General features: G+C 41.6%; 1 protein-coding gene across 3 annotated transcripts; it reads right to left on the bottom strand.

Moving 5' to 3' along the window:
- Positions 1-17,134: 17,134 nt before the first annotated feature.
- SLC25A48 (solute carrier family 25 member 48) lies at positions 17,135-58,818 on the bottom strand. Of its 3 annotated transcripts, XM_061617181.1 has the most exons (8): positions 58,545-58,818; positions 53,036-53,079; positions 48,027-48,098; positions 46,125-46,377; positions 42,863-43,120; positions 37,288-37,421; positions 24,025-24,151; positions 17,135-17,983 (listed from the first exon to the last, which is right to left on the bottom strand). In XM_061617181.1, exons 1-7 carry the CDS (start codon positions 58,588-58,590, stop codon positions 24,032-24,034), a joined length of 927 nt encoding a protein of 308 aa, XP_061473165.1. In that variant the 5' UTR covers positions 58,591-58,818; the 3' UTR covers positions 17,135-17,983; positions 24,025-24,031. The 3 variants fall into 3 exon arrangements, 2 of the variants coding, with proteins under 2 accessions (XP_061473165.1, XP_061473167.1); XR_009761394.1 differs by lacking the exon at positions 37,288-37,421; XM_061617183.1 differs by lacking the exon at positions 53,036-53,079.
- Between the last annotated feature and the right edge of the window lie 13,271 nt (positions 58,819-72,089).

Genomic DNA, 72,089 nt, shown 5'->3' with positions numbered 1-72,089 from the left:
CACACATATGTAATGTTCCCCCAGGCTAGGTCATGTGATTAGCCAGACCAGGTGATTTGAGCAGATTAGCGCTATAATCCCCAATGACCAAACAAGTAAAAACATGCATTCCCATATTATACCCAGCATTCCATAAAAAGCCATAGTCCATATTAACAGTCCAGGACAAAGTCCAATTCCTTCAGAGTAGGTATGGCCATTGGTCACCTTTTTTCAACTATTAGGATTGCAGTTATCCTTGCTAACTTTCACAAACATTGATGCTTGGTAATGTTAGTATACAGTATATAGCACTTGAGTTGGAATGTTCCTTGGTATCCTCTGATTATCCACATAATTCAAAAGGCACAACAACAGATAATTGGCCACTCTTAATTTAAATATTTCATTTATAAATGAGATTGCAATCCTGCAATAATGTCTAGCCTTCCAACATCACCATCAGATGTGGAAGAAATCTCCTTTTATGTCATCACAAAAACAATTATTTTCAATTTCCTAAACCACCTACTATTTTCTCTTCCAAGGTGTCTAGTGCCATTTTGATTCAGTTTTTTCTATAGTTGTGGCTATCATAAAGTTTGAATCAGTTATGAATAAAACATTCTAAACTTCAACCTCAAACTTACCAGATTGTTGGCATAGGTGTGGAGCCACAGGGACATTTCTGCATTTATGGTGGGAATTCCTACCACTACATGACTTCTGGGTGGAAGCGTACCAAGAAATTTAAAAACAATTTCAGACTAATATCCCAATTACTCAGCAGCTTTCTTTATTAAATCTTTGGGACCCTCAGATGACAAACTTTTGCCCTAAGGAACTTTTAACATGGTTGCTGGCAGCAGCCAGAATTTCCATCACACAGAAATGGAAAACCCTTGCACCTGCCATTGTGATACAAAAACTGGTGGAACTTAGCAATTTCAGAGAAGTTCTTATAATTTGAGGGTCTCCAATGGTTCTAAATACCAAGAGCACTTTCATGCTGTTTGATGGGACTTCATTTTATGTACTATTGCTAATGGTATACATAACTCTACCTGCACCATTGTGGGAAATCTGGATGTCATGATACTATTTTCTTTTTAAGAGTCATTACGTATTGCCTGTCCCTACATGTTGGGACTCGTTTCTGTTGACTGTTCATTTTTTGTTTGCTTTACAGTATTTATGCATGTATTTATATATTTATTTACATATATCCCACCCTTCTTCCCAGAAGGAGCCCAGGATGCCAAACAAAACATTAAAAACTAAACATTCTAAAACATCTTAAAAACAGGCTTTAAAATATATTAAACAAGAAATCTTGAAAAAATCATTTAAAAACACTTTAAAACACATCATAAAAAGCAATTCCAACACAGATGCAGACCAGGATAAGGTCTCTACTTAAAAGGCTTGTTGAAAGAGGAAGGTCTTCAGTAGGCGTCTAGATAACAGAGATGGCTCCTGTCTAATATCTATGGGGAGGGAATTCCAAAGGGTAGGGGCCACAGCACTAAAGGTCTGCTTCCTCTGTTGTGAGGAATGGACCTCCTGATAAGATGGTATCGGCAGGAGGCCCTCACCTGCAGAGTGCAGTGATTGACTGCGTATATAAGGGGTAAAACAATCTTTCAGGTATCCTGTTCCCAAGCTCTATAGGGCTTTGTGCACCAAAACCAGAACTCTGAACTTAGCCTGGTAGCTAATGGACAACCAGTGCAATTCTTTTGGCAGCGGGGTGACATGTGGCAATATCCTGTCTCAGTAAGCAGTTGAGCCACCTCATTTTGCACCAGCTGCATGTTTGGACCAACCTCAAGGGCAGCCTCACACAGAGCACATTATAGTAATCAAGCCTGGAGGTTACCAGTGCATGGACAACAGTGGTCAGGCTATCCCGGTCCAGAAACAGATGCCAAAGCTGATAAAAGGCACTCCTAGCCACTGAGGTCACTTGGGCCTCTTGCAGCAAGAATGAATCCAGGAGCAGCCCCAGACTACGAAACTGCTCTTTCAGAGGGAGTATGACCCCATCCAAAGCAGGCAACTGACCAATTATCTAAACGCAGGAATCACCAACCCACAGCATCTCCATCTTGCTAAGATTCAGACCCAGTTTATTGGTCCTCATCCAGCCCACCACTGAGTCGAGGGCTTCCATGGCTTCTCCTGATTCACATGTACAGAGAAAAAGAACCGGGTATCATCATTGTACTGCTGACACCTCACCCCAAATCTCCTGCTGACGACTCCCAAGAGCTTCATATAGATACTAAACAGCATTGAGGATAAGATGGTACCCTGCAACACCCCACAGCACAACTGCCAGGGGGCCGAAAGACAATAACCCAATGCTATTCTCTGAAAACAACCTTGGAGTTAGGATCAGAACCACTGTAACACAGTGCCTCCAATACCCATCTCACCATGTCGGCTCAGAAGGATACATGGTCAACAGTATCAAAAGCCGCCAAGATATTAAGTAAGATCCCCCTGTCCTTCTCCCGATAAAAGTCATCCATCAGAGCATCTAAGGCTGATTTAGACGCATAACCAGCCCTGTACCCAGATTGGAATGGGTCAAGATAATCTGTATGCTAAATAAGGTACACTAAATAAAGAAAACCTTCTTTTAAAATTCTAAATGTCCTCAGGAATCTCCATCTGTAAATTTTTCTCCCATTTTACTATATACCTATCCTTTATACTCATTATGCTTATCAGTCAACAACTGATATATTTTAAAATACTGCTTTAAGATGTTATGAAGACCTTAACAATTCTAAAGGAATATAATAATGACAAAAATAATTGATCCTATGATGTTTCATTTCTTATACCTGCTTTGCCTTTAGGTTACACTTTTAACTGAATGCTTTATCTTTGCTTCTGCCAACCCTGAACTCTCAACTGGCACTGCTTTGTGAAAAGACACCCACAGATACATTGCAAAATGATCCCACAGAAAATTGCCAAGTGACAAATTTTATAAAGAGAAGATCTGATCAGAAAGAAAATGAGGAAAACAGCTCTAGGGGATTCAGTGACGGAAGTCAAGCCAACATTTGTTTATACTTGGTAAAAAGAAAGATTAATCTTACATTGGAAACATCTGAACCAGTAGGGTGGTGAAATCAAGATAACAGATAGTTTCTCTTCACTGAAAATGTCTTTTACCACAGTTGTTTCAGTTCCATCTATATTCTTTTTTAAAATGTAAGAGATCAGTATTCCATACTGAAACTCAGCAGTTTCTTACACCGCACACAAAACTGAATTAGCCTTCTTGAATCTTAGCAACGTCTTACACTAAATAAAAGTCCATGCTAGTAAACAGCAGTTGACTGTGTGAATGTATGTTTGACTACTGTAAACAGTCTTGTGCACCTTGTATTGCAAATTTGTCTTAATAGTAGATAGCAAAGCTTATCCAAGTTATGCCTGCCTGTGAACCTATTGTAGAGCCCAAAAGTAAATTTGTCTCTAGACGATAGCCAACCCTTTTAGGCCTGTGGGCAGGTATGCAAACCAAAAACTGCCATGGGCATAACACATACACTACAGCCACGTGTATGCTTGAACCATACAACCACGCATGTGCACCCACGTGCACATGCACCACAACCACCTGTATGCACATATCCCTGCCAGCAGTTTGGCTTGAAAATGAAATGAAATGAAATGAAATTTTTTATTTTGGTCCCAGACCAGCCATAAGATCACAGTTTCATTATCAAAAATTGCTTGCAAATAATGTTTTTGCTTTTTTTCAAAACCTAATTGGGGGGGCAGGGAGATAATCTTTCTGCAGAGTACAGCTGAGGGAACAAGAGTTTACCTTTCTTTCTCCATTTGCAGTCTCCAGGAAGATCACCCTAATGGCAATAATTTAGAATTGAAAAAAGTGCCCCTTTGTAGCTAATAGAAGAACTTTTTCAAGTCTAATTGAAGTGACTGAGAGTGAATGGGGGGTTGTTGCTGGAGAGGGAAGAGTTAATCCTTACCTTCCCAGTTGTAACCCCCCTAATTGCTCCTCCATTGCAGTTAAACTTGAAGAAAGTCTTCCATTGGCCAATAAAATACTTAATTCAAGCCTAGTTGTGGCAGGGGGCATTTTAACTCCCCCAAACTATAACCCTCACATATTACCCCCCCATGCCACAATTAGGCTTGAAAAAAGCCTTCCACTGGCTACAATACAAGGTGACTTTCAAGCCTAATTCTGGCTGGGGGTAGGACCCTGCTGATGCCAGGGAAGGCTTCTGTGGCTCTGCACCTATGGGCACTGTGCTGGCAACCAGGCTGTAAAGAGGCTTCATATAATATGTTATGAACAGTGTTGTCCTGGTGATGAATTTACAGGCGTTGGATTGTCAGAGTCTTCTTTAAGGCAAACACCACATTCAGGGGAAATAGGGGGCTATAGTGTGGGCTTTTTATAGAGCGGGCATTGGAACTGAACCAGGAGCACACTCCATATTGAAGCCCTCATAGCTGCTTTTCCTTTAAAATAAAAATGGCCAGTTTAAGCACATAAAATATTATGAATTAAATACTGGGTGTAGTTTGGCTTTTTGTATAGTCATCCAGCTAGGCTGAGGGTGTTGTCTGGAAATGTACGGTTGTGAAAGCTCTTGAACATCAGGCAGGACCCTTCACTGTATTATTTTTGATACTGTTTAGGCAAATCTATCCAGATACTTTAGACATTGATATGTTTTAATCTCTTTTTAGTTTACTGCTGATTTTAAGTGGCTTGTAAATGTTTTTAATTACTTGTTTTTAACTTTTTATTATTTTTATTTATTTATTTATTTATTTATTAACTTTTTATTTAGAGACCCTCCGTGGCGCAGAGACACCCTCCATGGCGCAGAGTGGTAAGCGGCAGTAATGCAGCCGAAGCTCTGCTCACGGCCGGAGTTCAATTCCAATGGAAGGAGGAAGTCGAATCTCCGGTAAAAGGGGTCGAGGTCCACTCAGCCTTCCATCCATCCGTGGTCAGTAAAATGAGTACCCGGCATATGCTGGGGGGTAAAGAAAGGCCGGGGAAGGAACTGGCAATCCCACCCCATATATATACGGTCTGCCTAGTAAACGTCGCAAGATATCACCCTAAGAATCAGAAACGACTCGCGCTATAAGTGCGGGGACACCTTTACCTTTACCTTTTAACTTTTTATTGATAATTTTATTAAATTTTATTAAATAGTCAAGAAATAGCCTTTAAAATAGCCTTTAAAATGGCCCCTTAAAAAAGAGTACTAGTCCACTGTGCAAATTGATTTTTATAAACAAAATCCACTCATCCAATTTCACGTCAACATCCTAAATCTTGAATCTAATCTGTTTAGTTGTTGCGATTGTTATTCTCTGTATCATACATAAGTAATGAAACTAAGAGAGAGAAAACTCAGTTCCACAAGGAAAAGACAATGGTATAAGGATATCTTGCCTTCAGCTTGCAAGTCATTAATGAAATATGGTGGCAGTGCTACTTTTGTGAAAGAACCTGGAGTTATTATTTATTTATTTATTTATTTATTTATTTATTATTTGACTTATATCACACCCTTCCTCCCAGCAGGAGCCCAGGGCAGCAAACAAAAGCACTAAAAACACTTTAAAAACACATTTTCACAATAGACAAACCGTGGCACATGGATGGAAATCACCTGGGGCCCTGGATATTCCAGGAAAGAGTCTTTCTCAGGAATGGGTCCACTGGAAGCAGAGGTTTGAGCAGAGGGAAGTGAAACTTTTACTTCAAAATACTGAGCAGCAGGGTAGAAAGATACATGCCAGTCTGAAGTTCAGCTCAGCTTCACCAGCCAACCAGTTCCTCATAACTAGGATGGCCATTTCCCCTGCATTACTATTTGAAGAACTGTCCAGGCCATCTGATTTAAAGAACCATAAGGAGGGAGAGCTGGGACCTTGAAATGGCCCATCAACAGTTAGCATCCGGACAGCAGATTGAGAAAGCACATAGACCACCTTTTCTACTTTTTTTCCATGGTGGTGTGATTTATTGTATATCTTTTTAAATTATAGTAATTGTTAATAAATTTGCATCCATATATATAAATTGAAATGAAATGACTGCCTTCAAGTCAATCCCAACTTATGGCGACCCTATGAATAGGGTTTTCATGGTAAGCGGTATTCAGAGGGGGTTTACCATTGCCTTCCTCTGAGGCTGAGAGGCAGTGACTGGCCCAAGGTCACCCAGTGAGCTTCATGGCTGTGTGGGGATTCAAACCCTGGTCTCCCAGGTCGTAGTCCAACACCTTAACCACTACACCACACTGGCTCTCATATACATATGCAAATCTTTGTCATTTTTTTGATGATGAATTTCCTGTCTTTTTTTGCGCTCCATAAGTGGTCCAGCTTACTAATAATTCTCTTCTCTTTCCCTCTGAGGCAGTCATGGCAATTAAAAACAGTGGGATTGATTCATACGAAAGGGAATCAGTTTCGGAATCATCTGCTGAGACAATCTCCCCCTACCTCAATCCCCGAGGGCTCACCTTTCCCTACATCCCTAGAGCAACTCCAGGAGCGCAAGGATTGGGGAGTGTCCTGTGAAGCCAAAGCCCCTTCCAGTGAATTAGTTGTTCCATTTAAAACTTATGGGTTGATTTGCCTTTTAGTTTAGGAAAAAAGTGACTAAGGTGGGATAGAGCTTTATAAGAAAATCAGTGGTCAGGAGAGAGTGGATGGAGAGAGTATTATTATTTCCCATCTTTCGTAGAACTAGAATTTGGGACCACTCAATGAAATTGATTGATGGCAGGTGCCAACCTTCCATACCAAGTTCAGGAAAGTATTTGGAGTCTGAAAGCTTTTCTCTTGCTTTGTGGGGATGAAAAGTTCTCACAGCATTGTTCCTATGTCACAGAAAGAGGAAATGCATGTGGGACTTAGGAGCATGTGAAAGAGCTTCACTACTGTCACTAATGCTTTTTATAAAGTGTAAAAGGAGATGGGGGGAACCTTAGCAACCTTGTATGTGTATGCTTAGGTATGCCAACCCTCCTCCCAAAACACTTTGGAGGCCTTTCTCACCCCAGTCTTATAGGTTTTTTGTTTGTTCTTGTGATAGGGAAAGTGATAGGAAAATGTACTGGAAATTGTGGGATATCCATTGCTTGATACAACGTCATATAAACTCCCTGCAAAAAAATCAGAAGGAATGCTAACTAGTTGACATCATTTAACCACCACACAAATGATGTGCAAACAAAACAGGATGAAAGCTCGATATACAGGGGGTCTGGAAGGGACTTAGGCCTGCTTATTGAGAGAGCTCTTGGCATGATCAATTGGAAAATAAAAAAGGACAAAAAAAAATAGGAAAACCTTTATTCTCTGTATGAATGGTACAGTTTTATGGTTTTACAGTAAATACTCATTTATAATTGACTTCATGTTCTTCCATGTTATTGCTTGAAGATGTTCCATAGCTTCACTGAAAATTTTCCCATATCTCCACTGCTAAAGTTCTCACATGTTGCATTGCAAATTACAGACTGTGGAACAAAAAACCCTTGATGGATGATCTTATTAAGCAAGCTCAGAGGAACAATCTATTGCACACTGAAATTTAGATGCTGCTTCATTTCTTTGTGGGTTAGTGAAAGCTAATAGACATAGTGTAGCAAAGCAGTGAAGACCTTTGATTATTAGCTGGGAAGTTCCCAGTTCATCTCTCAGCCCACCATGATCTTTGCAAGTGGCCTTAGGCAAGTCACATTCTGCTAATCATAGGCCCCCATCTGCACTATTGTGATAACAGTCTATTTTACAGGGATGAGGTAAAGATGTGAAGCATTTTGAAGTATTTGTGAAAAAGAAATATGCAAATGCTCTATGTATATGGGTTTGGTTTTTTAGAAAACAGGATAATCACTAGGCACGCACAATTTGGGTGCAGCTAATTCTTTCTTAAAAGAAGTGAATAAAATGGTCCCTCAGATCCATGATTGGTAGATAAAATATCAGGTTGGGATTCTTTGCATAATACCTGTGAATAAGTTTTTTTTAACTCCTTGGCACGCACTTCTGAGTAAACTAATAGGACCAGGCTGACAGATTTTGTTGCAATGATTGCAATAGTGCAAGTCTTAGGGTTGTTTCAGTGGCAGCCTGGTTTCATCAGAGTGGGCTCCCCCTTGTCCATCAAGGTGATTTTTACCACTCACAGTTTATATAGGCGCCAGATATTTAATATCACTTTGGGACCAGTAGTTTGATGTTCAAGGCAGGACTTGAGTTCGTTGCCTTGTTCACACACTCAACTTACATGAATGATCATCATTTTTCCCTTTTCTCACTACAGAGTCTCAAACCTACTGAGAACACTCTTAATGTCGTCGTCTTGTTCCTCAAAAATGTATGAACGGGTGTTATTGGTGGCTATCTCACTGCTATGGAATCCTTGGGGCTTTACTAGCATGAGTATTTTTCAGAAATAATAGCTTTTTTCAAAAAAACAACCAAACATTTTAAGCAGTTAATTTGGATTTTAATAGCGTTTAAATGGAATAATGAGAGCCAGTGTGGTGTAGTGTTTAGAGTGTTGGACTATGACCTGGGAGACCAGGGTTCAAATCCCCACACAGCCATGAAACTCACTGGGTGACCTTGGGCCAGTCACTTCCTCAGAGGAAGGCAATGGTAAACCCCCTCTGAATACCGCTTACCATGAAATGAAATTTTAAATGGAATAATACATATTGTTAGGCTTTTTTACAGGGCTGTTGAATGGAAATGAATACCTAATTATAAGTAAATTTCACATTGCTTCTTTTATTTATTTATGACATTTGTATCAGTCCCATAATATGAAGTTCTCTGCGTAGTTTACAATATATAAGTAAAAAACAATTGAAATACAAAGTCAAACAATTAAAAAGGAAAACTGTAAATGTGACAAAACAGTATGGACACCCAAACTCCTTAAATTATTTTAAAGGCCAGAGTGCACAGAACATCTGGTACTGAAAAGACCACAAAGATTGCGCCAGGTGAGTCTCTCTGAGAAGGCTATTCCATCATGGGTGCCACATCTCTTTTGTGGCTTTTATGTTTGTAGAGCATAGGGAGAGGTGTCATACTTGAGTATCTCTAGTTAAAAGAATTTCAGATGATAAGAATGAACCAGTCAGACAAGAGTCTTGCCAGCATTTTATTAAGTTGCCAATGGTTTGATTCAGTATAAAGTTGGATCTTACCAAGTTGTTTAAAAGTAGTGTAAATAACCAGCTGCTGGATGGACACAGTTCCCCCAGCTGGGGAAGGTGACTTTGGAGAAATTGGGCCAACTGGTGTTAGGATAAGCGAGGCCTTAAATGAAGCAAGCAAGCGAAAACAGTTTTGACACTGAATCATTGCCACTCCAGTCTTTTCCTTTTCATTAACAGAACCAAGCCAATGGATTCTCTGTTACTCCAGGTATACACTGTGCGTAAATTACACTGAATTTCCATAAAGATGCCATTGTAGTTTCTGACTTGAGTTTGGTTTTGCACTGACACTGTGTTTATGGCCACTGTTGCTGATCTAGGACTGGAGATCAGGAGAATTGGGATAGAGACACATTTATTGTTGCAGGTACCAGTGTGTCTCTACCTCTCTTTTCTCAAAGTGAGGGCACATGACACTAGTCAGACTATGCCCCTTTTTCTCTTAAAACTTTGTTGGATCAGCTCCAGTGTTTTGTTTTATTTTAATTCAGCTTCAGGGAGGTTCATTCCATAAAGGAATCCACAGACCTGAACTTACAAGATCTGAACAGGGTGGTTTATAACAGATGCTATTGGAGGTTGCTGATTCATAGGGTCGCCATAAGTCGTAATTAACTTGAAGGCATATAACAACAACAGCAAGGAGGTTTCACAACTGATTGGTAGATCGACCTCTTTGTCTTCCAGGTGCGGCGAATGGAAACGCTTTCTTGAAAGCTCAGGCATAGACAGTGATTGGCCCAACGCTTTGCATTGGGAGGTCCTGAAAGGTCTGAAGGCAGCAGTGTGGAAGGGAAGTGTAGCCAGCAGAGGGCAGTGTTGCTTCAAGACACAGCCAGAAAAACCATTCAGCTGCTTTTCAAGTGACTAGTGTGTCCGCAGCCTAGAAATGATACCACGTTGATCCTGTTTGACCTCTCAGTCATAAAGTATTAGCAAGTGCCATATGATTAAGCCTGACAGGCTCTGTGATTCCTTTCTGGCATTTAGGAACCATGCAGATCAGAGTGTGTAGTTTTTCTGCCTACTGTTGTGTCAAAAACTCTTAAACATTATTTCTTCAATTAAAAAACTATATCAGAAACATAATCTGAGCAATTAATACAGATTCAGATTTAATACAGAAAACAGAATTGTATCAGTTGTTCATAAGTGCTGAATCAAATTTCATTGCAGAAATTAGAAAGATTTGAGAAAAATATTTAGAAAGCCAAATAACACAAGAACTGTAGTTGTATTGGTTAACAATTATAAAAATATAAATCTTTCAAAACACCCTCTTACATGTACATTAGATATTTATAAGTACTTACTTTGCATGACTGTTTCCTCTTGATTTGTGTATAGCTTTTATTAAGGTATTTAATTTTCTTAGCACATCTGGAGTTTAGCTTCAAATTTTTAATAGTGTCAAATCCTTTGTCAAGACATGACCATTTACAACCAGTCTGAGAAACGTAAGTACTATTATAATATCCAAACCAATTGTAGATGTGATGCATTTACAACAATGGCATCTGTAAAACACATGAAGAACTGTCGGTTCTAATAGAATAATATAAAATAACAGAGTAGCTACCATTCTTTTTATAAGAAAGTGGCTCAAAACTATGGTTAACACTTGAAATACATATCTATCAGATTTGAAATCGTCACAGTTAAGGAGATACCTTTTTACAACAGTTGGCCTTTGCTTTTTACTGTATGGTTTTTTATTTGTTGTAAACCATTTTGATTTTTTTTAAAAAAATTATATATATATGACAGTTTTGAAAGCAACAAACAGAACTTCACTCAAGCTTGCTCTAATATAATATAAATAATAAACAAAGGGGCTTAGGATCCTATGTATTCTTGGCCACTCCCATACACCCATGGTATGCTCTGTTTCACACATGCACATACATCAGCAGAGTACCACCCGGACATCTACACTCACAAAGCTTTCTGTGAGAAGGGAGCGGGGTCCAGTAACATAAGTGCCATCCCACTGGCAAGCCTCCCTCTCTGCCAGTAAGGCTTTAAGATGGCACCCTTAATCTCTGTGTTTAAATTTCTCCCACTGAAAGAAATTACCTGCCTGGCTTGAGCTGCTTAATATTATAAAATAATACTTTTCATCCTTCATTAATATTTTAATGTTATTGTATTCAAAAGATTTATACTCTCCTTTCAGTAAAGCAATCAGGATGCTGTAGATCAAATAAGGTAAAGGTGTCCCCGCACTTGTGGTACGAGTCGTTTCCGACTCTTAGGGTGACGTCTTGCGACGTTTACTAGGCAGACCATATATATGGGGAGGGATTGCCAGTTCCTTCCCCGGCCTTTCTTTACCCCCCAGCATATGCCGGGTACTCATTTTACCGACCACGGATGGATGGAAGGCTGTGTGGACCTCGACCCCTTTTACCGGAGATTCGACGTTTCGGCTGTTGTTTCATAAAAAATGTAACAAAGTAGAGCTGCAACATAACATTCAACAGAGTGTATAAAAGCTATTCAATGAACCAATTCACATTGTGTAATAGGCTTAAAAACAGCAGTATGTCATGCTGTCTTGGAAAGGGAAATTTTTAAATCAAAGCATATTTTGGAATAAAAGAAAACCCAGACTAAATTATTGGGAATATGTGGTTAATTTTATTAATCTTTTCTAATTCTGCCTTTTCAATGAATTCTCAGAATCTGTTACTGATTTTTCTTGTAACTATACTTAGCTTTTGTATAGCGCTTTTGAGTTTTATTTCCTTTATTTTGGGCTTGATCCAGATATGCCTTTCTGCAAAAAAACCCCAAAGGAATTGGCAGAAGAAATTTAAATCTGGCATCATTATGACAGCAGGTGACAACTTCAAAGGGGCCCCTTTATCCCTATATTTGGGATAATAAGTTAAGCTTAGAACGTGCAGCTACCAGTTCTTGCAAATTCACATGAAAATGTGCACACAATAACTTGATGATAAACCAGATGTTCTGAAATAAAAAGTAAAATGTACAAGATGAATGGTGTTGACCACATGGTGGCACCATGAAACACTGTAATGCAATGCCATAGTAACACAGAAAAGCCATGTGGCATTCTGCTAACAAACTTTTGATCCTACAGCTATGAATCCTGCAAGATATTTTTTAACATTTAACTTAATTGTGCTTAATAGTGAACATGAATGCTTTATGTACTTAATTTGAAGCTATATTTAACATTAAGGATGTTGAAGGATCAACAGGAGGTCTGATCAGCCAGCCCAAGATTTTGCAATTCCTTTCCCCCCACTCTTTTTGGGATCTGAACTGTGTCATCAACTACTAGGGACTAGAAGAGACTGCCCACTGTCTCAACATATCCCTAATTATATTGTACCTTTGTTAGGATTTTATAAAAAACATTTTGGGAGCCAATCTTCATTGTTAAGTGAGATATAAATATAAGGAATCAATGTATGAATGAACAAATGAAGTAACAAACAGCCATACCGAAATAAACACATAACATGAAGTGTATGTTTAGATGAGCACATATTATTGATGATATATTGGGACCAGGATTAATATCAATTTGCCATGTTAAATTATATCCAGACTGAGTGACATAATGAAAAAGGATAGTCCAATTAAAGCCAAAGGCTCCAGCCTACTGGGCTTCAATTCATCAAAAGTGGTTGTCAGAAAAACAATTCTGAATGTGTGTTCTGAAAGAAGAAAAGTTGATGCTGAATCACAGAAATATGCAAAAATGTCAGTGAATTATGATTTCAACACACAGTTCTATAGAATATGAACTTCCTGGCAGGGCGGTTCTCTGTAACACCCACTCTACTCCTAGGAGTTATCCTATGCATGCTGCATAGAGCCATAGTTCTCTGGCAGGATATAAATGCAGGCACTTTGGGAGTGTATTTTTATATTTAAGTTTACTAAGAATTTCACCATAATTTGTGCTCCAGTAGGCATCAAGTCTCTCATAAACACGTTGGTACTACTACTTCTTTGCCATGTACCTATGCTTGCAGGTTCCTAATCTCTGGTTGTCTGTGTCTCTGTCAGTGTCTCTTGTACATGCTTTGTAATTTAAAAAGAAATGCAAGAATGTCTGTGGAACTATCACCCGCACTTGCCTTTTAGATGCACTTAATGGACTGCCTTCAGGTCAGTCCCAACTTATGGCGACCCTATGAATAGGATTTTCATGGTAAGCGGTATTCTGAGGTGGTTTTACCATTGCCTCCCTCTGAGGCTGAGAGGCAGTGACTGGCCCAAGGTCTCCCAGTGAGCTTCAGGGCTGTGTGGGGATTCGAACCCTGGTCTCCCAGGTCGTAGTCCAGCACTCTAGCCACTACGCCACGCACTTAGTCCACCTATAAAATGGAAAGAACTTGCACACATCATGAATTTCTATGAAGTGTGACCCTAAGGGACAGCAGTGGCCCAGCATATTGAAACATAACCAAAAGTGCTACTTGCATCAGGAGTCCATCATATTAAAGAGTAAGAAACAGCATCTCAAAAATAAAAACACACATAAAAACCCTACAAAATAAAAGTAAGATCAGATAAAATCTACAAGAACAGATTAAAAACAGCAGCCAGCTAAAAAGTAGACAAAGAATAAAACAGCAGCACAACGGACTTACTTAATTACCAGGCCTAAAATGGAAAGGAACTCATATTTCCACACCCTGGACTGTTTCACATATTACATTGTTTTCAATCTTCATATATATAAAAATGCAAGTGTACCGTAGTGTGGCATGTAGAACTACAGTGACAGGCATAATTCAAAGTATTGCTTTTTTTGGAAGGAACACCTTCTTTTGAAGAAAGTATTGAAGGAGCACCTTCTTCCAGACAAATATACCTTGATTTTAAGAGCTTCAGGGGAAGCCTATTCAATACCCTCTTCATGCATTACTTGCACAAAGAGAAAAAGTGACTGAATAGGAGCTATGGGACTGGGCTATTGGCTATATGCCTATACACACAGCTATGCCCCAGACCTGCCCTTGTTTTAGCTTGAGTTGGGGAAGCTTTTGTGCCCTATCTCGTCATGTGGAGACTGACAGATTCTGGGACCCTGTGCAGTCAAGGTACCAGGATCCAGCAAATCCTCCATGCAAAGAGATAAGCTCCATAAATCTCCGTGCAGGAGGTTTGGACTGCAGCCTAAGGAAAGGAAAGTTGACAACTCTATTATGTTCCTATAACTGGAGACAAACCAGAAGCTACTTGCACATCTGAACCAAGCTCTCTAGACCATAATTCTGCAAAAACAATTTTAATAACTAATTTCCTCAAAGAAAAGGGCTTGCACACTATGCTTGCACAGTATTAAGTGTGAAAGTCCAACAGGACTAAAGTTGGGGCAAAAGCTCAAAAATCCAACCCCAAAGCCAGAGAGGCAAAGGAATTCACTTAGGGAGCTGATTTCTGTAATGTCTAAAACTGTAGTGTTGACAATAGTACAGTTATACATTTTTGTCATTACAGAAATTAGCTTCCTGGCACATTTTTGGAGAGCTGCAGCATGTACCATGTTTCACACAATATAAATTCCATCTGTGCATATGCCCAAACTACAGGAGAATTTGCAAGGCCAGTTTCCCCTCTCAAATGTCTTTTTATTTTTGGTCCTCTTTTCCTTCTTCTTTAAAAGATAGACTAGATCGGTAGAAACATACAAAGAGTTAAAGAAAATTCCCCCTTTGGAAGTGTTGTATTCTGAAGTTCAGTTTACATTGGCACTGGCTAGGCTAATAATTGGTTGATGTGTAAGCCTGTAGAAGGACAGTTAAAGGCTGCATCTTCAGTGAACCAACACTGCTTCTCATTTTGGATTAATGTTTACATGTTATTCTTTAAAAAACTGATTGGCCTGTCTTGACAAACATCAGAGCTTAGGATATCTTTGAAGTCAGTAAAAAGAAATTCAGATCTCAATACCTGTAGGTTAAAAGCCGCATCTACAACTTGGCTGCATCACAATAGATCCCTTGTTGAGTCCCTGGTATCTCCAGGCCAGGGAGGGGGGGAGGAGAGACTTGTCTAACTCTACTACCCATTATGCTGATGGGTAGTTTGAAAGTGAACTTAGGGGAAAATGAAATGGGAGAGGAGAGGGGCTGCAGTTTAGTGGTGGAAACTATGTAGATGGTCCCAGATTCAATGCCTGGCATCACCAGGAAAGTATGAAACCCTGAAGAGCTGCTGCCACCAAGTGTAGACAATGCTGAGCTAGATGAACCAATGGACTTAGCTGCTATAAGTCAGCTTCCTAGGTTCCTGAGAAGTTGGTCTGGCCCCTGCTCACTCTGAGTACTTGTTACGTAGAAATTTGGAAGAGAAATGTAAGAAGAGTTCTGCTTGTTAAGTTCAAAGACCCAACTAATCCAAGCATCCTATTCCCACAGTGTCCAACCAGATGCCTATGGGAAGCCCATAAACAGGACATGAATGCAATGTGCTCTCCAGCAACTGATATTCAGAGGTAAGCTGCTTCTGATAATTGAAATTATTTAAAGACTCTCTTATTTAATGCCATATGCCATCTAAAGATTTATAATAGAAATTGGTCTGGAGACCAGCACAGTAATTAATATACACTGCTGGAAAAGTATATGGCGTGGTGGAATTCATGCTTCTGGCACGATCCGTGCCACTTTTGTTCTGAAATTTTAAGGTTGAGGATAAACCTGAAAGTAACCATCAACCTATGTTGCCCATTGCAATCAAGAACACTAAATGCATGCCTTGGGTTGTAGCCAACTAAGTTCAACTCAGAGAAGACCCATTGAAGTTAATGGACCTAAGTTTGTCTTGTCCATTAATTTTAATGGATCCATTCTTAGTATGACTAACTTTGGATGCAACCCATTGTTATTTATTTAATTAAAACATTTTAAGGTCCATTTCCCAAATGCACAAAGCAATTCACATCAAACACTAAATACATCCCCCTAAAATAACCCACCCAAAATCCGTTAAAATATAATTTTAAAGCTCACTAAAATTATACAGAAGCTAGCCATGAAATCAACCAAAAGCAAATTGAAAAAGCTTAAATCTTTTTGCAAACCAAATAAAGCAATGCCCTCAATAGGCAAGTTGTTCAGTATGCTCACGGCTGCAGTGGTAAATGTTCTGTTCTTGAGTTCTACTATCCTAATCTGGTGTACTGATGGTATAGATATCAGAGCCAGATTTCACAACAACATGGGCTGATTTAGGGGGGAAATGAGCTTTCAAGTGTGTGTCCCAGGCTAGATTATCTTAACCAAGTTACATGGTGACAATGCTAAGAATCCTCAGTGACCACCCTCTGTGTCCTACTGGGCCCAAAAAGAACAGAGGGACTATAGTGCAAGAGAATGTAGTGACAAGAGAATGTAGTGCAAGAGAATGGTGTGGTTCACCACAACAAAGGCTGCTGAAGCATCCAACAACATCAACAGGGAGGTGCTCCCCTCTAAACAATCAATTTCTAAACAAAGTATCCACCATTTACAGTATATTTGGGGTTCAATAGGGCTGTGTTGCAGTGCTAATAGTAAAGGCCTTTATCTTTTAGACAGATGTTTTACCAAAGCATGTTCCTTGTCCGCCAGAATACTATTACTTTTAACGTAAGATGCTGCCTGACTTGTCTACAATAGATTTTACCATGCTTATTCAGATTTTATTTAATCTTCTACTCCTTTGCCATCCCTTCCTGCTTGTTCAAATTCGTTTATCTCTGAGATTCACCCCTAACTTTTATCCGCTCCTGTCTTTCCTCATCAGATCTCCTTCACAACTAAACTGGTGCAATGACATTCATTTACCTCCTATATCATGAATATTTTAGGGGCTGCTCTGCTCTCTACTTGAGAATCTGATTTTGACTTGGTTTGCAAGTGCCAACTAGGTGATATCATGGAAGTAGCAGCCTATCCTGGTTCTGCATGCACTGCTTATCTGCTAGCCATTTGCTAACAGGAGCCAACTAGGAGTCTAAAAATCAGGCGTGAACACCCACAGTAGTGCCCAATGGATTGTAATTCTACTTGATTTAATTAAAGGCATTTGCATCTTCTCATATTTGGTATCTCATTTGGTGTAATAAACCATACTCCATAAAATAAAATATCAGAGAAAGCACCATGGGGAAATGAAAATAATTTTTTCACATTGAATTACAGTTGTAATTGGGGAAAAAGTGTAACTCTTAAAAAGGTCATTACATTCCTTCTTGTCTTCCAATGGATAGAGTATTTAGTCACATGAAGACAACCAACAGGAATGCAGTTTCAGTACATGAGAATGTTTTCTTTGTTTCTTCTAGAGAAAGGAGCAGAATTAACCTATGCAGATGGTGCTAGAAAGCGATATCCATGATTTATTCTAGGCAAAATGAGTTGTACTCTTACCTCACTATTACTTTTTTTTAATCATTGCCAGACAACCATATGCATTTTAATGCCTTTGCCTTTAGAATGAAATATTTTAGAAGAGAAAGGATTTGGATTAAAATTCAGCCGATTCATTCATGTAACTTTTCAGCCAAATCCATGTACCAGATCAATATTCACCCTTCATGAACAGAACGTTCTCTGACATGATGACATTTCTTCAGTTCGTACTTCATGTTGATAACACCAAGTTTCTCATCAAGGCTGTGGTGTTGATTTGGATCAGGAAGTGAAAGCAATAGTCAGGTGCAGAAGTCTCCACGGTAGGATCAAAAGAAACCAGCCATTGGAAAAATAGCCCTGCAAGTTGCATACAGACAACAGCATTTCAGACTTCATTATTGTACAGCTGTTGAAGCTTGTAGTACACACATGAAGTTTGTGTATGTGGGCTTGCTTGCTTGCTTATTTATATATATATATATATATATAGGAGCCCAGGGTGGCAAACAAAAGCAGTAAAAACACTTTAAAACATCATAAAAACAGACCTTAAAATACATTAAAACAAAACAACTTTAAAAACATACTTTAAAAAAGCTTTAAAAACATCTTAAATAAAAAGGGTTAAAAACATATTGTATAGGGGAGAAAAGGTTTTAAAAAAAACTTATTAAAAGCAATTCCAACACAGACACAGACTACGATAGATCTTAAAAGGCTTGTTGAAAGAGGAAAGTCTTCAATAGGCGCCGAAAGATAACACAGATGGCACCTGCCAATATTTAAGGGGAGGGAATTCCACAGGGTAGGTGCCTCCACGCTAAAGGTCCATTTCCTATGTTGTGCAGAATGGACTTCAAGATGGTATCTGCAGGAGGCACTCACCAGCAGAGCACAGTGATCGACTGGGTATATAAGGGATAAGATGGTATTTCAGGTATCCTGGTCCCAACCTGTATAGGGCTTTGTACACCAGAACTAGAACCTTGAACTTGGCCCGGTAGCAAATGGGCAGCCAGTGCAATTCTTTCAGCAGCGGGATGTTGGCGATACCCTGCCCCAGTGAGCAGTCTTGCCGCCACATTTTGCACCAACTGCAACTTCTGGGCCAACCTCGAGGGCAGCCCCACATAGAGCGCATTACAGTAATCCAGCCTGGAGGTTACCAGTGCTTGGACAACAGTGGTCAGGCTATCCCAGTCCAGAAACGGCCACAGCTGTCTTATCAGCCAAAGCTGCTAAAAGGCACTCCTAGCCACTGAGGTCACCTGGGCGTCTAGCAACAAAGATGGATCCAGGAGCACCCCCAGTCTACAGACTTGCTCTTTCATTTTTTTTTTTCAATAATTTTTATTCAAATTTTCATAAAACATACAAGACAAAATCATAAAACATTCAAAGACAAAAAACAAAATCAAAAATAGTTAAACAAAAAGAAAAAAAGAAAAAAAAAAAACAAAACAAAAAAAAAAAAATAAAGAGTAAAATATTGACTTCCCATTTGTCAAAGATCAAATCAGTTATAAGTCTATAATATATAGCAATCCTGTCTCTTAAGTCATATTATAAAATCACTTTCCTCCAGTAGTTATCTTACTTAATCATCAAATCTCATAAACATTACTTTATTCTTTCCACAAAAAGTCAAAGAGAGATTTCAATTCTTTAAGAAATATATCTATCAATTTTTTTTTTCCAGATAAGCATATCGATTAATCCATCTCATTACTAATTATGATAATCTTATTGTCATAACCATAGTCAAAATAAACATTTCAATTAATCCATCACATCAGAATCTGTTAGGTTCAGTAATTTCAGTAGCCATTGTTCTATTATCTCTATTAGTTCCATTTTCCATCTTCCATCTTCAGTAGTCTTGTTATACAGACTTGCTCTTTCAGAGGGAGTATGACCCCATCCAAAGCAGGCAACCGACCAATCATCCGAATTCGGGAACCACCAACCCACAGTGCCTCCGTCTTGCTAGGATTCAGACTCAGCTTATTGGCCCTCATCCAGCCCACCTCTGAGTCCAGGCACCAGTCCAGGGCTTACACGGCCTCTCCCGATTCAGATGTTACAGAGAAATAGAGCTGGGTATCGTCAGCATACTGCTGACACCTCGCCTCAAATCTTCTGATGACCGCTCCCAAAGGGCTTCATATAGATGTTAAACAGCATGGGGGACAAGATGGTACCCTGAGGCACCCTACAGCACAACTGCCAGGGGGTCGAAAGACATTCACCCAATGCTATTCTCTGAGAGTGACCTTGGAGATAGGATCAGAACCACTGTAAAATAGTTCCTCTTAATACCTATCTCACCAAGTCAGCCCAGAAGGGTACCATGGTCAATGGTATTAAAAGCTGCTGAGAGATCAAGTAAGAATAACAGGGTCGCACTCCAGTCTGTCCTTCTCCTGATAAAGGTCTTCCATCAGGGCAACCAAGGCCAATTCAGTCCCATAACCAGGCCTGAACCCATAATGGGATGGGTCAAGAGAATCTGTTTCATCCAAGAGTACTTGTGATTGCTGTGCCACAACCCTCTCAATCACCTTCCCTAAAAAGGGGGTATTTGCAACCGGTCAGTAGTTGTCACAAACCAATGGGTCCAGGGTGGGCTTTTTCAGGAGTGGTCAGATCACTGCCTCTTTCAAGGTGGCTGGAACCACTCCCTCCTGCAATGATGCATTGACCACACTCTGGATCCACTTGGTCAAACCCCGTCAGCAAGCTTTAATAAACCAAGAAGGGCAAGGTTCGAGAGGGCATGTTGCTGGCCGCATCATCGCAAGCACTTTGTCTGTGTCATCAAGCCGCATCAACTGAAACCACTCCCAAGAAGTTGCAGCAGACGTTGCACTGGACACCTCATTGGAGACAAATCAATGCTTTGATGGATTCCTGCATCGAGCAGGGGGTTGGACTCGATGGCCTTGTAGGCCCCTTCCAACTCCACTATTTTATGATTCTATGACTACAGTAGATATGGAGGGGCCTTCAAGACTGCTATGGAGGTGAGCAACTTTACCCTCAAAGTGCCTTGCAAACAATTCACAGTGGGCCTCCGAAGGGTCTAAAACTCAATTTCCTGAAGTTGATCTCAACAGACTCCTAACCAGAGCTTGGAAAAGTTACTTTTTTGAACTACAACTCCCATCAGCCCAATCCAGTGGCCATGCTGGCTGGGGCTGATGGGTGTTGTAGTTCAAAAAAGTAACTTTTCCAAGCTCTGCTCCTAACAATATGGAAAAGCTCCACTGGATGGCTACTTGAGGATGCGATGGAGGCAGAGAAGTGGGCCTTCTTCACCACCCTCACTGCCACACAGTAGGCGCGGTTATGATGTTTTACTCGTGCCCAATCAGCCTCACAGCATGTCTTTCACCACTTGTGCTCTAGCCGACGTCCAGCCTGTTTCATTGCCCTTAGCTCACTGGTATACCAAGGTGCAAACAGGGCTCCACAATACCGGAGAGGGTGCTTAGGGGCACCTTGCTGTTCCACAGCGTGACAAGGGCTTCAACAGGGTTACCTGTTTTATCTACTGGGAACTCCCCCAGGGCATTCAGGAATCCTGTGGATTCCATTAGGCTTTGGGGGTGGACCATCTTAATCTGTCCACCACCCCTGCAGGGAAGGATCGGAGCCATAAGTCTGAACTTCACCAGGAAGTGGTCTGACCATGACAATGGGGTGACATCCACACCCTCTATCTCCAGACCACCCCTTCCTCCATCTGGAGCAAAAACCAAGTCGAGGGTATGCCCTGCCCTATGCATCGGGCCAGTGACAACTTGAGACAACCCCATGGTCATGGAGGCCATGAAGTCCCGAGCCAGAACACTAGAGGCAGCCTCAGCATGGACATTGAAATCACCCAGCACTATCATTCTGGGCTCCTGCAACACCACAGCTGAGATGGCCTCTGCCAGCTCAGTCAGAGAAACTGCCAGGCAGCAGAGTGGACGGTACACCAGCAGCAACCATATTTTACTGTTTCCTCGGCCTGACACCAGGTGCAGGCCTTCACAGCCAGCTCCAAGACAGAGTGGTTTCCTGGTGACAGAGATGGAAGTTCTGTAGACCACAGCAACTCCTCCCCCCCGTCCCTGCAGCCTGTGCTGGTGTTGCATCGAGCATCCAGGTGTGCAAAGCTGGGTCAAATCAACTCCTCCCAACTCACCCACCCAGGTCTCAGTAATGCACACCAAATCGGCACCTTCATCCAAAATCAAATCATGGATGAGAGTGGTCTTATTGTGTACCGATCTGGCGTTAAACAACAACACACACAGGCCAGTGGGCAGAGCAGATGAGCAATGAGGAACCCATCCATGAGAGGAGTGGCAGTAAGGAACAAGGCGCAGATAGCCTTGCTCTCATCTTCTATGGTAATTCACCACATCCCCATGGCTATATTTCCCTCTACACGTGATCACTGAAATTGGGGTGGCATCACCCATGTTCCTCCGTACTAAGACTCCTCCTAAACACCTGATATGGACCCAAGATGAGCCCACCAACAAGCCTGCTGGAGCCAATTATTCCAGTAGGCCTCTGTGAGGATTGGGAACAGTCATACCCATTCAAACTTTTTCACACAGGGCCCATCTACTCCCCCTCCTGTCTCACACCCAGGGAGGGCCAGCCTTCTGCCAGTTACAGACACTCACTCTGAAGGCATCTGGCGACTTTCAGTTCACTGCACAGGCTCTCACCCAGTGCAGGAACTACACATGCACCACATGCCCTCCCCACCACCAATCTCCTCTAGACTGGTTTAACAGAAAATTAAAAAAAAAAAGGTAATAGAAGGGGGGTAGCGCCCTTGCCCTTGGGACTCCCTAAGGGGCTCCCCAAGGGGCAACTCCCTTTGGTGTTTCCCCTTCAGTGGCGACCCAACCAGTGGCAGACCCGCCACCCAAGGGCAGGTGGGCTTTTATGCATCCTGACCCAGCCAGCAGCTGATGCAAGAGGCTGCAAGATTAACTGCAGTCTGTCTCTGGACCCAGGGTCAGGCAGGGGGTCCCAGTCCTTGCAGCACTTACCAGGAACTTCAGCTGTCTTGAGAGACAGCACCCCAAAGGAGCGAGCAGCAAGCACTCAGGTGCTCAGATACTCACTCCCAGGGCAGGTCTTCTGAAGTCCCCTAGTGCCGCAGCTGTTCCCCTGTTTCAATATACTCTCTGGTCATATTGCTTTGGCATTTTATAGAGCTTTAAACTGTTTCCCACAAAAGCCAAACCATGAAGCATGGTCAGTATTCCTGCAACAGACCTACTGGATGGTACGTGTGATAAGTAAAATACTCCCATCACTTCCATGACCAGTTTTAGAACTGTGCTTAACTTTTTTCTGCTCTGTCAAACAGAGAAAGCTTATCCTACAATTACTTATCTCGTTCTTTAAAAAGAAGAAAAGGAAGTGAGGTTACTCTCTGCCTGCTCCACAACTGTGGTATGTTGATCGTGGATTAACTGCAACAGGAACAACTGAATGCAATTGATCTCGCATGGAAACTACTGGCAAATATTACATTAGTATTAGCAAGTGGACCTGCAAAAAAATATTGCAGTGTGGGATATTGCAGTGCCTTTCTCTGGGATATTCAATTCTATTCCCCCTCCTACCTATTTTTTCATTCTCCCACCTCAACTGTCAATCAACATTTCATGGCCATGGAGCAAGTTCCAGAAGCTTGTAAAAGGTCCCAGGTCCAATCCCCAGCACCTCCAGGTAGGGCTGGGAGAGACCCCTTCCTGAAACCCTGGAAAGCTGCTACAAGTGTAGACAATACTAAGCAAGGTGGACCAATGGTCTGTCTCATTATAAAACAGCTTATGTTACTAGTCCTCATAGAGCAGTGTGGGTTTTTGTTTTTCCCACTTAGATTTTTTTCTAAATATTTTTTGTACTTCTGAACACCTTGGGATTCTCCCAAGCCTGCTGATATTTCCCTCTTATACATGGGTGATGCAGTTTTAGTTATATAAACAATGACACTTGTGCCTGAAATTGAGGTCATGATGGATGAGGTTGCACCAGTTGGCAACAATCCAACATAAAGGTAGTACATTTAAAGCCTAATCTTACGCAGATATACTGATATACTGAGAAGCAAGTCTCACTGAGTTAAGCGGAGTGCATTCCCAAGTAACACCATATAGGATTTCAGCCTTAATTGGCTTTACATTTATTTCAGTGGGCTGAAGAGTATTCAAGTCTGGTTTGGATTGTGACCATTATGTGAAAGTATGTTCAATTCATTTCAGTGGAAATTATCTTCAAGTAAATATACTTAGGATCACTGTCTACTTTGGTATTATAATAATTCTCTAGTTCTATAGATAGAGAAAGCATGAAAGTGCTAAACATGTAATGATGCTGACCTGGAATTCAAGGATTTGTTTCTGCTTGATCTCTTAGAGCTCTAAGTGAAAGTTCATATCCGAGAAACATGGCAGCACTCATTGGGAAACCTCGAACTGCGTTCACTGTAAAGCCCCTGAAAAAGACCTGTTCAGGACAAGGAAAGAAAGGAAATATCTTGAGTAGGAGCTAATGAATAGAAATTAGACAATGGGAGACTTCAGTTTTCTCATTAATGTTCTGAAAGGATCATGATAAGTGAACTCATAGTTTATATTCCAAAAGGAATGTGATCAATGAACTGTGCTATTATAGATCAGTATTTTATTTATTTATAACATTTATTCTGACTTTCTATAAAATATCCAGAATTACAAGCAGTGTCAAAATGCACAAAGTATTGGCTGCATGGCACTTTTCTAGCCATGAAGTAGATCCTGAACAGTAGAGCTATATCAGGCTTGGAAAGACTAGTTAGGCCAAAATAGAAAAAAAATTTAGATTGTTTACTGGGTCTAGTCAAATGGAATACAGTACATCTTGATGGTTCTTCACAACTTGATAAGACTGAGAAGATGGGGATTTAGTTGATATACCAGTCTGTTCCCAAGCACAATTCAAAGTGCTTGCTTTAAACTGAAAGGCAGGATATTAAATACTTTAAACTAGCAAACAGCCCTCACACAACCTAACCCAACTGATTCTCCATCCCACAAAGATTTTATTTGTATTCTCTAACTTTAATTCTCTAAACAGAAGGGACTATATTCCTGCAGAGGCTGTTGCAATGCCAGAACAACAAAAGAGTACTATTGGTGCACTGAATGCACAAAACAAATTACCCCTGGGCTTCTGTCATGTGAATGGAAGTTGAAATAAAAATAGCTATACAGATCAGAAGTCCCACCCATAATGTTAGATGGGTGAGGAATTCCATTGCAGGGGTATAGCCTAGCCTGGGGTAGAACTTTGCAACGTTCTTTGCCTCACTGGAGGCTTTAATCCAAGTAAGAAGCATAAGGCTGGGAATCTTAACATATTTCATGCATTCTTATCCTTTGGCATGCTTTTGCCATTATAAAACCTGAGGATTCTGTGAGTTTCCTCTCATGCAACCAGCATGCAACTAGCTTATGCAACCAGCTCTGTCACGATGATGGCAGCATCAGCCCCAACATCAATCAGCTGTTTTTCCTGCATCTGTTAATATGGATTTAACATCCTCACTGGAAACATCTGATAGTAATCTTTGGCATACAGTTTGGCTTCTTTAAAGATAAGGGGAAGATGTCGGGTTGAACAAGTAGACAAACTCAAAGGTTGCATGAAGTTGCACAATAATTTGTAGATTCAGAAACATTGTAGGAAATTCCTCTTGATTCTCATCAGAATGCAAATGAGGCCATTCATTTTTGGAATCCAAGAAGAGTCAAGTCATTACAATCATTTATTGATCCTTTTATTTGAGATACAAAAAAACAAGACTAGGGGCTGCAACTAACATTGTGGCTACAGCCACATCTCCTAATCAATCGATTAGGGGAGAATCTCCCCTCCCGTGTCTGTCCGCCTCACTAATCATGTTCTCTTTTGTGCATTGATGTTTGCAAGCATAAAGTCAAAGTGAATGTTGAACATTTTTTAATAAATATTTAAAATGGATACAAGGACTGGTTATTGGTGATGTATTGAGGTTACTTTATTAACCAAATAAATGAATGAATAAAATGTCTCTTCTGCCCCTAATTATAAATGATGGCCTCGGGCTAAGTGGTGCATTGCTTAATTATTCCTATCCCTTTAGCTATTTATTTATTTATTTTTATTATTTAATTTGTTAGTCACTTCACAAAAGTGAACCCAAAGTGACTTACAATCAATAAACTAGCTGGATAAATTCCTGTAAGACTTCATTTCTACTTGGAAGGAGGTGGAAAAGCTACCTCAACTGGAAGTTCAGGACAGTATTATTTTTTAAGCCAGTGCTAGTCAGACACAAAACAATGAGAAATGTACATTGATAATTTTGGTGTTGCAGAAATTCTCTGGTAAGGAAAAGAACACAGAACATGAATATATGTCTGGTACAATTACAGAGCTGAAGTGATGCTAAACAAATGCACTGCCTGTTTTTTGTTTTGTTTTTTAGTAGGGATTTATATAAACTTTTTTTATAAAGCACACTTTGTTTGCAATCTTTCTTTATAACGATTATAATTTTTTTAACAACCCAAAATGTGTTCCATATAAAGAAATTGCAAGTTATGTAGCTATCAAGATTTTGCATGTAGTTTTCTTATTTTTTTACTGTTCTTTTTTTGTTTGCAGTACTATTCTAATGTCTTTTTTCCTGCTAAATTTTAAGCTTTCTTAATAAAAAAAGTGTTATGAATGCAGCAACTTAGAGCAACTTAGAATGCAGCAAATCATGAAAATAATTACATACAATGGGGGGTGGACATCCAGAAAAAAAATCCATGCCGATTGCAGCCACAGTCACAAAAAATCCATGCTGATGACACGGCAAGAAATCAGTGCCGGTCCGAAAAGATAGTGGACTGTCGAATGCGGTTGAAATCTGGCACTAAGTCTGATTTAGCAGATATTCTCTCCCTGAGATACAAGGGGGGATGATGATTGAGTTTAGTGCTGAAATAGCAGGCCTTAATCATCTGAAAGCAAGATTTATATTGACACTCTATGCATGCGCTTCCTACATCATAAAATTAGGCTAAATTATATGTACCATAATAATTTAGTAGCCACATTTTGTGATGTATGAAAATGGTCTCTTAAGCAGTTAGCAACAAATAAACTCCATAGTCAAGAATGATTAATGGGTGAAACTTCAAGCCAGAATTCTTTAGTGTTTTTTATTTTTAAGTGAAACACAACAGTAATGTTCACTTGGGAAATGAATGGTCTGTAAAAATTGTGGTCCATGGGAATGGCATGTGTGCAGTCTGCCACCATTGCACAGCAAGAAATAAAAAAAGGGAGCTAGCCCAATTTTCTTTTTGCATGGAAAAAAAATGGAAATGGACTACCTTCAAGTCGATCCCGACTTATGGCGACCCTATGAATAGGGTTTTAATGGTAAGCGGTATTCAGAGGGGGTTTACCATTGCTTTCCCCTGAGGCTGAGAGGCAATGACTGGCCCAAGGTCACCCAGTGAGCTTCAGGGCTGTGTGGGGATTTGAACCCTGGTCTCCCAGGTCATAGTCCAGCACCTTAACCACTACACCACACTGGCTCTTGCTAGCCCCATACTGAGGCATAAAAAAACTACTGAACTGGTACAAATACAAAAAAAAATTGCTCTTTTTCTGGGTAGAAAAGCTTCGCTTCTGCAACAAAAACAACAGGCCTGTGCATATGCCCAAATAATTGGTGCATGTTTGGTTGTGATTTTAACATCATCAGTCCAAATAATAAACTTCCTTACTGTTAGAGCCATACGACAATGGAACCAATTACCTAGAGAGGTAGTGGGCTCTCCGACACTGGAGGCATTCAAGAGGCAGCTGGACAGCCATCTGTCAGGAATGCTTTGATTTGGATTCCTGCATTGAGCAGGAGGTTGGACTTGATGGCCTTACAGGCCCCTTCCAACTCTATTATTCTATGATTCTATGACAGGAGCAGCATACCACTCCTCTCTCCCAAGTATTGTAGTTGATCTGTAAGCTACAAGATCATGTTGCATAATCTATTTGCACATTGCAAAAACATGCTGTATACTACGAGTAGCTAACCTGTGTGTTGGGCTGTGACCCATAGGCATTACTGTCTCTAGTTGTTTTCCATAAAGCCTGCAAGTTTGGAGAAGTAACTGTTATCTCCTGGCCTGAGAGTGAGCAGACATCCAAGGCCAGCGGTTGTCATGGTAACGTGAGATAGCAACTGGGAAAGTTCTAACAGAGTCTGTAAGTTGAGTCTTCTGTATATTGCCTCTGAACTGAGCAGAGTCTTCTGTGTCATGTCTTTGAACTGAGAACTTCTCTCCTAGAAGGGGGGATCTTAAAGCCTTAAGCCATAATGTCTTAATAAAAGACTCTTAACCTGATCTAATGCATCTGAGAAGTTTCTTGAGCAACTTAACTCCAACGTAACGTATGCTGTTTCACGCAACAACGCACACACGTCAACAAGGGTTATGGGCCCAGATCCACAGCGTGTTACACAAGAGTAAGTTGCTGGTCTGAAAGGCAGACGGAGTTCTAGAGGGCAGCTTGATTGATTGTACCAGACAGAGGTGAGCAACATGGCTGTAAACCTGTCTGGGGGAGGCATGCCAATGGAAAGATTGACGGAAAAGAATTTTGCCAGCTGGAAGCCGAGGATGAGGGCTTTGCTGATAAAAGAGGATTTATGGGACATTATAGATGGACCCCCTCCGGCGGTACCGACCGTGGCCTGGACACGTAGAGATCAGAAGGCGCAAGCTTTTATACTTCTGGCTCTATCAGACTCTCAACTTCTACACGTGAGAGATGTTACAAACGCCAAACAGATGTGGGACGTGTTGGAAGGCATTCATGTGCAACAGACTGCGGGATCTAGATTGTGTTTGGCACGGAAGCTTTACCAGATGCGCTTCACGGGTGAGTGCGAAATGAGTGAGCATCTCACGGAATTCAGACGTTTGTTTGCTGAGCTGACGGACCGAGGCGTCGAGCACTCTGAACTTCAGAAAACCTATCTGATCCTGGCTTCGCTCGATGGGACTTGGAATAATATGGTCATGGCTTTCGAAGCCATGCCTGACAGAGGTCTGAACGTTGCGTTTATTGAGGAAAAGCTGACCCAGGAATGGCAGCGGAGACAAGAGGCGAAAAGTGCTGAGGAAAAGCAAAGAGCCAAGCTGAAAGAAGAAAGCAGCAGCAGACAGGAAAACAAGCAAGAACAGCAACGGCTGAAATCTTGTTATGCCTGTGGGGCTCGTGGGCATCTTCAAAGAGACTGTGCGGTCAAGCGAAACTCCAGGGACGGCGGCTTGAAGCAGGGAAATGTGAACTTTGTTTGTAAACAGAAGCCACAAACTATAGCACCTGTTAACTGGATTGTTGACAGCGGGGCAAGCCATATATTAATTAAAGACAGGAGTTTGTTTTACACGTCTACAAATGAGCAGGACTTTGTTTTACTTGCGGATGGATCGCAGAAGAGCGTGGAAGCCCGAGGACTGGTGAGATTTGATAAACTGGGAATACTTTCAGAATGTTTGTTTGTTCCAGAATTGGATCATAACATTTTGTCAGTCAGAACACTGGTGAGTTGTGATTTTTCTGTACTGTTCCACAAAGACAAATGTTATGTAATGAGGGGAGATCAAGTGTGTTTGCAGGGAAGCCTTAATGATTCACAGTTTGTAATAAAGAGCAGTCAAGCAGGGTGTGCTGTGTTAAATGCTGAGGCACAGGTACATCAGGGCTGCATCCATGAATGGCATCAAAGGCTGGGGCATGCAAACCTTGACACGATTAAGAAAACCCCAATGCATAGTGAAGACATGCGTTTAAGAGATTGTGGACAGTTAATGGATTGTGATTCTTGTCATAAAGCTAAAATGACTATTGCACCAATTAACCGGGAGGCTGAAAGAACCACAACAGCTCCCTACCAGCTAGTTCATGTTGATTTATCAGGGCCAATAAATGCTTCACGTGGAGGTGCGAAATTCTTCATGGTACTGGTGGATGATTTTTCAAGATTTTGTCATGTTTTTCTGTTAAAGCATAAAAGTGAAGCTGAGTAAAAGCTGAAACTGTTCATTAAGAGAATCGAAACTCGACATGGCACCACAGTGGGGGCTATACACTCGGACCAGGGGGGGGAATTCACGAGTAAAGCATTGAGTGACTTCCTTGAGAGTAAAGGAATAAAACAGAATTTTACTGCTCCATACAGCCCGTTTTCCAATGGAACTGCAGAGAGAAAAAACAGGGTGCTGCAGGAAGCAATGAGAGCCATGTTAATGGATTGCAGTTTAGGGAATTCTTTCTGGGCAGAAGCAATTCTTTATGCGAATTATATTCACAACAGGGTATTACACAGTGCACTTGGAATGTCTCCTTATGAGAAAATCACTGGCAGGAAACCAAAAATACAACACATTCAAAAATTCGGGGCAAGATGCTGGATCCACATTCCACAGGGAAAAAGGAGGGGCAAGCTTGCACCCAGAGCACTGCAAGGTTTTGTTTTGGGATTTCAGAATGCTTATTTCAGAGTTTGGTGTCCAGAAACACAGCAATTAATTCTGAGCAGAAGCATTAAAGTCTCAGAAAAGCCTTGGGATCAAAGGGAAACAGTTGTTCTTACAGGGTCAGATGACACACAAGCACAATCATTTAAGCCAAATCTAGACATTATATCTCAGTACATTGCAGTACATTTCAGAACATCTCTGTACATTTAGCTAGAACTTTATTCAATCAAACTTTGGCTGAACAAAAGTCAAATATAACGTATCAGGATCCATTTCAACTTGTTTATGCATACCTGGGCTGGTAATTACCCCCACAGTAAATTTTTCAGGCAGTTTCCCTATGTTTGATCTTGTAGAACGTCTTAAAGGCACTAGGGCTTCGGCTCTCTCTGCCCCCCCATTTGTGCTTGTGCTTGGCACAGCGTGCCCAGGATCCTCCATTTCCTCAGCCTTACGTTTCTTCGATCTTCGTTTCCCACAAATGAGCTCATTTAACGCATCTCTGAGAGGAATTTGTGTGCCTTCCACTTTTATGTCAAGTTCTGGTTTGAATGTTTGCGCTTGTGTAAAACAAAGTCCTGCTCATTTGTAGACGTGTAAAACCGTCGCTACCATGGCTTTGCTGCCTGGTTGCGGTCGTGCCGCCCTTGGGACGCCATTCCTGCAGCCGGATCCGCCGCGTCATCGCCGTCGCTGCCCGCCCATGTGTTGCCGCTTCTGTCGCTGCGAACTGTGCTGCTGCCCGTCGCTGGCTCGCCCGGTTGTGTTGCCGCCCAGAACATCGTTGTCCGTGCTGTTGCTGCCGCCGTTCCCGCCGCCGCTTTTTTGTTGCGGCCTATCGCGCCGGGGCCTCTGGTGCTGTTGTTGCCGTTGCAACCTCTCTCGCCGGGCTTGGTGCTGCCATCTGCTGGTCATTCTTGGTGCGGCGGGACGCGGCTGCTGTGACTGTTGCTGCTGCTCTGCCATTGTTGGATCGCTTTGGGTCCGTTCTGTCGCTGCTGGGCTACCATCGCAGCAGCTCTTGCTGCTGCTGCCCGCTATTACTGTGGAGCGGGGCTTGGACGCTGGTGTGGAAGGATATTGTGCTGGGTTGACTGGAGTGTGTATGGATACATGGATGTGTGGATGTGCGACTGAGATGTAATTTTTAATTATATTGATTTTAACTGTATTTTATTTTGTTTTATTTTTGTTATTTATCACTTGGGGGTGGGTTTATGGTCTATTATTGTTTTAGACTGGGTGGCCTGTTGATTGGCGGGCAGGGATAGAGTATGTGGAAGTCAGGAGGGGATGTGACAGGGGAGGTGAGTGGCCAAGTCATTGAAAGACTGGGCGGCAGGCGCTGGAAAGGTGCTGTAGGCAGACCACGCCAGCATAGGGGAACAGGGGGTAGATGCATTATACCCATCCCCTGTTCCAGGTCTGCCCAAAACCAGACGATAACTGGGGGACGCAAGGTTCCTACCGACCTTCGTCTGCTGTTGTGCAATGCCAGGTCTGTGGTACAAAAAACTTCACTCATCCACGACATGATCTTGGATGAGTGTGCAGACCTGGCATGTATTATGGAGACTTGGCTGGATGAGGCCTCTGCACCCATTCTCGAGGCCATGTGTCCGCCAGGTTTCCGCTGTGCACAGCAGCCGAGGGTGGGCAGGCGGGGAGGGGGTGTGGCAGTCATTTACCGGGAGTCCTTGGTTTTTGCCAGATCTCCTCTCCATAGGACCAAGTTTGTTGACTGCATGTACTGGAGGTTGGGTCCGAAGGGCAGTTTAGGGATCCTGCTGGTGTACCGCCCACCCCGCTGCACAGCAGACTCCCTGGCTGAGGTGCTGGAGGTGGTCTCGGCTGTACGGGCGTTGTCCCCAGAATTGTTAGTGCTGGGTGACTTCAACGTGCATGCCGGGACCACTCTCACTGGAGCCCCTCGGGATTTCCTGGAAACCATGGCTTCCTGGGAACTGCACCTCAGTAATACTGGGCCCACCCATGTAGCTGGTCATGCTCTCGACCTTGTATTTGTCCTGGGAGAGGAGAAAAGTGCTCTGAAGTTGGGAGTGGTTCTTTCCACTCCTGTGTCATGGTCAGATCACCATCTGGTAAACATGGACTTCACGCTGCCACACCCTCTCCGCAGGGGTGATGGACCTATTAGAATGGTCCGCCCCAGGCGCCTGATGGATCCTGATGGATTCCTGACTGCGCTAGGGGAACTGGAACCTGCTGAAGGTTGCCCGGTTGAAACCCTGGTGATGGAGTGGAATGGAAAGATCACCGGGGCGTTAGACCGGGTGGCTCTGAAACGTCCTCTCCCCCTGAATAGAACTCAGTTAGCACTGTGGTATACACCATGGCTGAGTATTCTGAGACAGGAGGTGAGACGACTAGAACGCCGGTGGCGGAAATCCTGCTCCGAAGGTGTCCGGACACAAGTTAGAGCAGCAGTAACTGCCTACCAAGTGGCAATAAGGACAGAAAAGAAGGCTTTCTTTACTGCCTCTATTGCGTCTGCAGAGTGCTGTCCCAGGAGGTTGTTCCAAGTGGTCCGAAGCCTGGTCGGTCCAGTTGCTCAGGAACCCTTGGAACAGTCAAAAGCCTCCTGTGACACTTTGGCTAAGCACTTTGCTGATAAAATCGAACACATACGGAGCTCGATCCCGTGCTCCGTGGATACAGTGAATGAATCGGAGTTGACCGGTTGCATGCCGGTATGCTGGGATCATTTTCAGCCTCTCTCTTCTGAGGATGTGGACAAGGTGCTCTCGACTGTAAGGCCTACCACCTGTCTAACTGACCCTTGCCCATCGTGGCTCATCATGAGATGCAGAGAGAAGTTGGGTGAGGGGATCAAGGCGGTGGTAAACGCATCCTTGAAAGAGGGTGTGATGCCATCAGCCCTCAAGGAGGCAATTGTAAAGCCCATCTTAAAGAAGCCCTCCTTGGATCCCCAAGTTTTTAATAACTTTCGCCCAATTTCGAATTTACCATTCTTGGGCAAGGTCATTGAGCGAGTGGTGGCCAATCAGTTGTCGACACACTTGGATGAAACAGATTACTTAGATCCATACCAATCGGGCTTCAGGACTGGTCACGGAACTGAAACAGCCTTGGTCGCTCTGGTAGATGATATGAGGAGGGCATTAGATAGGGGAGAATTTGCCTTCCTTGTCCTCCTCGATCTCTCAGCGGCTTTTGATACTGTCGACCACAGTATCCTTTTATATCGCCTAGAGGGATTGGGAATAGGAGGCACTGTATTACGGTGGTTCCGCTCCTTTCTCTCTGATAGGTACCAATGGGTGGCATTGGGGGAGGAGGTTTCAGACCCTTGGCCTCTCAATTGTGGTGTGCCACAGGGTTCCATCCTCTCTCCCATGCTATTTAACATCTATATGAAGCCGCTGGGGGCAATCATCAGGAGATTTGGGCTGCAGTGTCACCAATATGCGGATGACACTCAGCTCTATCTCTCATTTAAATCTTCACCAGAGTTGGCTGTGGAGACCGTGTCCAAGTGCCTGGAGTCCGTGAGTGGATGGATGGGAAGGAATAGGCTGAAACTGAACCCCGACAAGACCGAGGTACTGCTCGTGGGGGACAAGAGAAGGTTGGGAACCGTTGACCTGAAGTTCAATGGGGTGAGTTTACCCCTAAAGGACCAGGTCCGCAGCCTCAGGGTCGTACTTGATTCCAAGCTGTCCATGGAGGCTCAGATTTCAGCTGTGAGTCGGGCAGCTTGGTACCAACTACACCTTATACGTAGGCTGCAACCCTACCCTCCTGTTCATCAGCTCCCACTGGTAGTACATGCCTTGGTCACCTCTCGATTAGATTACTGTAATGCGCTCTACGTGGGGTTACCTTGAAAACGGTCCGGAAACTGCAACTTATTCAAAATGCGGCGGCTCGATTACTCACAAACAGTCGTTGCCGGGACCACATCACGCCAGTGTTGTTCGATCTACACTGGCTTCCAGTTGTTTTCCGGGCCCAATTCAAGGTGTTGGTTTTAACCTTTAAATCCCTACACGGTCTCGGCCCAGTTTATCTAAAGGAGCGCCTACAACGGCACCAATCATGCCGCCTGACAAGATCGGCCACACAAGGCCTTCTCTCAGTCCCACCAACCAAAGCAGCTAGGTTGGCGGGCACTAGAGAGAAGGCCTTTTCAGTGGTGGCCCCCACCCTCTGGAACTCCCTCCCACAAGATCTTCGGCACATCTCTTCCCTGAATATGTTCCACAAGGCCTTAAAGACCTGGCTTTTCAGCAGGCTTTCGGGACTTCTGGGGAGGCTTAATATTCTTCTGTTTTAAATGCCTCCTATTATGTATTGTTTGCTTTTATAATTTATATATTTCACTGTATTTTTATATTGTATTCTGCCATATTTATTGTATGTATGTCGCCTAGAGTGGCCATAGGCCAGATAGGCGACACATAAATTAAATTTATTATTATTATTATTAAAACAAACTCCTGTCTTTAATTAATATATGGCTTGCCCCGCTGTCAACAATCCAGTTAACAGGTGCTATAGTTTGTGGCTTCTGTTTACAAACAAAGTTCACATTTCCCTGCTTCAAGCCGCCGTCCCTGGAGTTTCGGTTGACCGCACAGTCTCTTTGAAGATGCCCACGAGCCCCACAGCCATAACAAAATTTCAGCCGCTGCTGCTCCCGCTTGTTTTCCTGTCTGCAGCTGCTTTCTTCTTTCAGCTTGGCTCTTTGCTTTTCCTCAGCACTTTTCGCCTCTTGTCTCCGCTGCCATTCCTGGGACAGTTTTTCCTCAATAAACGCAACGTTCAGACCTCCGTCAGGCATGGCTTCGAAAGCCATGACCATGTTATTCCAAGTCCCATCGAGTGAAGCCAGGATCAGATAGGTCTTCTGAAGTTCAGAGTGCTCGACGCCTCGGTCCGTCAGCTCAGCAAACAAACGTCTGAATTCCGTGAGATGCTCACTCATTTCGCACTCACCCGTGAAGCGCATCTGGTAAAGCTTCCGTGCCAAACACAATTTAGATCCCGCAGTCTGTTGCACATGAATGCCTTCCAACACGTCCCACATCTGTTTGGCGTTTGTAACATCTCTCACGTGTAGAAGTTGAGAGTCTGATAGAGCCAGAAGTATAAAAGCTTGCGCCTTCTGATCTCTACGCGTCCAGGCCGCGGTCAGTACCGCCGGAGGGGGTCCATCTATAATGTCCCATAAATCCTCTTTTATCAGCAAAGCCCTCATCCTCGGCTTCCAGCTGGCAAAATTCTTTTCCGTCAATCTTTCCATTGGCATGCCTCCCCCAGACAGGTTTGCAGCCATGTTGCTCACCTCTGTCTGGTACAATCAATCAAGCTGCCCTCTGGAACTCCGTCTGCCGTTCAGACCAGCAACTTACTCTTGTGTAACACGCTGTGGATCTGGGCCCATAACCCCTGTTGATGTGTGTGCATTGTTGCGTGAAACAGCATACGTTATGTTGGAGTTAAGTTGCTCAAGAAACTTCTCAGATGCATTAGATCAGGTTAAGAGTCTTTTATTAAGACATTATGGCTTAAGGCTTTAAGATTCCCCACTCTAGGAGAGAAGTTCTCAGTTCAAAGACATTACACAGAATACAACCTCTCAGTTCAGAGGCAATATACAGAAGACACAACTTACAGACTCTGTTAGAACTTTCCCAGTTGCTATCTCACGTTACCATGACAACCGCTGGCCTTGGATGTCTGCTCACTCTCAGGCCAGGAGATAACAGTTACTTCTCCAAACTTGCAGGCTTTATGGAAAACAACTAGAGACAGTAATGCCTATGGGTCACAGCCCAACATACTCCCCTTTTTCCATTAAGACTGCAATACTTTCCATTGCATCCATAACTTTTCCATTTCAGCAATAAATTTCTACAATACAAAAGTAATACATTTCAATACATTGCATCATACAGATCCACATTACATCTCAGTACATTGCAGTACATTTCAGAACATCTCTGTACATTTAGCTAGAACTTGATAAACTGGGAACGCACACACTTCAACACTGTGACCCTCCAGATGTTCTTGGATTTCCATCAGCCCTAGACAGTATGGCCAATGATCAGGGATGATGGGTGTTGTAGTACAGCAACATCTGGATGATCACAGGTTAGTCACCCCTGCTGCATACAAGACAGCCATACTAGTTGTAAGGTAGCCATTTATTTATTTTTAGTTTTCTTTTTTTAATTTTAATTTAGCACTTTTTTTGCCTGAAATGTTCAATGACACAATGAAAAAAAAACAACCCTGCACCATTCCCAAGTCAAATTTAAATCAGTTTAGTAACATACAAATTATGGAATGATCTTTCTGACGAGGTGCGCCTGGCACCAACACTGTTATCTTTTCGGCACCAGGTCAAGACTTTCCTCTTCTCTCAGGCATTTTAGCATGTGTTTTATATTGTTTAAAATTTTTAAATTGTGTTTTAAATTGTTTTTTAAAAGATGTATTTTAAATTGTGTTTGTTTTTAGTTACTGTAAACTGCCTAGAGAACTTCGGCTACGGGGCGGTATACAAGTATAATAAATAAATAAATACATGGCAAGGCTGCACCACTGAATGACATCAGTGAGGCTCCTTAATGGTGGCTTGTAGGTTCCATTTAGCTATCCATGGCTAATAGCCATGGATAGACTGAGTCTGCACGAATTTGTTTAATCCCCTTTTATTAAGAATATATGGAGAGTCCTTCTGAATCAGGCCAAAGCACAATCTAGTCCACTATCCTGTTCTCACAGTGGCCAACCTGATGCCTATGGGAAGTCCACAAGCAGGACCTGAGTGAAACAGAGCTCTCCCCACTTATAATTCCCAGCAACTGGTATTCAGAGGCGGAAGTGGAAGTAGCTCTGGAGGCAGAATGAGAGCCAGCATGGGTAGTTGTCATATGTTTTGGACATGAATTCCATATCTTAATTATGTATAGCTGTGCCACTTAAATTATACAACTGTAACTGGAACAATAGGTTCACATGCAATTTGTTACTATAAATTATTTCCCAATATTAAGGTATTATTTTGATAGTGCTTACTTTTAGACCTTCATTTTGGTAACTTTGGGAGATACAGTCAATGACCCCTCTGTATTTGTTCAAATAAACCCCGTCTGCTTGAAGACGACTCTTGACCACATCCATAGGAGTAGCTGTTCCCCAAGATATTGCTCCTTGGGGAAAAAGGGGAAGTATTACACATTCATACACATTCTGAACTCCTTCATTAAAGAGAATGGTAGACATCTTTAGGAATCAAGCTATAAAAATATGCCAGAATATTAATTGTAACGGAAGGTAATATGAATTTTGCTATGTAGTTCAATGAAGTTTGATTTGCAGCTATTGGTACTTGGATTGCTTGTCTAAATAGCGATACACTCCTTGTTTGTTGACAGCACCTCTAGAACAGGAGTGTCAAACCTTGGCAATGGAACCTTATCAAGTACTTTGGGTTTTCCAACATAGTACTTCAGGTTTTCTAATTCTGGACACCAAACAAGCCTTTTAAAGCAGAGATCTGTCCCAGTCTGCATCTGTATTGGAAGTGTTTTTAGATATATATTTTTTTTATTGCTCTATCGCTTGTGTGTTTGTTGCCCTGGGCTCCTTTGGGAGGCAGGGCTGGATATAAATCCAGTAAATAAATGAATAAACAAACACCTAAGTGCACTTCAGATCATTCAATAGTTTTCTGGGAGAGTAAATGACAAAAGGCAAGCTGGTGTACTTAACTATTGATAGATCCCTTTCTAAAATGGCCCTAGCTTGCCATTTAAAATTACCTCATGTACTTGAGGCAAATTTTGGAGATCAGTGTTTCTTGTTGCAGTAGGAAAGTCGGGCACTTCAAGACTTTGAGTTTGACCTGTTTCAGTGACTTATTTCTTCCTTTCCCAGAAGTGTTTCTCTGCCTATAAATGATCTAGAAAATGAAGCACTTTACAGCGGATGATAAGGAGCAACAGGAAGAAGAGCTGAGGGATGTGAAGTTCAGTAAGTTGTGATGTTAGCAGGTAGAGGATAGGAGGGCATGTCCTCCTCCAGCTCATTTGGATTATACATTCCTGCTCTAGATATTATTCTACAGTAAAGGATCAATGCTTCCTTCAGTTAGGCTTAGTGTTGCATAGTATTGGAGTGACTCTGCACTGGATTCGTTCAAGTCCCAAACCGAATCGAAGTGAACAGTTGAACTGAGGCATCAATTCCATGGGAGGCCACCTGCAAAGCAGCACCCCACAGAATCTATTCCTTTGCACAACAGCTGATCAGTGGAGGCACTGCTCCTGAGGGGTGCAGGGTGCTCCTTCACAAGCGGTTCCCTGTAGAGAAGGAGCACCCCAAAGAATTGAACCCCCATGGTCAAGAGTAACGTGGAAGGAGAAGATGCAATGTCTCCTTCCTGACCATATGTTGAATTAGGTTGTCTTTTTAAAAAAACTTCTAGAAATAGCCATTGTAATGAAGACTACTCAAAAATGGATTCCCCACACCACCCCATATTCTCTCTTTCTCTTCAACAGAGAAAGTGGAAGGGAACAGACTTTGCCCACAGGGTCAAGTTGTGTCTATTTATACTTTGTGTTAATTTAACACAAGAAAAAGAATACCGATACTCCCAGATTACAGGGCCCACCCTGTAAAATAAGAAAGTCGGCTACCTTCTGGGTCCCCCCCCCCGAATTCTACACCTGCATTAAATGTAATCTCATTATCATGCAAGCAGGCTAACATTACTTACCTGATTCTTCACTCCCTTATTTACTTTGGGGGATAAAGGGAGAGCAACAAGATTCCAGGGCAGAGTAAGGATGGGGCCAACACCTAGCTATAAAGACTCAGGGAATATTTACAGATGCCATGGTTTGAGTGTTGGACTACGACCTGGGAGACCAGGGTTCGAATCCCCACACAGCCATGAAGCTCACTGGGTGACCTTGGGCCAGTCACTGCCTCTCAGCCTCAGAGGAAGGCAATGGTAAACCACCTCTGAATACTGCTTACCACAAAAAACCTATTCATAGGGTCACCATAAGTCGGAATCAATTTGGAGGCAGTCCATTTCCATTTTTCTTGTTTGTCAAGCTGGGACTCCCCACCACCAACAGCAGCTATGTGGGGGCCTACGGCAGTATGCATGCTTCAGCTCCCCTCCCCACTGCACACGTGTGAATGTGTTGTGTGTGATAATTGGGTGAATGGAGTATGAGTGTGTGTGCTTGGAGTGTGTATATATGTTTTGGCCCTGTCCACCACTGGTATGTGGTTCTGACCTCTTTTCTAAGAGGGAACACAGCTGTATGACAGATACGTGCTGGCCATTGGTTCATAACTAAGCATTTCTACTAATTAACAAACACCGTTATTAAAAATTTGCAGATGATGTAACAGCAAATTCAGCGTTACTGGTTACTAAGTGAAACACAACAGCAGATGCAGTGAGCCACATTCAAATATATAACACTGTGCATGGGTGCTGATAGCTTGCATAAAGTAGGTGTGCTAAAAAGATTCAAAGCCTCCCAAAAAATCTTGACAACATACTTTAAATTGAATAAAGGGAGTTTATCATGTGTCCACCTTTATGGAGAGGCCACTGGTATGCTTGTGAGTGAATTCAGAACATTTCAAACTTGGGAAGCAATAAATCATTAGGGCTTTTAAAAAGCGCATACTGATGTTCAGCACAAAGAAGATGTGACATTTAAGAATAGCAGAGCTTAGAATGTAGTATTTGTTGTTAAATGTTACTGCACGACAGTTACATAGATATGGATTGTACACTATGGTTAATCTGCGGCAGTTCACATTTGTCCAGGTGTGTGTTTACAGGGCCATGGCTTAGAGAGTTGTACTTGGGAGGGTGCCAGTGTTGTGAAATACTAGAGGAGCTGTTCATGCTAACTGGTAACTGTCTTCAAGGGAACTGGTGCTAGTGTGCTGAAATCATTACCTACTTAATTTTCTTCAGTTGGACTTCTGCCCTTCAGTAACAGTAAACCAACAGTTAGAAACACTGGGGGGGGACACCTCTATTTATTTATTTAAACTATATTCCATCGTTCTACATAAACTATCAGGGTGTTTTACAATAAAAGATCAATGATCATAAAAATGCATAATTTAAAAAGTACAATGACAACATATTTATATAATCATATGTGTTTGACACATGGCACTAGACCAAGGAATATAGAGCAAGTTCAATATATTCATATAAGCCAAACAAAATACATGTACACTTTGCTCCAATATAAGGAAGCAAGAAGCACAGCACTCAGTGAATCACTGATATGAGGCAGGAGCTCAAAGTTACATTGATATGTAAGTAAAAATGACTGAGGAGGATGCTTCTGGATGGGGGCTTAATACTGCAGAAGGGTTACTGCAAAGAAGTTGTTGGCAACAAGGTTTTTTTTTAAATTTACTAGATTTCCCCCAGAAAGGGAAAATCCAGATTCAGTTGGGAGGGAAATATAAATTGATATTTTGATGCCAACAATGTTGTGTGGATGCTGTGAAAAGATGGCATTCATGAGGAGTACCCATTCCACACTACGCTGAAGACTAGAGATGCATGACATCCTCCAGGTTCAGTGGACTGCTGCTTGGGAAAGAGGTCTGCCATGGTTTTCAGGTATTGGATGGCATTTCTGCTGAATCTGAATCTAAAAGCATTTTGTATGTTAATGTATTTACTACCTGCTTCCTTTTATCTTAATGTAAGAATCCTTCCTATTGTCAAGAGAACACAAGAAAAATGAAATCATCAGTGTAAATTAGAATAATCTTTATGGTTCCTTTGAAAGTGTGGGGGGAAAGCCCAGCCTGAAGAAAAGCATGGTCAAAACTTGTTAAAAGAGATAATTTGGCTATGTAGGGCAATTCTGAGAGCTTACTGATGATGGCTTTAGGAAGCGTCAAAGGGCTTCCCCTTTGAGGAGGTGCTGGTTCACACATGCTGTTAGAAGATAAAATACAGGCTATGAGATGGGTGGATGGGGACAGAACTGTACAGTGGAGAGATTAGAGCCAAGACACACCAACCCTTAGTTGTGTTTTTGTACTTGTATAGTCAAAAAGCACCTCTGTTTTCTGTGTGCTTTTGAAACTTCCTCTACATTTTTTGTCCCAACGCTGGGCACTAGAAGCCCCCAAAGGCTGTGTGTGATGCAAAATGCATCATTAGAAATTAACAATGCAATCCTAACCATGTCTTTTCAGGAGGAAGTCCTACTGAATTAAATGATGGTTATGCCTCATTAGTTAGGAATGCAGCCAAAGTTAGGATTTTTTTAAAAAATAGTAGTAAATGCAGGGAAGGTTAATGGGAAAAAACAGCATGCTAGGAGGAATGATTTAACCCTTCTCTCCCCAACTGTGCTCTTGATGGTAATTGGCCTCTGGCACTGCTATTTAGCCTTTGAAAAAAGTTTCCACTGGTGCTAATTGGAGCTCCCTGCCCCCACAGCAGGTTTTTTTCAGGATCACCATTGGGAGGAAGAGTTAAATCTCCCCTCCTGACTGCTCTGATTCTAATAATAGCCACCAGATCAATTAAAAAAAACCCCTCATCTAACACCACATTTAATGTCACATGTTTGGCAGCTATACAACTCCTGAACTAGCCAACAGGGCATAGCTCAGGAAGGCTTCTGCACCATGGCAACAGGAGCAGTGAAATCCCTGAGCTTGGAACTAGGCATTTGTTATTGAAAGACAAGGTAAAAATGAAACATCATCATAATCATTTATTAATAATAAATTAATGCAGAATGTGGAATTCCTCCCTCATAGGCAGAGTGACTGTGCACATTATTGAGTGGAGCTAGCATGAGGCCCACTGCAGTGCACGGTAATAACTAACATTTCTGGGCCACTCCCTGCCTAATGTGCAGGTTTGCATAATAAATGACCAAATTATATTTTTTCAAATAATGGCAATCCTAGATGCAACATGTGACAAACAAATGCAATAGGTTTTCAGCATAAAGCACCACTACAGAAATACCTCAGTGGAAAAAGTAGATGTCTTCCTGGACATTACTTCTTTAACAGAAACTTTGGTACCAGAGGTAGGAATAACATGGAAAGAATAGGGATACGTTCCTACACTCACTCCTAGGTGTTGCGGGCAGCTTTAGCAGGGGCTTTAAAGGGTGCTTACTTGGCACCCACAGCTCCCCCCCCCAAATCGTATTGGATCCTCCCCAGCTCTGAGAGAAAGCAACACATCTCTTTAACTCAAAGCAAACATACTGACTTGTCAGTTTCACCCTGGCAAAGCAAAGGCAGAGGCTTATCAGTTTATTGATAGCCCAGCAAAGACACAGACTGATCAGTTTCACTTTAAAGCAAAGGCAGGGACTTGAAACTTTATCCATAGCAAAGAAAAGCTGGTCAGTTTCACCTAAAAAAAGCCTTCATTAAAAGGAGCTTTGTTACTGAAGGACTGGATAACTGAGGTATTACTGTATTATTGCTGTTCACACTGCTGCTGCCACCACCACTACAAAAAAGAAAAAAAAGAATTCTAGGCATGAGTAAATTAGCTGAAATGTAATCAAGCCTAGATATCATTTCTGGTGAAGGAGAACTGAAGTGGTCATACCTGCAATGCCACCAGCCATCCACACAGAAAAGGGACTAGGAGAAAGGCATTTATCTGGTGTGATCCATTCACAAAGAAATGTGTAAGGGATAAAGTAGAAGCAATATCCTGGAACATCCCTCAGAAGCATTGCAACAGAACCTCGGTATAATCCTGCTAAACCCTTCTGCTGAAGGATTGTGCCAACACAGTGAATTGGACCTCTGTAGGCAGTCTGTACTGCAAAGTCTGTTGCTCTGTGCTTCAGGTTTAGGTTGGCTGTAGAAGCAAATAAAAACAATGTTAGCATCAAGAGAATTCCTGGGAATTTGGCTTTCCATATTTGTTTCTTTTTTGTCCCTTCTTTCATTTTTACAATCTTTTCCTGTCTGACTAAGAACTACTATACACCATATGTCCCCTGATAAGCTTACTTTGGTGCAGGGAGCACCAGAATGATCCTGGGAGGGTGGAGGGCTTCAAAACTGGTGCCGGCCCTGGTGTTTGGGTTTGCAGTTCAAGGACCAAACTATACTTGATGCTAAACAGGAGTGCTTAACCTGGCTGCTGTTATTTCTGAAGAAAAAGAATCTGCATTACAGAATCTAAATCTGGAAAATGCTCCCATTTCAGTCCTGCACCACTTCTTTTTCTTCTTTTTTCTTTTTGCTGCAAATCACCCTTTCTTGGGCTGCTTTTTGTGCCCCCGAAACTGCTTTTTTCTCTACAGTAAAACTGGTCAGATTAAGCACACCAATGTAAACATGTGACTAACATGATGTGCATTTGGCCATAGGACACTTTTGGAAGCATCCTTCCCTAATATTACATTGGGAGAAAACTGACTCAGCAATGTGAACTCAAATGAGTGTAGTGAAAAATAAGAAAGGAAAATCGCATAAAGCTTTTGTGATTATATTCCACCAGTTTAATGATTGCTCACTTTTCAAAATCAGCTGTTTAGTGTATTTGGATTTTCTTAGCCATATTCATGCTCTATCCTTAACAGCTTATTTGAAACCACTTGATTCTTAGCTGTGTTCTGCTTTTATAAATAAAATACTATAGCAAAATTTTGTTTTTATGCTTGTGCAATTTAATTCTCTGCTTAAGATTTGAAAGTAAAGAGTAGTTCTCTCCATGCTTGCAAAATGAATGAGCTCACATAATATTGCTTCTGTTCACTGTATCTTTCCCCTCACATAATTTGAGGTCAGGATTCTGGCCAGGTGTTTGCCTGAACAGTATTTACATGTTTGTGTGCCAAAGAGTTTAGCAATATGCAGTTAGAAGCATCTTTTCACTTATTTTAGTCCATCCATACTAAATGAGAGTTGTACTATATACAGTTCATTCTATAAATCTGGGAACACACAGTACAGTGAAAAAAACTCTTTGCGGGTGTTCTCTTGTTTAATAAACTCAGTATCTTGGAGCTGTCTCAAAACTATGTTCTAGTGCAACCCAAAATTCTTCCCACCCTCATACCTCAACTAACTACATACCTAAAAACTGCAGTCTTGAAAGAAAGCTAGTCTTTACTTCTCTCTCTGATGATAAATTTCCTGCTGTACGTAACCATTTTAGATTTTGCTTTCCCTCCACTATTCAAGCAGAAGAGGGCTTTAAAAAAAAAATCAGCCCTAGAAACAGCATATAGTGCAGCATATATATTGTTTTTCCCTTCACATCACTGTATAGAATTCAGTGCCTCAGATGTAAGCTGGAGTTTATGACGATATTCTCAGTTTGAAGATACTGCTCCCATTGAGATGATCATACATTGTCTTAATAAGCCAAAATATGAATGAGTTTTGCTGTGCACATAGCTCCTCCATTCATCCCTTCATGCAAGCCATGATTTCACAAAGAAGTCTCTAATTAAACTGTCATTTTCCATTTTGCCTGAACTAAGGAAACTGTAGTTAGCTTTCAGGTTTAGAACAAGCCAGGACATTAAATCAGCCTCAAACTGTTGTTTAATATACAGGCTTGTTCTGAAACTGGAAACCATAGTTTTCCACTTTGGATGAAACAGGAGACTACGGTTAAACAGAGGCTTTCTGGTTTGATTATTTGCATGACTGTTTGCACTGCAAAGGGAAGAGCAAAGGCAAAAGGCTTATCTATATCTTGCTTTTTAAAACCATAATATGTATTAATAGGACATAATATGTCCTAACATGGCCACAATATTGGACAGGTGCATTAGATACATTCTGCTGGAAATACATGACAAATTCACACAACAGAGGTTTGGTGGCATGCATAGGCTACTCCATTCTTTCATGGAAGATAATCTATACTAGGGGAGCCATCCAGATGTCTTCCAGCCATTATTGGCCTCCAACTCCCATCAGCTCCAGCCAGCAAGGCAATGATCAGGGATAACGGGAATTATAGTCCAGCAATATCTGGAAGACACCACCTTGGCTACCATTAATCTATACATACAAATACAAGCAGAGCTTGGAAAAGTTACTTTTTTGAACTACAACTCCCATCAGCCCCAGCCAGCATGGCCACTGGATTGGGCTGATGGGAGTTGTAGTTCAAAAAAGTAACTTTTCCAAGCTCTGAATAAAAGTATATGTGAATCTACTTCCCTGGTGCAAATGTACCAGCAGAGCCAATCTGGTGCTCCCACTGCTGCATTTGCACTATGCTGACCTCACTACCACTGACTTGACCCCTCCACTTCCACCAAGTAAGCAGCAGGGACACAACCAATCAGAGGTCAGGGGAATGCTGCTGCCCCCCAGTGTCATCCACTGCTGGGAAAGTCATACTGGTTTTTATAGCCTATAGTGGACAAGAGATAGTAGTGCTGCATGCACCAAAAGTTGCTTCCTTCCTTCCTTGAATAATTGGCTTGAACTAAAGCCAACTAAAAAAGCTAAAACTAAAGCCAACTAAAAAAGCTAACTAAATCTAAATGTTTGGGGTTATGTCCTTATATTAAGAAAAAGAAGACTGAATGCTAAGTCCTTCAAGGATACAGAGAGGCACCGTAACTATAACCTATCTGTAGCAAACACATGGGCTAATAGTGAATGCTGTCAAACATTTTCTTTTAATTATTAGGTTGACTATCTAGAGGCAGTGTCTTTAGTTTAGGTGGTGATTCTGCATACAATTATGTACAGGGTTCTCCCATGTAAGTTGCTCATATATTTACCTATAACAAAACTGGCATACCATTATAAAGTAGAATAAAACATAAATGAGACACACACAATCATGGAAGATTTTTAAAAATCAAAGAAACACTGGATTTTTTTACCTGCAAGAAAAGTTTGTGTCTGCATCTGTAGCCTTATCTTTACCAGTTCAACTGGACCACCAATTCCTACCGAAAAGGCCCCTGCTACCATGCTTGCTAAAGCCAAGTCCACGAGTGCTGGAGGATGGTGAGGATTTCCATAGTGTTGTTGGCTAATGAGCCTTTGGATATTGCTAAAGACACCAAATACCACCGAGTTGTAGATAGCAATGCTAACTAGCGGAAAAGACATTCCCTTGAAGAACCCGGCAAACTGCAGATGAAATAAAGTTGGATGTAAATAAGAATGGATTTCATTGCTCCTCTAAGAAAACTTTAATATCACAGTGTTACTAGGACAATGATGATGATGATAATAATAATAGTAATAATAAAAATAACAGTAATAATAATAATATACTGCCCTTCCTTTTGATGGTGATCAACAGAATAATTACAGCAATTGTACACAATAACTAAAAACATTTAAAAACAGCTCAACTTAAGTAAAAATGTTATACAGAAGCACAATATTAACACTGTTAAGACCCAGGGCAAAAATAATATCTCCAAAGCCTGAGCAAACAAAAATATTGTTACTTGATAGTAAGGGGGACCATCTTGCTTCCTCAGGAAGGGAATTCTACATTCGGGTGCTGCCTCCAAGAAGGCCTCATCTTGAGTCAGTGAACTGTGTGCCAAGCCCATTAGTGGGAACGTGAGCAGGGCCTCCACAGCCAATCTCAAAGCCCAGGCCAGTTGGTTTTGGGGACAGTTGGTTTTCCTTTCAGTACTTCTGTATATATCCTATACAGTCAAGTATATATTGTAGCTTTACATTTAAAATATATTCCTGCTCAGTACAGTAGATTTCTTTATAATTTTAGTACACATTGTCCCTTACTCTTTTACTAACTTTTCAACTCTGGATTGTGGCCAGAGTTTTAGATTGTGGCCACCATGTATAAAGACAAAGACCTGCATGGCAAATTATTGAAGCTACCGCCTTTACTGTTCATTACCAGATGCTATCAAGGCATCCAGCATAAGAAATTTATTTATTTATTTATTTATTTATTATTTGATTTATATGCCGCCCTTCCTCCCAGCAAGAGCCCAGGGCGGCAAACAGAAGCGCTAAAAACACTTTAAAACATCATAAAAACAGACCTTAAAATACATTAAAACGTTAAAAACATTTTTAAAAAGCTTTAAAAGCATCTTTTAAAAAATGGTTAAAACATTATTAAAAAACCACATATTAACAAGCAATTCTAACACAGACGCAGACTGGGATAGGTCTCAAATTAAAAGGCTTGTTGAAAGAGGAAATTTATCCTGTATGCATAGGAAAATGTGAATCTATGAGGTTGCTTTTCACCAAGTTAGATCATTGATCCATCTAGTGTTGCATATTCCACAGACAGTGTCAGTACCTGGCATCCTTGGTCAACTGAGGTCTGGCCTCAGTACCCTTTTCTGATATTCTGATCACCATTGCTGCTGCCAGCCACGACCACCCTCCCAGCAGTGGATAGTGCCCATTGGGACTGGTGGTAAGGAACTCAACAGTAGGTGGAGCCAGGGCCAATAACAGGCAGAGCCAAGTAATTCTAGTTTTGTCCCCATCCTCCTCCCTGATCAGTTGTACAAGGGCAACACTGAGACTGAAGAGGAGGAAGCTGACAGCCAGTGCCATTCCCTGGACTGGATATAAGCAAGAAGGCAGGGAAGTGGGGGCTGGCTGAAGTTGATGGGGCAGAGCCCTGTCTGCCCTTATGGACTAACCTCCAGGGAATCAACCATCAGATAAGTCTGCCATGGCAGGAGGGTCACTAGGAGAGATATATCAAAAGGTACTAAAGTGAGGGCCTCCTCAAATCAAGCAAGTTGCGCTCTTTTCTGACAAAATAAAATACTTACAGCTTCATTTCTGTAGACAGTGAGGACACATTTAAATGTGTTTCCATAGCCTTGTCCGGCTTGTAAGCGAGTCTGCAGAAGAACACAGATATAAAATTGAATGGAAATAATACATTTCCAATTGGACTAGAGCACATGCTTTACAAACAATGTCCACTTTTATTTGATGATCATTCTTGCTTTGTTCCAAAGAAACAACAAGACACATGGCAAAAGAAAAAAAATGTGCTTTATGTCCAGCTTTTTCATTGCCAGAGACAGATATAAACCACACTATGATATCTAAAGTTCTCTATTGTCATTGCCAACATATTTTGAATATAGAAAACAAGAACCCTGAGTCTTATGTAGGACTGTTAGAGGGGATCAAACCAGCCACTCCCAGCCTTCTTGTTGTTGTCAGCTCTGAAAATTCTTCTTGGAATAATATACACTGAAGCATAAGAACATAAGAAGAGCCTACTGGATCAGGCCAATGGCCCATCTAATCCAGCATCCTCTTCTCACAGTGGCCAAACAGATGCCGATGGGAAGCCAATATACATTTTTCCCCAGTTCATCTATCCAGCCATCATAATGGTTATGTTACAGGATTGGGGGCAGGTAAATATGTATTTCTGTTACAAATGACAGAATATCACTACTGCTACTATAGAATCCAGTAGATTATACAGAATTTGGGGGAACCATATTTTTTCCACACAGTTTTCCACTGGGGTAATTATATTAGATTTTACTTCCATAGAAACGACTTCACTTATGTTTTGATGTGCATATTACACTCTAAGCTTGTACCCATGCAGACATCTTGATCCAATACTCCATGTCTTTAGACATGTAGTTTCTGCTCCACCGCACCTATCCTCCTTGTAATTCCCTGGAGAACAAATAATTACTCTCTTGCACAAATAAATAAATTGGATGTATGCGGCCAAGAAATGGTCTAGGCTTCCAGAATTTGTTTTAACTGCAAGAATGAATGGACTATCTTTGCTCCTAAAGTTGTGAGGCTCCATTTCCCTGAAAAGTTCAGAAAAAGAAAACCCCATTCTGAGTGGTGGATGCTGATCTAAGCTGGAGACAAATTCTGTGCATGAATGCAAACCTGGCAGTTCTGGAACCCATACTTGAGAATAGAAGGTAGAAAGTGATACAGGGTTCCTGTATGTGCTGCACAACCAATACAAAGCTGTAAGTCCCCGTATCTGCAATCTACAGTTAGGCAAGAGGATAAAGGCAGGCTGTGCAGTGTCATGTGGGCTCCATGTGGTGAGCTGAATCAGTGGAAATGACTTGGTTCAAATGGGTTCAGCCTAAGAAAGACCAAAATGTGCCTGATGACATCCCATAAGCAGACACAGGCCTGACTGGGAGCTGCCTGGTAGCCACTTAGAGTGCATGTTCTTTGTAGACACACTGAACTCCCTAGAGGAACATGGGATTTTAAAGTGTCAAATAAATAAAAGAAATTGTTCATCCACCTATAGAAAGAAAATCCACCAATAGGTCTTATTAGTAGCAGGCCAGTTTCACTGGGTAAAATATACTAACCACTTAGCTTTATTTGTATACTGCTGCACTTTAGGAGACAAATGAGTCTGACAAATGAGTGCAAAAACAGGGCGGGGGGATCCTGTATTTTTCTGAGGAGGAATCTTATTACAGACCCATCAGTATGGGAAATTGTCTGGCATTCTAAAAGGAATTTAAATGCTAATTACTGCCTTCAGACAAATGCGAAAAAGAAAGAAAGAAAGAAAGAAAGAAAGAAAGAAAGAAAGAAAGAAAGAACACATGTGGAATTTATCACCATTTTTTACTTGTTCACTTCTTTATTTTATTATCTGCTTGGATAATTATAACATATCGTTTAGGAAACAGATTTGTTTTCCAAGGATTTGTTGAAAACTAGGGTGCAGTAAGTGTCTGTGGCTAGCATTATGTGAACACGGAATCCCATTCTTACCCATACACAGACCTAACCTTCAGGAGCAATCAAACCAGGTCATGCTTAAACTACCTTCCAAATTCCTTTTATTCATTGACCATCACATTAATTTCTTGTTCACTGAAATCAGCTCTGGCTGGCAGATCTCTCATTGGGTTCAAAGTTTTGTAGCAAGTCAAAGTCCTCACTCTGAGCATGGTCTACATGAACATGATTGGTTTGAAGAGACCTGATGTACTGGAACATAATCCCCATTCAATACATTCAGCCATTCAGCACGATTTCACATTCTCACTCCCTTATTCTTCAGGATGCGCCTTTACTATGTTCATCAGTAAATACTGAACTACTCTATGACTCCACTTCTTAATTCTATTTAAGACCTTTCCCTCCCCCCCCCCCGATTTGGAAATGTAACAAAGCTGCCTAGTTGATATTCTCAAGCTGCATCCAGATCCAAGGGCAAAGAAGGTGCCAGTCTGACAGTTGTCTTTTAAGTATTGAAAGATGCGTTGCTTGTTTCTTGGCTGTGCTCAAGCAAATGTAGAAAACGTAGCAAAAATGTTCCCACAAGATCTGCTGTTGGCTTACAGCACGCACCACCAGCAATGACAGTAAAACAATCCATTTGCCAGAACTGGGAAGCACATATTCCTTCAATACTTCCAGAGAAATTCATGAACAGCACAACAAATTGTAAATACACAAATGCGACTAATGTCCTGGCACAGCTACTACAGGAAGGGGGATGCATTCAACCAAACACTGTACTTTGACTCCTCTTGCTATAAAACCCTCCAAGCATACACAGCCACAACTCTGTTCATGGGAACACAGCAAGTCTTAGATTGGAGCACTTTCTTGCAATATCCTGCCTGTAACAATAGGCAGCATCTTATGCATCATACAAGACTGTAAACTAGGGTGAATAGGCTCCCATTCCAATCTTAGGGCTGATTCACACATTGCCAGTTGGTGTTTTTTTCAATCTTCAGTGTCATGAGCATGCATCAAAGTGGTCCTTTAGTTGCACTATGACAAATCCAAAAGATTGTTTGTGGAAGCATGATAAATCAGGAGATGGATCTCTGATGGTGAATTCTGCAGTCACAATGACTTCTCTTTGGATATTTTCAAACTATAGAAACAAAACAAAAAAATGCACCACATCCTTAAAAGGATCCCCCAAATGAATCAGCTACAAGTTTCAAATTACAAGCCAGCTTCCAATATATGACATAGACTATCATTCCTGACTCACATTTTAGAAACAGGACAAAAGGGCTAACTTTCTTCCATGCATAAAACACACAGACTCCTGCAACTTACCTCTGCCCTGTGTGAAACAAATCTTCCTGTCTATTACAGTTATTTTGTCAATGTAGTTGGTTGCCTATTACATGAGCAAATATATAACATTTAGCCCCACAGGGCAGAACATGGAACCTCTGGTCCTAGGGTTCAACAAAGGAAAACCATTTTATGAAAGGAGATGACCTAATGGAAGGTATCTAATGATCTAATTTTGCTAAGAATATAATTTTTGTGACTGTTGAATCAATTTATTTCTTAATTTTCCAAAAATGTTCTATGTTTTAGTTTGTCCTTGTGAAATCAGTATAAAATCACTTATTTATAGCAAGGATGGGGAACCTGTGGCCCTCCAGATGTAGTTGGATTACAACTCCCATCTTCCCTGACCATTGGCTATGCTGACTGGGGTTGATGGGAGTTGTAGTCCAACAACATCTGGAGGGCCACAGGTTTCCCATCTCTGATTTATAGCCATCATGGCAATAGAGGATAATACTAAAACAACATGATGATAATTTATAAACTCCATCCTTATAGTTTGCAAGTTATGTAATAATATTACAAGTGGTATCCATTTCTCCTTATATCAAGTCTGTCTTTTGTTCTTTGATCTTTAAGGTTCTCTTCCCTTGAGTTGAAGTATGTACAAAGATTAGCAAAATACGTTGGGTATTAGAGTCACATCAAATGAGCCAGCTCCTGCTCTCACAATCATTAGGAAACCTTTGGATTAGAAAGCAAAACCCTCTCATATCATTCATTATTGTTAAAAATGGAAATGGACTGCCTTCAAGTTGATCCCAACTTATGGCTACCCTACGAATAGGGATTTCATGGTAGGCGGTATTCAGAGGGGGGTTACCATTGCCTCCCTCTGCGGCTAGTCTTCCCCAGCTGGCTAGGGCCTGCTCAGCTTGCCACAGCTGCACAAGCCAGCCCCTTCCTTGTCCACAATTGCCAGCTGGTGGGCAACTGGGCTCCTTTGGACTATGCAGCTTGCCCACGACTGCACAGGTGGCAGGGCACGTAACCCCTGAGCCACTCACTGTGGGGTGAACTTTAGCTGGCCCTTTACACCCAGGAGACACGAGTGGGGATTTGAATTCACAGACTCTGGACTCCCAGCCAGGCTCTCCTCCCCACTGTGCTATTGTTGACTTGAAATATTAAAAAAATAAGTATCTTTTTCCATACTCTAAATTAGCAATAGTTTTCAGTCACTCCAAGGAAAGAGAATCACAGTTTTGTCTTAATTTTAAAATATCTTTAAAGATCTCCGGTAGTATTACACAAGAGAAATATAATATACTAGCAGCCTTGCACCTGGCATTGCTTGTGAATTCTAAGAAACAAAAACATCAGCACAGTTTTGAAATCAGTGGTTAAAATCAATGCAGTTTTGAAAGGCCCAGACCACCATCTTGATTCAAAATGGCATTCAATTGTATCCAAACGGACGTAAGCCTACTCCTTGATCTCAGGAACCATTATGCTTATGATATCTTCAGAGGTGTCCAAATGCATAGTGAGTGGACAAACAACCATCTAAAATATATAGTAGATTATTGAACACAGTCCAGAAAAAGGAAAAGACATGTACATCCTTTATATTGTTCTAAATTGCATTAATTGTGTATGCAAAACATCTCACTGCAGAAAGTACCCTTGTTTTCCCTAACATGATTTCTTGTCCATTTGTATATATTAATCGGATTTAAAAACAAAAAACAAAAAAAACACTATTTACCTTTACTGTGTCCAGAGGATGTCCCACAATTACAGCCGCAGCTCCTGGAAATTAAAATAAAGCAATTGCAGGACAAGCAAGCAATTTAAAAAAAGACTCTTTCTTTGTTGTGTTTTGCTGTTTACCTCAAGGCATGGTAGGTTTTACCATCTGAACTAACCACATCCCTCTCTGTTTTGTAACTGCCTAGTGAGCTCCCACCAGCAGAATTATGCAAACTGAAAAAACAATGTGAACCATAGTTGGTCACTGCATAAGCACCCAGAAGGAATTGCATGCCAATACAAAGCAGCATTTTCTCTGGAAGTTCGGAGGAGGGGGAAGAGTACCAAAGACGCTATTGTCGATGCCAAATAGATCAAGGAGGTGTTCTGAAATTATTCTAATTATTAAAGGCTTCTATCATCCCTCACTTAGCTGCCATGAAAGCCCTAATACTGTACTCACCAGAAAGAAAGAAAACATCCAACAGCATTTGTATACTTATTTGTAACCTAGGAGCCTCCTCTTAGATACATTATCTTTTTAGCATTGTAAACATGCTGTGCATTTACTAATGAGATAACGTGCAAGGCAGACAAACCTCTATCATGTGTACATGTAGTGCAACTGGAGATGTTTATTTTTGGTAATGTGAGTAAACAACATTTGCTGCTAATAAATCTTCACTATAACTGATCTTGCCTCTACTGTAAATATGACAGGTCATTTACATTTTCCTTAGCATTAATTATCTTGCCATTTTATAGATTTACAGTATAAACAACTACTATAATATCTGGGACTGCCAGCAGACAGTATCAGCTGGCAAAACTGGTAGACGTGAAATGTGCTCCCTTAGGGGATAATACCAAGAATATTGGCTGCAGTGTTTGCCTAATGAACATTTGCCAATTGAAGAATTACCCCAAGAACAGAAGAGTATGTTGCATGAACATTTCAATATGGATTGATCCCCTTAAGGAATACTATTAGGCTATAATTTCAAGAACAACCCTTCTTTACCTCTTTCAAGGCAAAAATAGAAATTTTACCCCCCCCAAAACTAAATTCAGTAAGATACTTTCATAGAGCTTGTTTATGTTAACTGTTAACTTCCATTGCTACAATATAATTTCTTCCCAAATCTGACACAGTGACTTGAATTTCTTGCATTTCTTTTTCTATTTTTGACAGCACAATCCCATATACATCTAGTTAGAAGTAAGTCCCATTGAATTCAGTGGGGCTTATCTCCAGGAAAGTGTGTATGGGACTGCAGTCTGTACTTGGATTTATTACAAAATCCATAATTTCAATTTCTCTCTTATGACAATGCCAAGAGACTTAAAAGGTGAAATACTTAAATTCTAATATAGTCTTAAATCAGAGATAGTCTGAGCATTTTTCCAGCACCTGATGCAGGAAATACAAATGGCATGCTCCTTCCCCCTCCCAGAAGAAAATATATAATGATAAATGAAAGTCATATTCCCTTTATTCTCGATCCATGGAGTTCCAGAGTCCTTCCTAATTCCTAGAGGCATCATTACAGTAATTATGGAATACTGTACTTCAAAACAGATGCTTAAGCAAACTGTCAGTTAGTGTTGCTCCTAAAGACAGGATAGAGCAAGAATTTTTCCTCCAAAGCAAAATATTTTGGGAGTGTCGCTGCAGCAACACAGGTATCTTGAGTGGACCAGCCATAACCCTAGAGATGAGGTAATGAGAAAAATGGCCCAGATTACTAACCACTTGTCCTATTCTTTGGTGCATAGGAAAGAGTAGGGATTTTGCAAAATAAGCAATAGAGTTAATTACCAAAACTAGAGCCCCTGGGTCACTGGCTTTGCTATTTGTCATTCCTATAGGTTGAGTCATGTGCTTAATAAATTGAACAGGACAGTAACTTCTCCAGTTGCCTGGAACATCTGCATTCAATCTTCCCATCCCCAAACTTCTCCTAAGCTCACTGCTGGCACACCAAAGGTCATTATTGTAGCCCCTCAGGGAGATCTAAGACATTTCTCTGGATGTGGAACAGGGACGTCCCCACTCCTGAGCTCTTACTCTGTAAATAACAATAAGTGACCGTCTCCTTAGTTTCTCCTGAAAGGGACTGGGTTACAACTAGGGATGGGGGAGAAATTCAATTCAGTTTGCACTTAAATCCAGATTTATCAAATTTGCACTTTCTGAAACAATATGAGAACCAAAACACAGCCATCCTTCAAAACTTGCACCTATCCAAATTTTGAGATGTAGTTCTCCAACCAACCAATGTTATAAAAACCCATATATCAGGGGGAAATGTGCATAAAAAGAGATATGTTAGTGCAAATAACATACAAAAATGCATTATATCCGGAGAAATTGCTTGTAGAAATATGTAAATTAGTCAAAACTTCAGACAAAATGTATTTAGTAGGAGAAATTCACACTAAAATGCTGAACAATTTTCTTGGGGATTTTTTTTTAAAAAAATTGCAAATTGCTGCAGAAATCTGAAGAACTGAATTTAAAATCAGGAAAATGAGAAACGGTGAGAACTGAAACTGAAAGTTCCTTCCATCCCTCGTTAGAACTACTGCTATACATTTTTGCATCTCTTAAAATCAGGAAGACGTGAACAGTCAATATCAAGAGATCACAAGCATTGAGATCATGAAGAGGGACAGATGTTACAACTGATTATGAGAGAGCCTCGGGAAAAGCTATAAGCCTTCTCAAAAGCCAGGGAAGGAGAGCCAAACACTGAATGTCCAGGTCAAACCCTGAGACCTGGCAAGCCTGTCTAAGGAAGAGTAAGGATATTCCTCAGTTTTAAAGACAGAAACAAGTAGACCATACACTCCTCCTTCTCTATAAGTCATCTCTCAGGATGCCTTAGAGTCTTATGGCTTGGTGGAGAAGGTGTCAGGAAGCATGACTCACTTATACTCCCTGTTCTCTGCTTCATTGTAATATCTGAAACAGAATCTTTCCATCATCTCCATAATGAACATGTGAGTGCCAGATGTAGAGGCAGCTCTCACATTGCACACTGGGGAAAGATGAGCAAACTCTGCTTCAGACAGTACAAAGAAGCTTGGAGTACTACAGACATCATTTGAGGCCCTCAACGTTCTTGTTCTCCCAAACTGTAACTACCAAAGTCAACGAGAGCAGTACGAAAGCCAAAAGGCGTTCATGATGTAAAGCAAGTTTCAGTAACGTAACTACTTGTACATACATGGCTTTTGTTAGACCTATAGGCAGGATGGTTATTTGGAAAGGTGGGCATTACTTCTGTATTGTTAACACAAGCTTTACATGCAGGGGTATGTTTCTCCCCCTCCCCCCATTTTGGACTAAAAGGAAGATCAGGTTCAAGGAAGCCTTGTAAGGCAATCACAGAACTTTTTTTGCTGTCTTTTCTGGAGAAAACCACAATACCCTGTGGTTAAAGAAAGATCTTATTTGAACTTCCCTTAGCCACATGAACAAAAGTTCAGGAATAGATTTGTTGTATTTAATGCTGTTCCTTGCTAAAGGAAGGGTCTTTAATCCACCAGAGGCTCCATCAATGGAACAGGACGGGAAAATATTGATGCCAATTTACCCTACACCTCTGCAGCTCCCTGTTCCACCTCTCACATGGTTCAAAGGCCCTCCAAGCCTTCTGGGCAGATTTGGAGGGGGATAGGGAAAGTAGGGAGGAGAGGAGATATGCAAAAATTGCTTTCCTTCCCCCATTCAGCTTATAGAAGCCTCTGCTAGATCATCATCATCTGCTTTCCGTCATTGGAGGGACACTATCGCATACTAGCCAATATGCCCTTTCTACTAAAAAAATTAAGTTTTTCTGATTCCTCCTCTTCTGAGGAATATATGAAGCTGCCTTATTACCAAGTCAGACTACTGGTCAGTCTAGCTCAGTACTGTCTACACTGATTGGCAGCAGCTCTGCAGGGTTTCACAGGAGATATTACCAGCCCTACCTGGAGATGCCAGGGGTTGAACTTGGCACCTTCTGCCTGCAAACTGGATTCTCTGCTACCACTTAGCTATGGTCCTTCCTTCTTCAGCTTAATCGCAAGCTCTGACATGCATTAAGAGCTCATTAAGAAGTAACTATTTGTATGAATATTCCTTCCGTTAAAAAAAGAACAGAAATTAACTTGTCCTGCCTGGAATATTTCATTTGGATTGCTTTACAAAACTTCCAGCAAATTGTCTGTCTGAGATTTCGGTGGGCAGGGAAGCCCAGATGTATGGCAAACATCATCATCATATATCACAAGGTCATCTCCTGACATGCATACAGCACCTGTAATACACGTTTTCAGGTTTTTCCAAAAGCTTGCTCAGGCAGCTTGTAAATATTGATGAAATTCTGAATTGAGCTGAAGAGAATTCACCCATCACTGTACACTCTAGTGCTGTCAACACAGCATCCGTCTTTGAATCCTATGTGTGTATGTGTATTTGCTCATGAATTATTACTGGTCAATTGTGGCAAGTATTGTCTATGAGTTACCAACAGAAACCCAGCAAAAGACATGGGACTGAATCCAGCAGAGTCCTTCCATTTGCAAAAACAGTTCTTTGATTCATGGAAGGGCCCATTCCATTTTCAAAGCTGCCTTTGGTCCAATAGAAGCTCTCTCAGTTAGAAGGGGAAGATGCAATTTTCACTGATTTCTGCTCCAAATGCCCTGCACTAGCTCCCACGGGTTTTCAGAAAGGAGGCTGCAGGGGGATGAATTCAGAAAAGTTACTTTCCCCTTGCTATCGATGGGAATATTCCATGAGTGGAAATCTGCTTACAGGATCTCTGGATCTAATCCATTGTTATTTGTGTTTTCCCCAGATCTCCAGAGCAGATTTTGGTGGAGCACAAAGGGCTACAGGGGAAGGGGAAAGCAGTGGAAACCATCTCTTTTTTTGCAGGACCTCAGAGCACCCCATTCACAAATCTCTGGATCCAACCCAACAAGAATAGGGGGTGGGGAGATCAGGCTCTTTGTCCATACGCAGAGAACTGGTAGTAAAGGGAACTGAAAGTGCTGGCAATTGTCCATATATTCTTATCAGGATCTTCAGTCAGAAAACTGGAGTTCATGAAGTGCAAGGGAGTGGATGAACCGTGCATTTTGACTGGCCATTGTAATGTCCCAGCTGTCTAAACATCAGACTCTGTCTCCATAGCTAAATTGACTTAGAAAATGCTTCTTGAATCATGGTATTTCATTCAGAGTTACACATTTTTTCCTGAACCATTACCTCTGGTGTGGGTATGCTACCTTTGATGCACACACACTCAGGGCTTTATATTCATAACAAGCAGATAAAACTTTATGAAGCTGCCAATACTGATTAATTTTTTTAAAAAAGTGGGATATATTACACATACATGGAATACATACCTAGAATGTCATGTGCACCATCAATTAAGATCAGAGTTAACTAGTATTCAGCTAAAGATGTGTCCCTTCTATAATATTCCTCTGCTGCCTTTTCACAGTACCCCACAAGGGTCACTTACCTCCTACCCATCCAGCTATAAAATCATCCAACTGAAGGCTGCCCATAATATATTTTTTAAAAAAGAAGTCCTGTAAATTTATTCTTTGGGCAGTTTGCAGTTCACATTCAGCTCCTTCAGCACCAAGCAAGCAACAGAAGAGAATCTGAATATGTCTCTTTCAGCCTGTTTTTTTCCACATCCCACAGTGTCCCAGAGTGACTGCAGTTGAGCAGTAGTTTGTTTCTTTGACAACTTTCAGCAGCCTTAACACTGAACCAACTCTGATTCCAACCTCTCACACTGTCTCTCTCCAAAAGTGCCTTCAAAGCTCACAGTGACATCATACTCACAAAGTTTAAAGGAACAGTGCAACAAGAGCCAAAGGGTACAGAAATAGTCCTGATATGTTACCAATTAAATGCAAATAACTACTTTATTCTATTCCCATGTATACTTTTTGTTTTTGAGAAAGGGAAATTCATTCAGACGTGTGTGTTGGTCTGCAACCAAAATTAAAACTGTGTAGGTGAAAATATAGGTGGGATTGTATAAGTGCCAGCCTGACAAGAGTACAAGAACTCCAAAGTGGCCAGCAATATTTGGGGGGATGGAAAAAAAAGATTTTAAAGCAGTAATCTCAGTTCCTCATCCTTAGGATGAAAATTACTAAGCAGTAACAAAATGTGAGAACACCTGCTTTAAAAAAATCTCAGCAGGCTTCTACTTAAGTATCCTCATGAAAATAGAAAAGTTAAGAATAGTCATAAATTGTCTGGATGAATCTGGGGGGGAAAGGTTGCTATCAAGAGAATTTTGGTTAAATAGCATTAGCATAAATTTATATGAGTTACTATTCATTCATTTTTCATTAAAGAGCAATCCTAATGAGGGCCAGGTAGGCACTGACCTGCAGATTCATCACTTCATCCACAGCTCTGCTGGCCAAGTCAGAAGGTGAGGGTGGGGACAGGTTTTTTTTTCTTTTTTGCTGCACCAGCTCCAGGCTGGTACAGCTGAGGGACCTGAGCATCAGGCCCATTGGGGGATTCATGGGGCTTTCTGCCCCCCAAAACACTGGTGTTTCCCCCGAAACTCCCTGTGATGTTCCTGTATTAATGTATATATGGTAAGTGCTGTTTGTATAGAAGATACATGGTAAGTGGAATGAAAGAGGAGGGGGGAGTAAATGAGCAGTAGAATGCTGGATGATTGGCTGAGTGTTTGGATGGCTGAGAGTATAAATGGAAGGATGACAGTTGAATCTGGGTGGACGTGAGTGGGTTGTTTTGGTGGAGTTTGGAGGTGGGTGTGTGTTGGTGTATGTCAGGAGAGTGTGGAGAAAGAGGGAGGTGGAGTTCGGATTAGTAATAAGTCAAATATCACAGTAATAGATGAAACCATAAGCTTGTAGATCATTATCAAAGTTATCTTGTTATTAATGTTATTTAATAAATACTATTTTGGTTTACCGAAGGCCTGATCCTTGGCTGGGGTTTCACAGACCAGAAGGGAGGGTAAGGTAATAACCAAGGCTGAAGGGAAACAGTAACAAATGGTGGCAGCGGTGAAGAGGAGAAGATAACATTATAAGTATCCAGAGCAACCCCGAGTTATGAGTTATCTGCATTGATACAAGGGGGTTGGGAACAGCATAGGCACGCAGTCACGAATGTAACCGGATAGAGAGACTCAGGCAAGGTCTCTGGGAACATTGGTTGTAGAACGTGACTGGTGGTGCTGCCTAGCAGGGGGATCTATTGAGATCTGTGCTAGAGCGGAGAGAGAAACCATAAAAAAGGACAGTCCGGACTGGTGGAGTCCCTGGTGGTGCCTAGTGAAAGGCAGTAGCCACGAGCAGGTAGGAACCTGACAGGGAGAGCCAGGGAAGGGCGTCACACTCCCCCACTGTCCAGTAGCACTGCTCCTCTCCACTGGCAGAGCTGGTGAAGATATTTCCATTCTAGTCAGCTTAAGATGCTCAAGCAACATATAGATTTATTACTATGACTTCAGATGATTAAAGGTTTTTACCCCTTTTGTTTCAATCAGTGCCTATCAATTGCACAAGAACATACTGCAATCCAAATATAATCATATTGTAGAACTCTCACGTCTCTGAGACGTGAGAAGTTCCTGGGGCAGTGCTACAGGTTTTAGTTTCTTTTAGATGACAGAGCACAGGAGACTGATGACATCTTTGTAATATTCGTTTTATTTACAAACAGAGCACACTGGAAGCAAATAGATGCTTCTACAGCAAGCAGCAGAAACACTAATACTGCATCAGATTCTGAGAATCATTGTAAATATTGTAAATCATTGTAAATCAAAGCGAACATCAGATAAAAATTCTTTTTCTATCTCCAAATTCAAATGGCAATACTGGCTCTAAAAAGTTTCTCTGTTCCTCTCTCTGAAGGAGTCCGCCTTCCAAAGGCTAGACATTTTGGGTCATCAGGAAAATATATCCCTAGCTTTTGGACCATCCTGTTAGTTTCTATCACAACTAAGCCAAAATATGTGTAACTGAAATTGAAATAACATATTCTTTCCCTGCCAACCCACACTTTCATTTCTCTCTTCTTCTGTTATATCCCTGTGGCTATTTTAGATGGTAATCCCCTTGGGATAGAGACTTGTCATTACTGCCATGCACACTGAAAGTGCCATGCACAAAAAATGGTGCTCTCTCTCTCTCTCTCTCTCTCTCTCTCTCTCACAAAAAGAATATTACATTTCTTTTGTTAAATCTCTGACATCCATCAAGCAATACTGTAAGCAAAACAATAACAATAGGCTCATTTACAGTAACCAAGACAGCCCGAATTATAACAATATTATTTGACATTTTGGGGAGGTTCCATTTATAGTGCTGGGAGAAGTCATACAATAGCTTGTACCTCGTTAAGGATATATGGATATATCCCCTCTGGAAAGAAGTCTTGTTGGGTTCCTTTTCCCAGGCATTGAACTATTCCTTGAATAGTGAAGCCTGTTCATGAGAGACCACCTTATCCCTTATATAGGTCACTGCAGTCTGCAGAAGAGTTTCTCCAGAGACATCAAAAACCCTGCTCCACAATAATGTGGAGCAGGGCTTTCAGTGTGGCTGCCCCTATTCTGTGGAACAGCATCCCTGTCAAGATATGACAGGCACCTACTATCTGCACTTTCCAGAAACAATTGAAGACATTTTTGGTCTGACAAGCTTTCCCAGCTGGATGAACAGGTCTCTGCCATGGGTGTTTTTTGTTATTGTTTTTCAATTTGTTTCCTGTTATTTTCTGTGCTGTCTTTAACTGGTTTTTTAAGCTGTTTTTATATCACCTTGAGACAGGTATGTAGAAGGCCAAGAAATAATAATAAACTGTAAAGAATTCTCATGAAGAAGGCAGGGTGTGCCTCTATGGTTCCCAGTCCCTGCCCTCCATTTGTTCACCCAAATGTATGAACAGAGCCAGCACCCGTACAACTTATATGCACATAGTGTCTATCTGTACACATATTCTGAAACCTTCCATTTGCATTGGTAATCCCCAAATCGCATGTTTAAGACACAGACACTGTTCTTAGGTTCAAATGAACATGTGAAACTCAGTGGTGGGACCAGCAGATGTATTGGAATTGTTTTTAGACATTTTTATGAGCGGTTTTAATTGCTTCATTTTTGGGGGGTTTGCTGTCCTGGGCTCCTTTGGGGAGGATGGGCTGGATATAAATTTAATAAAATAATTATAACAAATATTAATAATATCAGTAATAATCCCATTGTCCACCCTCACATTTTTATTCAAATAAACGGGGCTTTTGTTACTGCTAAATTTGTTCTTGTGTATGTTTCAGTAAACACACTGCTGATTATATCTGCTAGTTGTCTTTTCACAGTATTAGGACAGAGGTGCAAAGAGAGTGAGTGGACCAGCAACTAGCAAATAGATAGCAATAGTTGGAAATAGATTGCTAAACCTATACATATTCTAAGGGTAAAGTCACCTGCTGCCACATTTTTGAAAACTGGAAGAACTGGTTCCCTAATCTCAAAATTATGAAATACAAAGTAATTGTCCAAAGTGGAAAAAGTATCATGACTAGGGTTGTGCAGGGGGAGGGAGAATTCCATTTTGTGGTTTTTCCCATTACAGTATTGCAAGAACACCTGTACTTGGCTGACTTTCTCTTCTCCTAAAGATACAGGATCAGTCTCAGGCCCTAAACCTGACAATCCTAATCATGACTGAGGAGGCTGAACTGTACCTGAAGAGGTTATAAAATGGCACATACACACTTACAGTGAAAGTGTTCCTTTACAGTATACACTGTGTACGTGTTTTGTCCTAAACAGTAAAGCCAAAGAAACTGGATATTGTATTCTGCACATTTGTTGCAGTGGGGATGATTTGGGGATGTTTGCAGGAAATCTTGTCTATACCCTGTTCATTCATGGTTAGGCACAAATTCGAACCTGAGGCTTCCATTCCTAAACCCAACACTTGCCCCCCTACTCTGGCCTATGAATTCAAGAATGTCTTCAACAGCTCCACATAATGGAAAGTAACTCTTGGAGCATACCACCCAAACAAAAAAAATCTTAGCTAAATGGTCCAGCTGAAGTGATGGGATAAGTTCTTCTGGCCTGCTTGGGGAGCCTGGGTAGGGAACATTTAATCTATCCTACTTGCTTCTGGCAAGAAGGGTTTAAGTGCCCTCAGGCCAGGCCAGGCCAGTCACCAGAAGGCCATTGTAGGAAAAGGGAGCCTAGTGTTGCAGAGATGTTAGATGGGAGCACTCAGGAGTAAAGATGGATGCTCCTGAAGGCTGCAATTCTAAACACACTTACTAAGGAACTAAGCCCCACAGAACTCAACAGGACTTACTTCTGAGCAGAATACCTCACTCTGATGGAAGGAAACCTTTCCCCCTGGTCTTTTGTAAAGTGAGGCAGACAGGAAGACTCGCCAGGCTGGCTGGTGGGAAGCAGCATGGCCAGCCAGCAGAGGGTACCAATTCACCACGCCTACCATCTGAGGCAGTTTCCTCAATTTGCCTAATGGAAAAAGCCAGGCCTGCTTCTGCATTTCCCCCGTTTCCTATTGGTGTTGCTTTCACACAGTTTCATGGTGCTTTCACACAGTTTCATGGTGCTCCCAGTGCTTTCCATGTCCTGTAGCTTAGATGTCTTTGTGATATTTGATATGCATACACTATAGCACAATGAATTATGTCAGAGAACGCAGAGGTCATGTAGCAGTCAGTACTAGGAATGGGATCTGTTGGCAGATGCCAGTTCAAAAGCATTTCATCTACCTAACAGGCTGGTATCGATTAGAGTTCATTCTTTGTCCATTAGCTGCTGCTTTTACTGATGCATTTTTTCCCTCACAAAAATTATTGATTTTAATTTTGATATTTTGAAAGGAAATATCCATATTTTGAAAGGAAATATTGAGAAAAATATCATTAATATCAACATTTTAAACTGCTAAATAAAAATCTGATCCGCTGTGATAGAGAACAAGTGAATTTATAGAAAAATTGGTAACAAATTTGAATTGGGCAGAATTCTAGCATAGTCCTGTCAGTACCTCAGTTGGGTGTCCTTTAAGACTGGTAAAAACCTGGCACATTATTTATCATTTATTTATTATAAGTGTTTTTATACTGCTCTTCTGTTAGATTCACAGGGTAGTTTTAGCCATTGACTGAGGCTGGCCTGCTTGGCAACGTATTATTTTAAAACATTTTTATACTGCTTCATATTAAAGTTAAATATTGAAAGTAGTGAATGTGATGTTCCTATATTAATGTAAATATGGTAAGTGTTGTTTTAGAAGATACATGGTAAGTGGAGTGAAAGAGGAGGGGGAGTGAATGGGCAGTAGAATGCGAGATGATTGCCTGAGTGTTTAAAATGGCTGAATGTATAAAAGGAAGAGTGAGAGTGGAATCTGGGGGGAGAAGAGAACTGAGTGGGTTGCTTGGTGAGGTTTAGAGAGTTGTTTGACAGGAGAGAGTGGAGAAGGAGGGAGGTGGAGTTCGGATTAGTATTGAGTAAAACCATATGTTTATGTGCTTTAAGAAGAAATCTTGTTAATCTTGTTAGCTTTGTTATCTGTAATAAATACTTAATTTGGTTTACCAAAGGCCTGATCCTTGGCTGGGGTTTCACAGACCAGAAGGGAGGGTAAGGTAATGACCAAGGCTGAAGGGGAACTGTAACAAATGGTGGCAGCAGTGAAGAGAATAACAATACCAGTATTCAGAGTCTCTGGGAATACTAGTATTGGGATGTTACTGGTGGTTGCCTAGCAGGGGGATCTGTTGAGATCTGTGCTAGAGCGGATAGGTAAACCATAAGAGAGTGCGGTCCGGACTGGTGGAGTCCCTGGTGGTGCCTAGAGACAGGCAGTAACTACGAGCAGGTAGGAACCTGACAGGGAGAGCCAGGGAAGGATGCCTCACATGTGGTGGCAGTAGCGGTGGGATACGAACAACAGAGAATCCAGATACGAACCAAAGAGAGTCCCAAAGACACGTGGTGACAAAGGAGACTACGTCACAGGTGTTGGCTGTAGCAGTGAGATACGAATACTAGACAATCCCTAATAGTTGTGTGGCAAACAGAAATAACAAAACAAGATTACTTGTGAGAGTGACTGGCAAAGAGTGTGTGGCAAAGAGTGAGTGAACTCAAACACCATGGCTGAATACATAAAAATGAAAAGAGAGGAGCTGGTGGAGAAGTGCATAACTTTCAATTTACCTCACGAGGGTAAAGGGGTAGATGAATTGAGGGTAGCACTTATAGGATTTGCTACTGCCCAGCAAAAACAACCGGTCAGGGAAGAGACCCCAGAAGGATATTTAAGCAATCCCGCTTATATAGAGTACTTGAGAGAGAAGTTGAAGATGGAAACTGAGAGATTGATGATGGAAGGTGCAGAGAAGGAAAAACAGAGAGAGTTGGAAGCTGAGAGATTGAGGATGGAGGCTGAGGAAAAAGACAAGCAGAGGGAGTTGGAAACTGAGAGATTGAGGATGGAAACAGAGAATGAGAGTGGATGCGGAGATACAAGGGGAAAGATTAAAATTGGAAAGAGAGAAGTTTCATTCTGATGAAACAAGAAAGGACAGAGATGGAGCAAAAATAAAAATTACTCCAAAGGACTTTGCTGTCTATGAGCCTGGTCAAGATCCTCAAATTTACCTCAGCACCTTTGAAAAAGCAGCTCAGTTGTGGGGGCTACCTGAAGATAAATACATGCAGTATTTATCAAACCTGATTAAAGGGGAATTGGCTGAGGTATACCAATATTTCCCCTCAGACAGGCCCGTCACCTATGCTGAATTCAAAGAAGCAGTGTTTAAAAGATTCAGACTGGGGCCTGATTATTTTAGAAAGCTTTTCAGAAACTGCCAGATACAGACAGGGAGGTCTTTCGTGGAGCTGGGGGCAAAACTGATGGACATATTTGGGAAATGGCTGACAAGTGCAAAAGCTCAGTCTGTGGAGGAGGTGAAAAACCTCATGATATTGGATCAATTATACCATCAGTTACCACCAGAAATAAGGCTCCTGGTCAAAGACCGTTCCCCTACATCTGTGCAGGAGGCCGCAGAGATGGCGGATCACTTCGCCTCCAACAGAACTGGCTGGGTGGGGAAAACATCAAGAGATTTTAAACCCAGACCATATAATGCTGGCAGAAGGGATGTGGTACCACAGATAGTGAGTCCTCCAGTAAACTCTGAAGGGCACAGGACACCCCAGAGTGGATCTGTGTACCCTAAAAGTGAGGAGAAATTATGCTACAAATGTGGTAGACCGGGGCACCTACGTTTTCAATGTGAGGTTGCCAACCCCATTAGTAATCCTGCTCAGACAAGGGCAGTGAAAACAGAGCCCAAGGCTTTAGAAACAGCGAAAAAGGTTCAGTTCTGCCAGATAAACTGGACAGAAGTAACAGACCTTGATTCAAGTCTGAGAGAGGAAGTGAGTGTACAAGGGGCAAATTATTGGGCATTGCTTGATACTGGTGCCACTCAGACATTACTGAGGCCAGATTTAATAAAATCTGAGGTAATATTACCTCAGGAAACTGTGACTATCCAAGGAGTGAGGGGTCAACCAGAAAGTTTGCCTGTGGCCCTGGTGGATATGACTTGGAGAGGCCGAGAGGGCCGATATAAAGTAGGCATTAATGCCCAGCAACAAGAACCAGTAATACTGGGAAGGGATGTAATGGGCGCCCAAGGAAAGATCTATGTAGTGACCAGACAGCAACTTGGCAGAGAAAAAGAAGCCATATTAAGGGGGGCTGAAACAAACAGGGTGGAATCTGTTAACCAGCCTCAGGTCACCATAGCAACCACTAGCAGGCCTGCTGAAGGAGACAAACTGTATCAAGTGGTCGCTGATAGAAAGAAGCAGATCAATTCAGGGAAGAGCTGCATAACGATATAAGTTTGAAGCAGATAAAGGAACAAGTTCTGACCCAACAGATTCCTTTCACTGACAAACGGAGGAATCAAGTTCTGTGTGAGAATGGGATTTTATATAGACTGTGGATGCCCACTAAGAGAAAGGATGAATGTGAACCAGTGAAGCAATTGATAGTACCTAGCAAATACAGAACCAGATTTAATGGAGTTTTGAAGGGCATGATAAGAAGCTATGTACAAGATCACCCACAAGACTGGGATGAACGTTTGGGATGCTTCTTATTTGCATATAGAGAAGTCCCTCAAGAGTCAACAGGCTTCTCACCCTTTGAACTGATGTTCACTAGAAAAGTGAGGGGACCTTTGGAACTATTAAAAAATTCATGGGAAGGAACCCTGGGAGAGTACAAAACATCTGTAGTAGATTTTGTATTGGAATTCCGCAATAAATTAACATCAATGATGGAGGTGGTGGAAAAGAATTTGAGTCAACCACAGGAGAAGCAACGTTACTGGTATGACAGAACAGCCAGGGAACGTGTGTATGATGTGGGAGATATGGTTATGGCGTTCATACCCAGGAAACATGACAAATTACAGGCTAACTGGGAAGGACCATATACCATCAGAGAAAGGCTTGACACAGTGACGTATGTAATTACCACAGACCAATTAAACAAAAGCAAAGTGGTTCATGTAAATATGTTGAAGCCTTACCATACCAGGGATGCACAGGTGTTGCAAGTTACCTTATTCCCTGAGGGAAGTGGGCCTGAACTTCCAGATTTGGTACAGGAAAGCAAAGACAAAGGAGGGGTAGATCAAGTGGAATGGTCAGAGGAGGTGAAGGAGGAAGTAAAAGAAGAGATTCTGAGAGTTTTGAAAACCTATAGGAATCTCTTTAGCAACAAACCTGGCCGAACCAGTATAGTTATACATTCCATTGATACTGGAGAACATGCCCCAATCAGATCTGTTCCGTACCGTGTGAATGGGAAAGTTTTGAATGAGATCAAAAAGGAGGTGGAAGATATGCTGGAATTAGGAGTGATCAGGGAATCCATCAGTCCCTGGGCCTCAAGTATTGTCCTGGTTCCGAAAAAAGATGGAACGACAAGGTTTTGCATTGATTATCGGCTAATCCATAAAATTACTGTCCCAGATGCGTATCCTATGCCTAGGGTAGACACAATGTTAGAGTTATTGGGGGCAGCAACCATTATCTCTACACTAGATCTCTGTAAAGGATTTTGGCAAATGGAACTAGACGAGCAATCCAGAGCCAAAACTGCCTTCAGTACACCAGATGGGTTATATGAGTTTGTGACCTTACCCATGGGACTAAGGAACTCACCAAGTTCATTTCAGAGGCTAATCAATACTGTGTTGCGAGGCATGTCAGATTTTGCAGTGGCCTATATCGATGACGTGGCCATTTTTAGTAAGTCGGTGCCTGAGCATGTCCAACACCTGACAACAGTATTGGAGGCCTTAAGAAAAGCAGGCCTCACAATAAAAACTAAGAAATGCCAGTTTGGACTAAAGGAAGTAATCTATTTAGGACATAAGGTGGGGAGTGGGAAAATCACCCCCTTATGGAGCAAGGTGGAGGCAATACAAGCGTGGCCGATCCCCTTAACCAAAAAAGGGGATTTCTGGGTGTGGCTGGATTTTATAGAAAGTTTGTGAGAAATTTTGGGGAAATAGCAACCCCCTTGCATGAATTAACAAAGAAGAAGTGTTCTGAGCGTGTGGTATGGATGGATGAATGTCAGAAGGCTTTTGATCTACTGAAGCAAGCCTTGTGCCAAGGACCCATATTAATAGCACCAGACTATGAGAAACCATTCATCGTGGCTACAGATGCATCGGACCTGGCGCTGGGAGTCGTCTTGCTACAGGAGAGAGAAGGCACCAGACATCCAGTGGCGTACCTGAGTCGCAAGCTGACACCGAGGGAGAAAAACTATTCGTCGGTCCAGAAGGAGTACTTCGCGGTCGTGTGGGGACTGAACAAGTTGCGCCCATACATGTGGGGACGAAGATTCACAGTGACTACGGATCATCGGGCCTTGTTATGGTTGCAGACTATGAAAAACCATAACACTATGCTGCAGAGGTGGTCCTGGGCCCTACAGGACTATCAAGTGGACTTCCAGTTCATAAAAGGCAAGGACAATGTACTGGCCGATGGACTTTCCAGGCAAGTGGCTGGGACTGCAGTGACGTGACCAGACAGAGGAACAAAGAAAGACATTTTCCCCATAGAGACTTTTATTTGTTAACGCGACGTATAAATCCTGGAACAGGAATAATACTCTGCTGTTGTTTAAGGGGGGGGGGGAAATGTGATGTTCCTATATTAATGTATATATGGTAAGTGTTGTTGTTTTAGAAGATACATGGTAAGTGGAGTGAAAGAGGAGGGGGAGTGAATGGGCAGTAGAATGCGAGATGATTGGCTGAGTGTTTAAAATGGCTGAATGTATAAAAGGAAGAGTGAGAGTGGAATCTGGGGGGAGAAGAGAACTGAGTGGGTTGCTTGGTGGGGTTTAGAGAGTTGTTTGACAGGAGAGAGTGGAGAAGGAGGGAGGTGGAGTTCGGATTAGTATTGAGTAAAACCATATGTTTATGTGCTTTAAGAAGAAATCTTGTTAATCTTGTTAGCTTTGTTATCTGTAATAAATACTTAATTTGGTTTACCAAAGGCCTGATCCTTGGCTGGGGTTCCACAGACCAGAAGGGAGGGTAAGGTAATGACCAAGGCTGAAGGGGAAATGTAACAAATGGTGGCAGCGGTGAAGAGAATAACAATACCAGTATTCAGAGTCTCTGGGAATACTAGTATTGGGACGTTACTGGTGGTTGCCTAGCAGGGGGATCTGTTGAGATCTGTGCTAGAGCGGATAGGTAAACCATAAGAGAGTGCGGTCCGGACTGGTGGAGTCCCTGGTGGTGCCTAGAGACAGGCAGTAACCACGAGCAGGTAGGAACCTGACAGGGAGAGCCAGGGAAGGACGCCTCACAGTGAACAATAAAAATGAAAAATTATAACACAACAAAAAAACCTATGAAATAGCAATGCATAAATAATACCACATCCCATCTGGCACTTGTGTGTGCAGATTGTGTGTTACTAGTCTGAAATGCCTATTTAAACAAATATGTTTTAAACATACAGCACAAAGATAGCACAGCTGATGCATGCTTAATCTCTGAAGGAAGGCTGTTCCAGAGGATAATTGGTAACCTCCAAGAGTACCTGAAGTTGGGTCTCCACAACTCTCAAGCATCTGTACACCAAATGGGGGTATTGGTGACTGGGGGATAGTTGCCATAAACCAACAGACTAGTTTCTTAAGGAGTGGCCACACCACTATCTTCTTAAGGGTGGCTAGTCCTCATCAGCCAAGACTCAGGGAAAAGGATGACAGAGCATGTGGTTAGCCGTATTGCTGCAAGTACCTTCATCCACATCCTCAGGCCACAGCTGAGTGATTAGTCTGGGTTTCTATCTAGCATTCCAGCTTTCACAGGATCTTCAGAAACTCTTTCTGTAGGTTGATTTGAAAAAGCTGGCCACTTGTGAAGACATCCTTCTTATTTCTACTACCTGGAGGCTTAAACATTCAAATCATGCTTCATGGTGATATAATGCCATGGATATTAAAGAAAAATATATTTATATTGTGATCCCAGAAGTCACTGTTCTAGAGCCTGATGCATCATTTGACTTAGTTTAAATGGACCTTTGCTACCTAAGCTGCTTGCTTAGTATCTTTGTTTCATCTTTGGATTATTACCTGTTATTTCATTTTAAAAAGAGAGAAAAAAAATGAGTTGAAATCATTTTTATTTTAGCAGATTCATTCACTCTGTTTCACTCATGCTGTAACCTTTTACCTAGAAACCTACTGTACTTTTTGCATGACAAGGTGAACACATAGTGGGAATGTTTTTAGAGCTTCAAAGCATTAAACTGAGGGTCACAGGCAAAGGACTCATATCTGATGTCACCCTCCTAGCAATGGTTGTCATGGGGAATAGAATGTTTGGGATGGGGGGGGGGGAGAAAGAAAAGGGTTGATGACAGTTTTTAAAAGGGGGTTGGGGGGAAAGGAGGCCTGGAACTGCCAGCTGAGAAGCGGGACCTGAGAAGAAAATTTAGGAAGGTCACAGGGAGAGAGGAAGATAGAAAGAGCAAGCCAGTGTGGAACAGAACAGCTGTGAGGAGCAGGGGATCCGGCAGACTGCAACACATATATCCAGGAAGCTACGTTTTCATCCAGTTTTACCCAGGCAACAGGTAGGGTGCTGCCAAAACAGAGGGACTGAGCAGCAAGAAGAAGAGAACCAAGGCCTTTATTCAGGAGCTGGTTTCTTTTATGACAGCTTAATGTTTGTGAGGGGTTTATTCAAAAATAATTAGTTTTTTTAAAAAGTCTGGAATGCTTGCCTGGGTTCAGTGTGCACCCCTCAGGTCCCCTGAGCCTGGTTACACTGACCTGAAGTTAAGTATTTTATGTTGAACCTCAGTAGCAGGAGCAGACGGTGGTGGTGTGCCACTGTCTCCCCAATAATGGTGTTGTTGCTGGGGTGGAGCAAGACAGCAGTGAGGTTGGGCCTGTGTGGGTGCACTGGCTGAGACAATCTGCCCTCCTACTGGTGACTTGTGCAGCTCCAATCTCACTGCCACCCTGCCCTGCCCTGGCCACTGCCTGCTCCTGTTTAGGGGAAACTCATTGTTTAGGAAATGCTGACATATAAGTGACAAGCTAGACTTCAGGCAGTTCATTGTGTAGGAGTAACCCCATGACACAAGAAAGGAATATTTCTAAAGTTCAAATAGGTTTATATTATAATCAGGAAAGAGACGCGAACATTAAACAAGTATTGGTCTCATCTTTAAAATGTGTACCTTAATTCTCCATTGTTAAAGAGTACTTAAGAGAGCTTTTCAAGTCAGATATTACTAACAAAGCTTGAGAATTTTAAGAAAAAGTTTGGAGGCATTGTAGCTAAGTCCCTCATATCATTGTACTTCCTCCATTAGGATAAGCTCAGAGACATCATCTGAGTAAGGGTTTTAAATGTGTGTTCATTACAACTACCACCATTGCATAT

Source organism: Rhineura floridana, chromosome 3, assembly GCF_030035675.1.
Source record: "Rhineura floridana isolate rRhiFlo1 chromosome 3, rRhiFlo1.hap2, whole genome shotgun sequence".
Taxonomy (NCBI): Eukaryota; Metazoa; Chordata; class Lepidosauria; order Squamata; family Rhineuridae; genus Rhineura; species Rhineura floridana.
The sequence above is the reverse complement of the archived record's forward strand: the minus strand, read 5'-3'. Positions and strand labels throughout refer to the sequence as shown.

Excerpts from the sequence above, each read along its gene's own strand:
- SLC25A48 (XM_061617181.1), bottom strand. The coding sequence starts at position 58,590 with ATGGGCAGCCTTCAGTTGGATGATTTTATAGCTGGATGGGTAGGAG. Across the intron at positions 53,080-58,544 it reads TATAGCTGGATGGGTAGGAG|GAGCTGCGGCTGTAATTGTG; the intron begins GTAAGTGACCCT and ends TTTAATTTCCAG. Across the intron at positions 46,378-48,026 it reads CTGTCTACAGAAATGAAGCT|TTTGCCGGGTTCTTCAAGGG; the intron begins GTAAGTATTTTA and ends TTTCATCTGCAG.